Below are 72,089 nucleotides of genomic sequence, written 5' to 3'. Positions count from 1 at the left end.
GTGATCTTATGCAGCAGCATCTCAATCACTCATCAATATGAAGCTTGTAGGTGTTTTTTGTGGTCCACCATGTGTTGAATGTCAATATGGATGTTGCAAGTGTGAAAGGGATTTCCATTTCTTGCTCATCAGATGCTTCATGCAACTGCACTCAACTGCTTAGTCCTTGTCAGTTCTTGTTTATCTTGTTTAGGTGGAATGCTTGTGCTTTTGCTTCCTATTGGAAGGTTGGTTCCTGAGGATTCATCAATTGTTGAGATAAGTTGAATAAAGACTGTTGTCCTTTATTTGCAATAGATGGCTTATGATGAAGATGGTTAGTTATTTCTCCGGCAAGTTGCTTGTAGGAACCATGGCAGGTGAATGGGCGGAAGACTGCTTCAGTGTGTTGCCGAGCTTGAACAACTTTCTGACCCTTTCTGACTGCTTCTTTTCCGTACCTAAGTTCTCTTTCTTTTGTATCATTTAAGTTTGTAAGGTCATTGGAGCCTGGAGCTTTTCATGTATTCTTTTGCTTGGATCATAGTTGGCAGGGAGACCCTCGAGGCGACTAATAAATTTATTCCCCATTACTTCTGTCATTTTCCTGCTTTGGAAATCAGCGGCCACAATGGGGTTGGTAACTGTACTTTAACTCTTTATGTTGATGAAATCGCATTATGTCAGAATGACGATAAATTCGTAAACCAGACCAATGGTTTGAATTGCATAATTTTTGGAACTTTTAGATGTAGCTAGATTGGATTTTAGTTGATCTAAGGTCCAATTTGGGCATAATTCTGTGTGTTAAACTTGGGTCTTAACATTATGAAGTTTTCTTCACCAGCAGTTAGGTATAGATTGGGCTTTGGGCCTTGACATTATAGTTTGCAAGCCCATGCCTTGGACTCGTTTGGCTGAAGGCTGGGTCACTGTCTCAGAGTGTTGACTCAGCGTCTTGGCTGGGTTAAGTTATAAATTTTATAATATATATTTTTTCTATAAATAGATGCAGAAGTCAAGTCTATGGGGACGTGATGTTTGATTTTTTCATTAACTAAAACTGAATAACGTGTAATATGAGTATTTGTGTATACTTAGTAAAATTTGTGATATTTCACAATTCAAAAAATAGCAAACTTTAGTATTTAGCAACGCACAATAGAAGACATGCAGCTTGTTGAGGATCCCAAGTGATTCGGCAAGTTGACCTAGTAAATGGATGATCTTAGCCGACTCGCGACTTGTCATCCCACTTTTAAGCTGGGAAAGGTGATCTTCTCTCTTGATCTAGGGGCTGAAAATTTATGGGAAGCTGTTCGGAAAAGCATGGACAGGATGTTAGCTAATGTTTAGAAGCTACTATGGCATTACCAGGTTGTCATAAATAACTAAATTGACGTAGCATGTAAACCTGATTCTCAAAATATTAGTTTAGGTTATTGATGCACATACATGCATTGTAATTGGTCCATACAAATCATGACAGCTAAGAAATGAATAACAGTGTCAACGTCATACACGGTTCACGTTAGATGAATTCATATACACTTGCTTACTGGAAACATGCTTCCGTTTGAATTCTTTAACGGGAGGGCCTGTTATCTATTGAAAATTGTAGAGGAAACAAGTGTGGATAGGTGTACACAAGAGCACGTACATGGTCTTTATGTAACTTTTGGAAATTTTTGGAAAAAACACCTAAAATACGGTGATGATCAGAGAAAAACCAATTCTTCAATATTGAGAAAAACAGCCAACTCTTGCACTTTTTTTTTTTTGTTTAGTATTACTTATTTTTAAAGTCTACATGAACTAATAAGGTGGAAATGCCTAGAATAGCCTTACGTGATTTATGCCCAAGTCCTTATGTATACTGGGTAGTCTATATATATATATACCCATTTTTTTCAACTTTTGACAGCCTTGTAATGTTAGCCCTTACATGTTACGGCAAATGTTCTCCCCCCTTTTATGACACGTGGCATTCAAATTCCATAACAAGTTACTTCCGCTGCCTTCTAATAGTTGAACACACCAACGAAAATGGAAACAAAGCAAATAAAACAATCTACTTTGTTCATCTTCTCATGAAAACTTTCACCGTTATGTTGTCTTGTTCTTGTACTTGATGGGAAACAAGGTGCTTTTACTGATACTATTTCACGAAGAATATCCACCATGAAACTAAAGAAAGGTTTTGGTGCACCTCCACCTTCAAAAAGAACACCTTTAGTTGTGCTTACATTAACACCAAAACGGAGAAAACGGCATCCTCCACTAAACCACATTCAAAAGCATAATGTGCCTAAAGATTTCCATCACACCCCTCAAAAATTTCAGAACTTAGATGTTTTGTCTGTGACATTTATATTTATTTTAGGCGAGCACGGGTTACCCATCGCCGGGTCTGTGCGACATAGCGGGCTACTTTGGCACCAGAAGTAAAAAGAGAAGTAGAAACAATGGATCCATTTCTTTGGGTACCAATGATCACTTTAAGACATAAGGACATATGTTTTCGGGCTTCAAGGGAACCAATGCTTACTCTAACAGGGGCGGAGCTAGAAATTTTTCATAAGAAAAGCCGAATTAAAGTTTCTAAATTTTGACATGGGGCGAAATCTCATTTTTTTTTTTAAACTTACATGTAAATTCTTTTTAAAAAGTTTTTTGAGGTAGAGTCAGGGTTCATGCTCACTTTAAGGCGTAAGGACATATACTTACAGGAATCAAAGTGACAACAAGGTTTTGTCTGGCTGTTGTCAGCCTAAGCTGCTAGATCTCACCATGCCTATTCCAACATTTGTATTGAAATGAGCATAAATAAAAAAGGGTGACTATACACGCTTCTGTCATGCCCACCCTACTCGTGCTGATGTGTACCTTTTCTTTTAAATTTTAAATAAGTATTAAAATATTACAACTAAAATGAAAATGCAAAAACTATTAAACCGGCTGCTCTGAGTTGGATTCGTACGTCAAATTTCTTGTAGGGTAATTGTAAAATTATAGAATTCATTTCTACATGGAATGGATTCTGCGCATGCATCGACCGACATCAATTCTCTTTTTCCCTTTTTATTTTTATTTTTTGACAGATAGTTTCTAGTGTTTTAAAAGTCGTTTTTTGAGTTGTTAAGGTTTTGCTAAAATTAGAAAATGTCCCCAAACCCTTTGGACAAACATAATTTTTTAGACAACTAATCACTATAATAATTGATTAGAAGTTGTGCACTGAACTTAATTAGTAAAGAAATTTTTGTTCTATCTAATCGTTCTTTTGTTTTGTTTTTGTTCAAACTATACGTAAAAATACCCTGTTGAGTAAAGACACTCCACCGTTATACATATTTTCATTTAGAGACTGCATACAAAGATATATTTTGGGAGATCTTCAGCTTAAACAATAGCATGAATTTTAAATTCATGTTACATGTTTAAAACCATGGATTTAAAGTTGGATGGTGGGGGGAGAGTCCGACCTTAAATCAATGAATATGAAATTACCAAGGGTATCCGTTTGGCCGTGAAACAAACACACCCATGTCTATCATTTCTTTTTTCAAAGATATTCCCGATGCTATCTTTCCGGGGGAACCAAACAGTATTATATAGTGACATTTTTACCCTCACATCCGATGGCTTTGTGAAATTGACTAATAATAAAAAGGAAATATGAGAATGAAGTTTCTTAGTAAAGTCATTAAAATCTCTTTGTAAAGACGTAGAAGATAAAGATGATTTCAGTCTCAGTGAATTATAGAGAAAGCGAGCTATCTAAGCCTACTTGATCTTCGGCAGAATTTTGTCAATGTAGTGTACGTTTAACCACGGTTGGTGGTTACACCTTGGCTAGGACTAAACGAATGGTGGTCTAACAAAAGGACTAAAGTGTCTTAATGTATAAAGTGCAAGGGCATTTTCAAAAAGGAACTTGAAAAGCTAGGAGCTTATTTAACCTCTCTACCAAGGACTAAAGTGCAATGACGTCCAATACAATGAAAAAAGAAAGCCTCAAGGGGTATAGGGCAGCGGCGAAGCTAGAAAGTTTTAGTTGAGGAGCATTGATCCATCTTATTATTACAATGAGTTGGGTGCATGTAGAACTAGTCTGGTGTGAGCACCTCATATGGCTAGGCTTGAGTCCAAACACATGATAATAAAACTTTTATAAAGCTTTCCACCGGCTGGCGTGGGCAGTTGCCCACTCCAGCTCCATGGTAGCTCTGCTACTGGCATAGGGTAGCTAGTTGGGTAGGAAAGATAGCACGAAAAAACCGAAACCCCTTATCCTTCCCCCTATTTTTGGTGTTTAGAGCTACGGGACATGGGTGAACTTACGGTTACTCTCTTCAAGAGTTGCATCTGCCACCATTTGCAGTTTAAAAAAATAGCAATTATGAGAATTGAACTGATGACCATGCTTTTACCTGCTCACCAGCTTGACCAGCTATATACACCCTTTTCGACTATGGCTTGATTGATGAGTTTGGTTTTGGAGGGATTGAAGAATGTGAGTAGAAATCTGGCCGCATAGGTGGTTCCCATGCACTGCATCATGTAGCCGTAGTAATTGTTGGCTAGAGCATGCATGTGAGGAAGTGGACCGTGGAGGATATGGTTACAAAGAGTCTCACATTAAGGCTTCTTTCAAGTATCAAACCAATTCAACCATGTTGCCAACCACAGACTGTGGTCTATTAGTGAATAATTAAAAGCTATCATCTTAATTAAAAGCATAATATGATCAGTTTCACAATCCCAAGGGCCAGCATGTCATATCATTAACCGACGTCCAAATTAAATCACAAAGCATCCATATTATTCAGCGGGTCACACCAAAATTTACGAGTCCACAAATATCCTATAAAAATAACAACTAGATAATTTTCAAGATAGGATATTGAACTGCAAGAAAAGAGGCCTACATGGTGAAAAAGATCACCGTTATAGTCGAGCTAGTGAAAGCTAAGAACATCTATCGACAATCATCCTTGCTATATCAGCAAGGAAAATCCCACTAAAACTAAAATCTATACCAGTGATTCTGCTCACAGCTTAGCTTCCTTTCTTTTGAAGTCCCTCGTGTACTTGAGGGTTGCTTGTATCCTAAACCAAATGCAGGTAATACATACCAAAATACTAAACCAATGGTGCAAGAAAGTCAAATACAAATAACAATAATAGGAAATATTAAAAAATTGTAGAGAACAAGGGGAAGTTGTGAACTAATGTCAGGGAAAAGTTTATTAGCTTCAAAATTGAATACCAATATATTTATAAATTAAAATAATGGTCAAACTAAGAATAGATGGCCCACAGTAGAACATGGTTCACATAAGAAATCCCCGAAACAGGCATATGTAGAGGCAGATGCTCAGTCCAACTGCATCCTATCATCTCGCCAATTATTTCTTAAAACCGCAAACCATAATAAGAGTTCATGAGTACATTCAGAATGCACAATGACATCATATATTATGGAGTAAAAAAATTTGTAGTTAATAACAAGCTAGCAACGAGGTGGACAAACAAAACTAACACCAATTATGAAAAGTTGATGAAGATATACCTCGAGTAACATTGAATACTAGAAGTCTTATGGAAGGTGGACAATCATGACATTTTTCTAGTACTCTGGGCAGCTGCTACATTAGCAAGTAATTGAGGTATAAGTTTTAATAGAGGGATGCTGGGAGGTAGGCTCTCAGCCCTTTGAGGTAAAAGCTTGCCTTTTTTTGGGGATTAGGCCTCTGCCTTTATTAAGACAAATAACATGTACAGAAAAAGGGAAGGCCATCAAGCCTTAACAAAATTAGAGACCAAGGATGAGCCTAAACCTTAAGGCCCATTAACAAAGGACCTTAACCACTATCCACTTCTACAAAAATGTCATGATTAGAATTAAAGTATTTCTGCACAAAAAAAACCGAGCTCCCAGCCCTTTATTACAAAAAGGTATGAATAAGTACACAAGTCAAAAATTCGATGCAGAACATCAACATTGCAAAGAAAATCAAAAGCTATAATCTCTATTAGCTATGACAGAAACAAAAGAAAACCAAAGATGCTAAGTCAAAAACAAAAAGAAACTAGAGATGACTCCCAAAAACCAAGTTACCTTGTTTCATTCCTGCCATCCAAGTTACCATATTTTATCAAAGCCAATCTTGATTTTGAGTCTTCTATTGTTGGAAAGCACAATAGGAGAGAGAAAAGATTCTTCATTAACTAACCCTAAACTCAAAATAAAAGATCAGGGGGTGGAAAATAGATTACAAAACTAATCCACCATAAAATAAGAAAATATTAAAGAAGACTTTAACTTTATAATAATTCAAAAAACTATCCAATGATGTTTTTGTTTTGATACTCCCCCTCTAACTAGGGCGCAAATATTCATCATGCTCGGCTTGTTATATATAAAAAAGTCACCAATGAAAAGAGCCTTAGTAAACACATCAATTGCATGATCATCAGAAGCCACATGCATAGTAGACAATATTCCTCCTTGAACAAGATCGTGAATATAATAACAATTCACCTCAATGTGTTTTGTTCTCTTATGAAAGATTAAATTGTTGGCAATATATGTGGCAGCCCTGTTATCACAATACATTTCAATAGAAAGAGAAATTGATATACTTAGGCTAGTCAACATTGATTTAGCCCAAGTTATCTCAAAAGCAATTTGAGTCATTACTTTATATTCAGACACTCAACCAAGAGACTACATTTTGCTTCTTTCTTCTTCACGATACAAGGTTTCTACCTACAAAGAAATATAAACCAATGGTGGACTTTCTATATTTTATTGACCTTGCGTAGTCTACATCATTAAATGCTTCAATTTCTAGTGTCTCACCTTTCTTGAATAGAAAACTTTACCTGGGTTTGACTTCAAATATTTTTGCAACCATATACGAAACTAATATCCGGGCCAATCATGGTGACATAAAGAAGCTTGACAATGAGAGATCTATAAGACCATGAATCAACTAACTCTGACTGATTATCATGAAGGTGGAGAATGGGTAGAGTGCCAAGCTTGCATTCTAACACCCTTCTATCTTGCAGCATATCAAGAACATACTTCTTCGATGATATGACTGTACATTTCTTTTTAAGGGCAACTTCAATCTCATAAAAGTATCACAATGAACTGAGATCTTTCATGACAAAGTGCTTATAAAAGATCGCCTTTGAAGCCAAAATCTCTTGATCACAATCACCTATTAAAATAATGTCATCAACATAGACTACTATAATAACTATAAATTTGAAGGTCTTCTTTATAAACAGAGAATAGTCAAGTGAAGATCTCTTAAATTCACATTGTAAAATCACTGCAGATAGTTTGTGGAATATGCATGAGGACTCTACTTGAGTCCATACTTTTCCACACTCATTCAAACTTTCAAACTTGGGAGGTTGCCGCACATAGACGATCACTTTAAAGTCGTCATACATGAATGCATTTTTCACAACTGACACATGGGCCACTTAGAATAGACAATAACAGAGATAATAAGACAACTAGTTCCCAATCTAGCCACCACATAAAAAGTTTCAAAAAAGTCGCCTCCGTAAGTCTAAGTATAGTCCTTAGCTACCAAGCAAGCTTTGTACAGTTCTACAAAGCCATTTGGAGCCAAACACATCGCGGTCAGTAGGAGGATCAACTAAGTACCATGTGCTACATTGCAATAGTGCATCCATCTCATCCTGCATAGTCTACCGCTATTTACATTCCAACAATGCCTATTGATAACAGGCAGAAATGACATGAGCTGACATGACATATAGGAATTGTTGCAAGTTGTCACTAACGTGGTTAGCAAATACAAACTATGAAATATGATATGAAGCAAGGTACATTGCTGCTTCCTTTGCATAGGGCAATGGGCAAGTCATGACAATGGTCAGATACATCTATATGTGGAGCAAATGAATCACATTTACTCACCTTAGTAATACGTACATCTTGAAAAGATTTTGGTGGATGAGCATGGGTGAGGTCCTATCAACATGTGTAGACCAACAAAAGATAATGAAACTGCCTCACATTAAGTGAGAAGTTAGATGGACAAGATTGTAGTGGTACTAGAGAGATAGGCAAAGGAACCAAGGTTGGCATTTCCACGAGTGTAAGAGGTTGAGTAAAGTAAGACTAAGACTTAAAAGAAAGTGTCATCCACACTAATATACTTTTTTTGATATAAATGATCAAAACACTTTTATCTTTTTTTGTTTCGAGGATAGCCAATGAACACACACTTGATTGCTTGACAACTAGTTTATCACATTTAGGTCTAAGAATTTGAATGCAGTACATACATCCAAAACTTTGGGAGCAACTGAAAATAATGGATGAGTAAGATAAACAAGTTTGAGGGACACTTGATTGTCAATGGAAGATGATGCTAAATGATGAAATGATTGATAAAATAGTAGGTTGTTAGGATAGTATCTCTCAAAAAATAAGTAGGTAAATGATATGTAACATAATATATGTGTAACAATCAGTTGGTGATGCTTTCTCTTGGCAACTCTATTTTGTTGCGAGGTATGGAGACATGTAAATCAAATAGAAATGCAATATTTAGAATAAAAGTTCTTTCACAACCATGTGAACTAAGAACAACATATTATTCACATGTGAACAAAACAAACTTTAGAGTCTCTCTATAAGTGACCTCTATATGTTTGTGACAAATTCATGGCATTGAACTCCACCAATCGTAAGATTCGTATCTCTTGAACTCCAGAAATTAGAGGTCTATGCAATAACAAGTACACTACTAATTTTGTACTTCATGTTGATTTCTTTGCTCCTTGTATGAAATCTAAACTCATTAGGTATGAAGCTATTGCATCACAGCCTAATTTTTCTAAAAAATTGAGACAACCATACATTATCATGTAGAACATGTTAACTTTGATAATCACATTTTTGACAAATTTGTTACATAGAAAATATGAATATTAGATGTAGCATATTGTTTATTTGTATGATAAGTTAGTGGATTTTAATGGTACAAACACATGTGCCATCTTGAAACCAATCTAAAAATGTTGCTTATGAGAACATTCAATATCATGGGGTCTTATAGAGCATTGACGTCTAGTCAATCTTAGGTAATACCTACATGAAGACATATAGCTATGAATGAATTTGAAACCTACGTATAATAATTAAGGAACATATCCATATGCCTAAAGGAATATTTACGCAAGATATCATTTCATTGCCTTATGATTGAATAATACATGCATATGTACTTGTTGATAGGTTAAAGTGTGCAAAGTTATCACCTCTAACGCGACTAATGGATGACTTACTCGAGTCACACTAAATTCTCTTCTAAATTCACACATGTAACATCTTTTGTTACAATCACATATGTATCATCATTTAGGGCATCTAACACCTTTCTGTTCTTTAGATTCTAACAATGGACAATTTTGATATACTGTTCCCTCTCTTTTAATTTTGGTGTTGGATGATTATACTATGAATTCCTTTTCTATGTCCATATTGTCATCTCCAAAATATTTCTTGCAAGGAACAATTTTCACTTTCTTACTGTTGCTTTTTTGTCGGGTTATTTCCTTGCAGTAATTTTCAGTTATCCCTTTTCTATAGGTTGTTTACTGCTGCAAATAGTGACGATGTAGGCATTGTTGTGCAATTTATTAGCAGGTCAAGGACATGGTCAACATTGCTGGCTGTTGGATGGGGATATGAAGCAAATATGCTCATCAAATACCTTAATGAAGTTTTCAAGAGATCAACAATCATAGCAGTTGCATGCATTAATACTCCATTTGACTTAGAGGACGCCACAAGGTCAAACCCTTCTCATATTATTCCTGATCAAAAATTTACAGAGGGATTGCAAGATATCCAGCTAACAAGGTTTGTGTTTGCACTAAAAAATTTTTTGCTAATGAAGAAGAAACCTGTATATTTGTTCACATTAGTTTCACTACTAAATTGCTATTCTTTAAGTGAAACTAAGCCTTATGTATTGCTCTTAGGAGCTCTTTCAGGGAAGAGGAAAGGGCTTCAATGTGGAAGAAGCTCTGTCAGCAAATTCTGTGTGTGATTTTGACAAGGCAATCTCTATGGTTTCCTATGGATTTGATAGAATTGAAGACTTTTACAAGAAGTCAAGTACAAGGGAACTAATCAATAGGCTGAAAATTCCTATGCTTTTCATGTAGGCATGCATTCTAAGCTCCATTCCTTCATGTTTTCCTGTCTCCTGAATTCCTTGAGTTGACAAAGGAAAAAGAAAACCAGTTTCTTGTCATCTTAACATGAGTTTTGGTGGGATTGCAATTGTTTCATTTCAGCTGCCTAGAGAGATATTGGCTACATAATGGGACAAGACTATCTGTCTCTTTCAAGAAACTAAAACTACTGAACTTTTCCAAAACAAGTTGACCCAAAAAACATGGTGGAACCCTGGACTGGAGTGAAAAATGATCCATCACGAAATAGACTAAAGAAAGAGAAGAAAAGAAAGAAACCAATAAGATAGGAAAGAAGAAAAACGAGAGCAGATGCAGTCAGGGGAAGTGCCGAACAAACTGATTTCTCAATCCACACCAGCAATGAAAAGTACTTGTGGACTTCCATGGCAAATAATATTTATCCTTTTCTTTTTCTTTTTTTCTGTCTCCCCTTTTTGGATCAAGTTACTGGTCAGTAGATAGATTAACTTGGAACAGATTTATGACTCCAACTTGGCAGTCACAAGGAAAAAATAGGTCTACATGTATGTGATGTACATCCTCTCTCCCTCTAAACTAGCCTCTCATAAGTGAAACATTTGTGACTAAGAGCCCCCCCAAAAAAAATACATACAAAATGCCTTAACAAGGTTTTCATAATTCACAATGTTTCCTGTGAAGCAACAAAGTTTCTTGTATCTAAAATGTTGGAACCTGGTGATTTCTTCATCCTCCTTTCCTTCAAGGCCCGTATGGTAGCTGCATCTTCCCACCTCCCGGCTACCAAATACATGTTTGACATCAACTTGGCACTACTTAAATTTTGCGCGGCTGGAACTTGAGTTGAGCTCGAGTTTGACTCCAATAAACAATGTCGCTAGACTTGTTTAAGCTAATTTTCTTGCCAGCAATATTTCATAGAACTACGAAACGTGTTCCAAGCTCGTTTGAGCTCCAGCTGCTCGGCCGTTATTGAGAATCCACACTCCGTAGAGGTAAAACTCAGTTTTTATGACAAACATTGGGGTTTTCTTCAGAACCCATCAAGTTTGGATACTGTTTGAGACATATTCCTAACGTCCAATTAAAAACCCTGCCCTCCTTCTGGTTAATAGCGTCGAATTGAACAAAACGGAAAGCTCAAAAAGCATCAATAGCATTGCATTGAACGAACGAAAAACTTAAAAAACATTACAAGGTATATAATAAACAGATCAGATATAGAGTTAAAAAAAATAAAATCCCGTCGAATTCAGGTCTGGATTCGGTTGTAAATAATTATCCGTTGGGATAACAAATTTCTTATAACATGATATTCAAATCTGAATTTGGATATCCGAATCTGGAAGCATGGGAGAATATCCGAATCCGAAGTTGCCATCCGAATCTGAATTCATCCATCTTAATCTGTTGCAACGGAATCCGAAACTATAAATCTGAGGCCGCTCGAACTTTATTGTCTTTTGAAATGCTGAAGCAGTAGCCAACGGAACCAGTGTAAATTCTTGACAATGACTTAACATAAAATTTATACAAAGAGTTAAACTTTTAAAGACTTATTATTCTTTTATAAACCACCCTCTTTGACCCACGTCTGTTTTCTTTTTTAATCACCCAATAGCTGGAAAATGGAGGTTAACATGACCATATTTTCTTTCTCATGGACCCTAACCCATAATAAATTTGAATCTTATTGTAGGTACATCCAACCGTAGAAATTCAGACATTTTTTAAGTAAATTTTAACTTATTTAAAATGAAGAAATAATATCATATGAATATAATAGAAAAAAAAAATAATGAAAATAAATGATTAGTATTTTCAAAACAAACTTAATAGAGCATAATTATATTAAAAGGTCAAACTTGGTTGTATAAAAATAATAATTCGTGATTGCTATTTGAGACTCTAAATTTCTTTAACATGTACTTTTTGTAATTTAGACTCACAATGCATACTTGATATAAGTTGTTTGTTATCTAAACAAAATTTTATATTATACCAGACATGCATGATTTAATAATTAATTAAATCATTTGATCAAATAAACTATAAAAGATAAATTAATGCAATCCATTAATCAATTTTTTTATTGAAATATTTTTTTAACTTACATTGAATATATACATGTAATATGTTTTTTAATAATTTATTTATTGAATTAACTAGAAGATTGGATCAAAACAAACATGGATCTACATGACTACATGTGATAATCCGATATCTTTATTGGACTCTCTACCAAATGGATGCAGACCCAAATCTGATCTGCTATTTATTATTTGATCTAGATTGGTATTCCTTAAATGAATCTGGGTTGTGAGTCCATGGGATTCAACCATTCAAATGTTATGCACCGAAACTTTGTTCAATTTCTTCAAATCAGTTTGAGCTCTAATCCAATACCGAGTAGGAAAGCCATGTTCAATTCTAGAACCAATCTTAATGCCCCAACCAAGTCCAAGTATAAATCGAAGTTCACTTTCAATGGAAGCAGGGTCTACGGTAGATACTCAATAAGGATGAGAATTGAACCAACAACATATGCCCAAACTGGACCAAACAATCTAGAATCCAAATTCCAAATTCCTACATTCAAAATCCAAATACCCGACCCAAGCATTATAAAAAACCGTATTTAGTTGTTGAGAAGATTTTATAATAAGAACCGAGTGAAGGCGGCTTCCCTTCAGCTCAAGGCTGACGCGAGACACAAGGTGGAGGCGGCCTTCCTGATTCCTCAATCAGAAACACTCGAGGACTTGCGAGCCAACAAATGCTCTATGAGCCCCTTTTTAGGGTCTGCACCACCAACAGAACTCTTCGTCAACTTCACGCCCACCTTCTCGTCCTCGGTTATCTCAGAGGGACACCCTTTCCGAGCAGTACACCCGAGTTTTATCGTCTCTCTCCAGACCAACTTCAGACCACCTCTGTCTTAAGTGAATCCCAAGTTCTCGCCAATGCTTCCCTTTATCCTCGTTCGAGTTGCCGAACTGGGCAAGTCAACAAGCTTGCTACCAAGCTTATTAATTCATATGCGAAGACCGGTGACATTGCTTCTGCCAGATTGGTCTTCGACACCATTTGTCGTCCGGACGCATTTCTTAATGATGTAATGATGAAGGGTTTTGTGTGGAATGGGTGCTTTGAAGATGCCATTTTGCTCTGCGATAGAATGCTGGTTTCTCAGTTCGAACATGGGAGCTTTACGTTCCCCTCCGTTCTCAAAGCTTGCGGTGGTTTGCACGATGTCGATAAGGGTAGAAAGGTGCATGGAAGGATTATTAAGGGTGGATTTGAAGCAGATTGTGCAATTCAAACTGCTCTCATTCATATGTATTCCCAGTGTGGCTTTGCAGATGGTGCTTACCAAGTGTTTGTCAGAATGTTCCAGAGGGATGCAATTTCGTGGGGTGCAATGCTATTGGGCTATGCACATAACGGTAGATATACTGAATGTTTGGAAGTCTTTGTTCAGATGAATGCGGCAGCTGTCGAAGTTGACTCTGTGACGATGGTTGGTATAGCCCAAGCTTGTGCTGGCTTGGGTTGTTTGAAGCAGGGAAGGTCTGTTCATGGATATATAGTCCGAAGAGAAATTGTGATCACTGGGCCTTTGGAGAATTCTCTTCTTGATATGTATGGAAAATGCGGTGATTTATATTGCGCTTGTAAGTTGTTCAATAAGATGTCAAAGAAAGACGTTTATGCGTGGACGATGATGATCTCGTACTACAATCATTGCTTATGTCCTCGTGATGCTCTCGAGCTTTTCGTCCAGATGCAACAAAAGCTTTTACCGAGTCCACATTCTGTGACCCTGGTGGCTGTTCTCCAATCATGTTCTCAGGTAGGAAGCTTACGTGAAGGGAAGTCGGTTCATGGTTTCATCACCAGAAAAGGTTTAGATTTCGAAATTTTGTGCCCTGGCTTGATTGACATGTATGTTTGTTGCAAGAGATTATCCGATTGTTTCAAAGTTGTCAGATGCACACAGCTAAAATCAGTTGAATTGTGCAATTCATTAATCACTGTCTATGTGCGCCATGGATTACCAGCCGAAGCTTTGGCGCTTTTCTACCAGATGCACAGGGATAATGTCTCCCCTGATTCATTCACGCTAGCCAGTTCTTTGGCTGCTTGTGCAGATTCCAGCAGTTACATAACAGGGGCTTTAATCCACAGCCATGTTATCAAAACTGGCTTCCAGTCAAATGAATTCATTCAAAATTCAATAATTGATATGTACTGCAAAAGTGGTTTTGTAGATTTTGCATATACAGTATTCAACGGGATTTTGGAAAAGAGCACGATAACATGGAACACTATGATCTGTGGTTATGCTCAAAATGGGCATGGGATCGAGGCCATCTCTCTTTTCGATCACATGTATCTCAATAGTGTCGCACTGGAATCTGTGGCCTTTGTAAGTGCTGTCCAAGCATGCAGTCTTCTTGGTTCTCTGACAAAGGGGAAGTGGATTCATCATAAACTTATTGTATGTGGACTTCATGAGGATAAGTACTGCCAAACAGCTGTTCTTGACATGTATGCAAAGTGCGGAGATATACTGCTGGCTCGACAAGTATTTAACAACATCAGAGAAAGAAGTGTTGTTTCTTGGAGTGCCATGATCTCTGGCTATGGAATGCATGGGCATGTAGACGATGCCACATCTCTTTTCAATGAAATGATGGACTCGGGGACTAAACCGAATGGAGTCACTTTCATAAGCCTCTTAGCTGCGTGCAGCCATACAGGAAGAGTTGAGCAAGGTCAACATTATTTTGACAAGATGACGAAAGAATTCAGACTTGTTCCTAGTTCAGATCATTATGCTTGCATGATTGATCTCCTGAGTCGTGCAGGTCATCTTGACAGGGCTTATGCTTTCATCAGGAAAATGCCTATGGAACCAACGGCAAGCACTTGGGGCGCACTTCTTACTGGTTGTCACATTCATGGTAGAATAGATCTAGTTGATATATGTCGAGAAAATATTCTAAATCTTGAACCGTGGAACTCAGGGTATTATGTCCAGTTAGCAAATTTGTATGCTAACGAACGAGAGTGGGATCAATTTGGAAAGATCAGATCAACTATGAAAAGTGCAGGACTGAGAAAGGCGCCTGGGTTCAGCGTGGTTGAGTTGAATAGCGGGATTCACAAATTTAATGCAGGAGATACATCTCATTCACAATCAAAAGAAATTCTTAGTTTCTTAAAGGTCCTTGAGAATCTGGTGCACGAAGAAGGAAAAATGCGAAATATGGGTACTCTTATACAGGAGATAGAGCATTACAGGGATACTAGAACTCACAGTGAGAGGCTGGCCATTGCTTTTGGAATCATTAACACTAAACCAGGGACAACGATCCGCGTCATAAAAAATCTTCGTGTCTGCAATGAGTGCCATGATTTCACAAAGTTGGTTACCAAGATTACAACTAGAAACATCATAATGAAAGATCTGAATCGTTTCCATCACTTCAGCAATGGAAATTGTTCTTGTGGGGATTATTGGTGATGCGTAGGCATAAAAAAAGTCTGTCATGACGAAAATGACTTTTGATATGTCCAACCATGGAAGAAAACTCGGAAACGCATGTAAGAGAGAGAAAGCAGCTAGCACATCTTTATGAAGTGAAACTAAGAGATGGTGATACTTCTATGTGTGAGCTACAGCCTCATTGCAGTCTCTATTTGCTGAAAGATCTCTCTTAAGACAGAAATTTACTGGAACCTAAGCTGGAGGAGAAGGTACGTCGTCACATAGGAGCATACCAGAGACAGGATGTACCAGCTTTATACAATCTCCTACCGAATTAAACTGTATATAGACCAGAGACGGGATGTATCAGCTTTATACAATCTCCTACCGAATTAAACTGTATATAGATTAATGGATAATGAACATAGTTGAAATAAAGTATCCTTATGATGTAGGACGTATGTTTTCCTGATGTAGGACATGTATGACTTTAAATAGATAGATTGGATGAAGGACAACTAGGCTGGTGTTTACCCGTTCCCAAGTCAAGTGTTCCTCTCCTTGAGTAAGCTATCCCCCGAAATGCTATATTTATAAAAGAGGTTAGCCAGATTCTAGTTTTTGATGATTGCCTACAAATATTATTTGAGGCTCCAAGTAGCCTCTTGTAAGAAACATGTTTCTTGAAATAGACAACACTCATGTCATCATATCGTAGATGCTAGAACAGGTATAGGTTTATTTTATTTTTCATTCTATTTTCTTTTTCTTTTTATTTTTCTGTTTCACTAGACATCATGACACTGCTGCAATGACCTTTCTTTTTGGCAATGCGTTAGATTGCTCTTTCGGTTGCAGCTGACGACATGAACATTTCAATTTCTCTTCAGGATCCTTGATCCTTCTAATAGCATAGACAAGGACGAAGATGTAGCATTGCACCTTCTGCAACCAAGGTGACTCTAGATTCAAGAACTCCAACTAGGCAGACATAAGGAAAGGGTTGCTCCACGCTAACATTGCCATCCAAGCGAGGTTGATACGTGGTATGACTTTCATCATTGGCACTTGTTTTTTGTTTTATTATTTCTTAGTGCTTAACTGCTTGCTTGTGGTGTCTTTGTTATTGCTCAGCTTGGTAGTGTCTTAGATGCCTTGATTATGCTCCCAACTTCAGAAGCATAGCTTGGGTTTATTGCTGGTTGGTTACCTTGGTTGCAGTATGTGCAAATGGGGTTTTTGCGGCAATTGAAGGATTGACCAGGAATTTGCAGCTTTCATTTCACATCACCTATTACTTCTCTCTCTCCCTCCCGATATATATATATGTGTGTGTGTGTGTGTGTGTGTATATATATATATACATACATATATACATATATATATACATACATACATATATATATATATATATATATATATATAGATATATATATATATTTGCTATTTGGTATCCGAGTGTTGGGAAGTCAGCCCTAACCTATTCCTTGTATCAAATTGGTCGAGTCGGTTCTTTAGGTATACATAGGAATCAAGAACATATTTGCTTGTTATTTTGATGTGTTTGTCTAATCATAACTGGCCATTTGGTACTATGATCATTGTTGTTGTAGTTCTTCAATTGTCATTGTAAGAGAAATTATTGCCCTTGTAGCAGATTTGAAATCTGTGAATGACTGGAATGTGAGACTAGATCTGCTTTACCAGTGGCGGAGATAATGGGGGTTGGGCCGCCGATCGCACCAGCCCATCAAAGATTTCATTAGAAAGATAAAAAATGACAGTGATTATTTGAAAATTACTTGAAGCCCCCACATCAAGCTTTTGTTGGTGACTTAAGTGCCCCTCAGTCAAAATATGCAAACTCCGCCACACTGCCTAATCTGGTGGTGACTTCATATTTTTCAGGCAACTTTGTTTCTGCAGCAATATTTTTATGATCAGCTTTGTTGAAATTTAACTAATCGAATGGACCTGATAGGTTCGTTCTTGGTCAATTTGCTATAGGCAAGCAATTTCGTCCGGACCTGCTGCTAGGGGCAGAGCCGGGGCCTTGGCCCTCCTCACCGCCCCAGCAAGAAAAAGAAAAAGCATGCAGTTTTTAAAAAATTTTCATTTCATTCTATATAAAAATTTAAAAAAATATATTGACCCTTGCTAAAATTTTGAAACTATAGTTCAACTCTCTTAATGAAAAATTCCTGACTCCGCCTCTGCCTGCTGCCACTTTTGCCCCTTCATGTGCTGCAATGGCCTTGTCATGGTCGCAGCTGAACACATGAACTCCAAGATGGGACGATGGATTCACAGCTCTTGACTGACGATCAACCAACTAGTGTTCTTTTACCGTTTATGCCAAGAAGCCCTTTTATCAATTTTGTACCGTGTTGCATGTATTGAACATTTCATGAGTTTTAGGCTTGTTAATTTGTTGTGTTTCAAAGTTTGAGTAAACCATCTAGACTGTGACTAGTAAGATTAAGCAGCTTAGACTGTGGTTTGGCTTGACTCAGCTTGTAGCGTTTTCAGTTATCAGCAGATTATCTTTATATGTTTCACAGGATTTCAGTATGATGATTGATTCTGTTTATTTATAGAATGTACTGTGTAATATGTGATGATCCATTCAATGTTATAATGTGGCAGGAGGAACATCTGTATGTCATATCTGCAGTGGGCTAGTCTCTTCTGAAGAGCTTTGCCTGTCAATATGTCAGATTTTATGTTAAATATGGACTTCAGAATTTGGCCAGCAATAGAGTTGCGCCTTCATCTGTGAAGAATGCTGCTCCATTTTCAATAGATTCCCATCCAAAGAGTTCCATCCGAATGTGAACAATCATATTTTTAAAAGCATAGGAAAATACTCAGATGAATTGGTCATAAATACATCCAATTTTGAAATTAGCATGTGTCTAACAGAGGATTCATTCTTGTTGCTTGTTTCACTTTCTGTGGGTAGAAAAGCATGTGCTGTCTGCAAGGCTGTGGTGTGGTGCCTTCTTCAGATGGTTTCGCTGGTTGCGTGCTGTAAGGTAAATCTCCTCCATGCTTCTCCTATAGTTCACCAGAACAATCAGATGGTCTTTTATGTAAATTTGTGATGATTTTGCATTGTTACAGACTATTTATTGATCCATTTCCAGGAAGACTTCTTTTGTTACTTTACCCTCATTTGGTCATGAACAAGCTGGCAAGAAACTAAAATGAAGAGGTCCAAATCCACACACTTGGATTTTTCAGCATTTTACCATTCATACAGAACACAGAAATGGAAAATAAAATGCTAAACAAGAAATAGCAGTCGTTGCAGCAAAACACAAAACTGAGAAAGTGAAAAAACTAACAATCAAATATGAATATTATTGATTTAAGCATAAAACAAAAAACTAGAATCACCTGTGCTGTGAGTCGTGAGTTGAATCAGTGACACAACAAAATGAAATACAAACTCAAGAGTGTAATGAGGAAATGCAGATGGGACCAACTTATGATGTATAATTTTAATTGTCAGATCATATTTGACAAATAAAATATATAAAGTCCCAAAGAAGAAAAAGATCAAAAACGTTATTGACACGATAACTGGCAAGTGGGCTGACAACTGTTTTAGAACTAGGCGGACATTTAAAGATTTTTGGTAATTGTTGAATGTTGGCAAAGTATAGCCTGGAGTATAGTTTTCTGCCTTTTTGTGAAGAGAAGATCTGGTCGTGGCCACAAAAAAAGGCAGCGGACAATTTGCTTAGTATCTCCAAATACCATACTCTCCAGTAGATGACTATATGATCTTCTTGTCAAAGCTCTCTCTGTCGATAGTGTGTGTGTGTGTGTATAGGAGCTTGTGACTCAAAAGCACTTTTGTTGCCACTGGACAATTTTTCAGTGGGAAGAAGCAAATCAATTGTTTCGTTTTCAAACTTTAAGTTCTACTCATTTATAGAATTTGTAGTTGTTCTTTGTAAAACTGCCATTAAGATTGTTCTTACCATAGAGTTGTTGATGATAGTAATCTCTTAGGACTGAGAATGCACATTTTTCTGGAGAGGTAGCACAGAATCTTGTCCCTTTTAGGTGCATTCATTTCATGAACTGTGCTCTTCTAAGTTTCAGACTTCTTTCATTTTGTGTGGATTGAACATACACAATTAGAAGATGTGCATGGACACTTCCCTCTTTTTTTTTCCCCTTCTTTTTTTTTGTTTTGATTTTCTCCTCCCCCAATATTGTTCTTCTCCGTGGATGGTTACATTTAATGAAAATGAGATATAGTATATAGGTCATATTTTCCATGTTTACTCATTTTTGTGTTGTTTGTGTTAATTCACTTAATTGCTTTCAGCTATGTTTTGTTGTCTATAATGCTATAATGCATGTTATTAATTACCATTTATGTGGCATGCATGTATTCAATTCTGCTATGTTCTAAATGTGTGTAAGATTCTTAAGATTCAACCTTGATCACTTCTTTAGATTTGTATTTTGTGCATTAAGCGATGATATCAAGATAGGTGCATATTGGCTTGTAACGGTCGATAGACCTCACTACCCATCAAATATTTGCAACAAAATGGGGCTTGATGTGGTGGCCCTTAATTTATTGGCTGTTATGGACCTAATAAATGCTATATTGATCTATATGGGGTGTTACAACTTTGTTTTTCGGAAATTTCTTGAATTTATTTCCAAAAAAAAAAAAAACAAAAGTTAAAGCAAGTGAACAAGAAAAATGAATTTTAGTGATGGACAGTGTGGGCTGAGACGTAAAAGATGCGACAAAATCCGATTTTTACAATGTTGCCTGAAGACTGCTAATTTCTTTGGGTGTACGAATTTGCTAGATTGGCTTTTTTTGTGTGTAATTATCGCACATGTATATTTTGATACTACTTTGACACGTTTATTTATTTGGCCATGTCTCTTCTATTTAATTTTATTATTATTATTTTTAACTTCTTCATTTTAAGTGATCTAGACTGGCTATTGAAAACAAGCCCCTAGGTGAGGCCTGCTTCATCGACACTGTTGGGTTCTCTTGATTGTATAGGTGGATTATGATCAGTTCATGCGTTTTTCTTTTTCTTTTTGGTGTTTTTGTGATGAAGACCCTTTCTGTGATGAGTTCATTTCCTCGAAGATGCAGGAGGATTTTGTTTGAGGAAACTTTGTTGATGTCTCATCTAACTTGTGGGTGGAAGTACATATAACCAGTGTTTATGTTAGATTGATCATTAACCACATGTCTGGTTCATGTTTCAGGTTGGTTCTACTCCGCTCTGTTAATGAACTTGATCTTGGGTTAGTCTCTGAATTGAGGGGGTGCATCAGATAATATGGAGTTGGAAATAACATGGTGATTTATTTTGCAGCTGCAAATGCTTGTTATCCAATTTGTGAAGTTTATTGATCTGACTGGAAGTTGCCACTGTTGAAGCGTGGTTCATGACCATTTGCCACAAATAACCCATTCAAATCAGGGGAGGTAAATTATTGTAGGTTTCTAAAATTTGTGAAAAAATGAGGGTAATATTTGCTGAAGGAAGACTGTCAATTCTCATTCATATGATCATGCTATTCTTTTGAGAGAGCTGAGGGAGGTCTAATGTTCATTTTCTGAGATATATTTGATGTGAATATTTTTTCAAGTCCAATTAGCTTTATATTCGATGAACTTGCCTGGTTATTTAGGTCTTCGTTTGAAAGCGTCATTTTAGTTAAATATGAGTTGGTCGTTAAGTACACCTGGTGGGTGCATAATGTCGAAATGTCCATAAGATTCTGAAGGAGAAAACTGAAACATAGTTCTTAACAAGCCTGCAGACCAAATTACATGTTGACATAAATCAGTCTAGCAATTTGCTATTTGACTAGCACTACATTCTTCTATGTATATGACGTTTGTTGTGGTTCCTGATTGATCATCTTTGTTGTGTCGTCCTCCTTGAATGTTTCTTCAACTATTTGTTCATTTGTATCTAAGATGAACTGTGGTCCAACAGGCGATCCTTACCACTTATATTACTTGGGTATAACATTTTGGCACCTGTTTCTTATCTCCAAGTACAATAATCAAGGGAACTTCATAAAAACAGCAATATCTTGGTATTTTCATGTGTGTCTGATCAAGTAACTTGTGTAATCAGTTATCAGCTTCTTTCTTAGTCCTCTGTTGTAATTATCTCTTGTGAATATTGCATTGTATTGTTAATTAAACTTTGCCATAATCAGTTTGTCTGAAATGCTCCAATTTTGTCATCAGAACGGCAAGATTACATGCCTTAGTCAACAGATTTATTAACATGGCACTATAGTAAGTTAAGAAACGTGAGAACAAAAGTATATGTTTCTAATCTTGTTGGATAAAGCTACTAGTCCTTAAACGGTGTAACTCAAATTTTGGTGCTCATGACGTGGGTTTTAGGATTGAACTTAGCAGCATCAAGAGTTATTAGAATGGGCTATAATTTAGAAAGTATAGCTGCTAAATTGAATTAAAATACAAGTTAATGTCAATGGCCTTGTTTGTTAGCAAGGACAGATGCCAGTAGGCTAAAGTAATCACAATTTGAGTGTATTTAACCATGAGCTCTATGTCTACTGGTGTGAAATTGCTGTTGTATCCCATTATTAGCTTGGAATTGGCAATTTTACCGGCTATTGTAATGTTCTGAGAGACAAAATTCGCCTTGTTTGTGAAAAATTGTGGACTTAATCATGCAACCAAGAATTATCAATTTTAAGTTCATGATTGGTTGCAATTCACAATTATGTGGTTTAAATTATATTATATTATTTTTGCAGGAATATTAAAGTTCAGCCACTACTTCAAGTGTAATAAGGATAATTTGCATGTCTAAAGAAGAACCTCTAAGCTTGCCTGCAACAACTCTGGGAACATGTGCAATAGAGCTAATGCATGTAAATGAATGACAATGTGCGTCACCTTGAAGACTGATACGGGTCCAACAGTGCGTCAAGATTTGCACGAGGAAATCACCATGTTAGTTTTTATTAGAAATATTGAAGTCTGTAAATTTGAACTTAGTTGGCTTGTATATTAATTTACTATTCCATTGTGTATGTTTGATTTTTCGTTTTCATGATGGGTGTGCCATTCTCTTGTAGCAAGCGAAGCTGGCGACGCATTTTTGATGAATTGGGGGAAGCTTCAGGGGCTATACTCTTGGTATTAGATGCTTGCCAATATGACGCCTTTATATTTGAGTCTCGCGAATGATTCAGAAAGAAAATATAACCTTCCTGTTTCTAGGGATGTAGACTGCTTGAAGGTAATTGTGAACGAGATTTATCAAAAACCGTTTGCATCTATTGTTGTAGTGAGTCGATGCTGAGACCTTTACATGCAACGGTTGGATTTAGTTCACTGTTACGGATGCTTCTATACTACTGGCCAGGTGTTCCAACGGATGATATAAACACCGTGACTACTTTCGAACGTTGTTGGCAAATTAGATTCACAAACTATATGATGATGGTACGACTGGCATGTTTAGGCTTCAAGCTTTTCTGAACGAAATTGAATTTAATTATAACCTTTCACTCTTACATGTTGGTAATGAAAAGTAACCACTTAGACATTAAAAGATATTTTGCGAGTTTGTAAGCTGGAAAGAAAGGAGGTTGAGATGAACATGTGAAATTGGCAAAGTTTGATTACAACAGTTTAGTTCAAGTTTTAAATGGGTGCACTTTGAAGCCTTGTGTGGTAAACCATGTCACCCCCCATTATGGTGGATCTAAATGGGAGACATTTAGTTGGAAAATTCATTATTTATGGAAGAAGTTAGGATTTTAAAGTATTGGCTCCTGATAGTTCACAAAAAAGTTACTCTGATCAAAGCCATAGGTACTTTCATTGTTGGTGACTACATATTTGTCAGAGCCTCCAATAAGAAAATTGAGGCCAAGATATGTGGGTCCTTTTGAAATCTTGAAGAAGGTGCATTGTAGCCCAAAGTGCAGCATTACCTACTTAGTACAAGTACATGCATGATGTGTTTTAGTTTATGTTAAAAGATATATATTAAATTTCTCATACGTGATGAAATTTGAAGATATAGATGTTTATGAGAATTTATCATATGGGAACAGTAGATTTCATATCCATGGCTTTACAATCTAAAGTGAATGTAAAAGCCACAAATCTCTCATGGGCTTTTCCTTTTCTTTTTTTTTTTGAGGGAGTGGGTTGTGGATTTTTTTCAGACATGTAGGTCTAAGGTTAAACAAAAGATACATACCCGGATAGTGATGTTTTGAAGGAAGAGGAGCTGGATAGGACTTCTAACTTAGGTGAACTTAGTTGCATAGTAAATCCATAGACGGCAAACTGAAGTCAATTGGAAGATGTTGAAGTCAATTGGAAGATGTTGAAGTCAGAAAATAAGATTTAGACGTTCCATAAATGCCTTTGAGCTCGGGTCTTGACATGCCAATGGGAAAAAAAGGCATGCCACAAGTGCCATTGAGCTCATGTGTTGATGTACCAAACAAGAAGCAGACATTCAAAAAGCATCGTGATTGAATTTCTATAACAAATGCTTGCTTTGAGTGTGCTCTCACCAATTCTGGCACTTGACCTGCAGATTTTTAACAAATCATTTTCCTTTTTTATTTGGACATATGCTTACCAAACACCATTACTCCTTCCTCCACTCCTTTTACCCAACCCAACTAAATGAAAGAAGCATCTACTAGTGAAGTGAAAACGAATAAATATCCAATCTCTTGGGATCCTACAGTCGACAACCTGCACATCTTGTTATAGGCAAAGCTGCAAGGTACATAATATATTGACTTCATGCATGATAACAAGTTCTTATGTCACTTGCTAGTGACACACACTCAAGAAATAATTGAAGAGTTAGTGCCAGGTACTGGTATTACTCCAAGACATATATACATGTGCATTGGCAAGTTGAATGGTGGATATGAGTGTGTATCATTTACACCATTTGCCCTAAATAACCACATTCAACAAAGGAAAGAGAGTGCTATGAAGAATGGTGAAATTAATGTTATTGTAAGTTACCTCTAAAAGATGTCCATCTTGAACCCCAACTTCTATAGTGCCTACTTTTTGGATAGGATGAATAGTAACAAGCACTGTTTGGGCATATGCTCATTGACAATTGGATTATGGATGCTTCAATGATGTGTTTTTCAAAAAGCAGTGAAAATAAACACTCACCAATGGGCCTTTGCATAGTTTGTGGATATAAGCCATCACATCCAAAGTTTCATCTTTGGTGGTACCTTTCTATAGGACTTGAAAAGAATTATCTACACCATACTTCAAATCAGTTAAGAGGAAAAAAAGAAGAAAACCTGGAGATATGATGGTAGGAAAACAAAACCAAATTATGAAATTATAGCAAAAATTAAAACTAAGTTCATGATCTATTCATGAGAAAACACACTCAACCTATAAATTTTGGAACTCCATTTCATAAAAAAAATCATAAGCTTGTATGCAGTTGTGCCTCATGTTTGATTTTTGTGCATTCAGGCCCAAGAAACTAATCCAATGCATGGATGATTGGTCATGATTTACAATCACATCTTACTTGCTCAACAAATATATAAATCAAAACGATTCAAGTGCTTATTCCTTTTATGTTTTTTTTGTAACAACCCACAATATTAAACTATATGTCTATGCAAGATCTCATTAATCCATACTGTCAAAATTGTCCTCGACTCAATACCTAGAAGTATATATGATATGGCCCATATGACTTCGTTGAAGGAAATAGTCTGGCTACCATGAAGCATCACAATCCTTTCTATAGTGAGAACTTATAAAATTGGGTGAGGGCTGATATGCAATCAACTTAAGTCAGCATATCTGTTGAAGATGGAAAAGAAAGTGAACAGCTTGAATATGAACAAATGACTTCCAAAATAAATGGCATGCTCTTGGTTAATAGTATTTGACTGTGGCATATAATATTTTTCTTATGAATGTGACATATACTGCTTTTATTGCATGTGTTTGTTGTAATATGTAGTGTTATAACATTATTTGTGTAATACATAAACTTGTACACCAACATATTAGATGAAACAAACTCCACCTCCTAAACAATGTACCAATTCATTGGAAGTAACCTTGTTGCTTTAGATTTTGTAATAACATTTTATCAAATAAATACTCTAATATATTTTGTTTGGTGAATTAATAAGTCCAATGAGTTGTAAGCGTAAAGATTGAGGGAAAAGTTATTATTTAGATGTACCAAAAAAGCAAATCAAGTTGCTTGTAGCGTGCAAAAAATTTGGGCAAACAATTGATGATAAAGGTTAATGCTATCAAATTTTTTGAGTACAATAAGTTACAATGGCTGTTTAGCAACTCTTGACATAAATTGGAAGAAGCTGTTCTGGCTAATTTGAAGGATATGTGGGACTCTATTTTGGTAATAATAAATGTCATTTGTTTTATATTTTTAATATAGGCATTTAAAAGTTAAGTTACATGTTCATTTTGTTAATAACACAAAATTCACCTTGAACCAAGTGCATGAGACCAAGATATGGAGAAGTTGAATGACCAATGGAAAAAATTTTAAAGTGCAAACTGAAGAAAGAATACTATGATCTTTGATTGTGATAAAGATCATGTGTGTCTTGATAAAAGAGTTATCTAGAACAATAAGAAGGGTCATTGGCATACTGGAACTCACCTAAAGGACAAGTGAGTTATTTCATAATATCTGTGAACATGCTAATTTAACATTAACATTCTTATGTTTTTTTTGTCATGTTACTCTAGGCTATTAGCAAAAGGAACAAAGCTAATCATGCACAATATAAGTTTCTACATACCTCAGGAACTAAAAGTTATGTTATACTCATGTTCAACATGAAACATGAATGGGTAAAATGCTGAAAATGTTGTCAATTTTTTATTAAACATAAGTTATCTAACATCTTTATTTGTCAGATTTGTGTAAATTAGGTAAAAAGGTCATGGTTTAGAGCCTACCAAAACTGAAATTTTCATCAAAACACATATGAAGAGCAACAATAACCATTTAAATTCACAAACAGCTCAATTAATTGTATCTTTTCATAACTTTAGCATGTATAGTTTATGCTTATTGAATATGCATAGCAACATTAGTAACATCTTAAGTTGCACAGACTCAGCTTCAAACGGTTTCAACTCAACTACTTGAAAACATATCTCAGAAGTTTGTTTCCAAATCTAAAGTAAAATCACAAGTTTATTATTCATTTTACATTCTACTTTTACTTACTATAGGTTATGCATCACTAGATATCATCATGTTATGGAAGGAGGAGCTACTATATGTTTTCTTTTTGAACTTTTGATCAGTTTTAAAACTTGAACTTGTTCTATTTTGGTGTTTATTAAACTAATTGAACTTTATTAAGTGCATTATAGATCATACAATATTGACGATGCTTTCATTTTTGTTTTGTTATGAACCAGTTTTCAATGGCGCACACACACACACACACACACACACACACACACACATATATATATATATAATATTAAGAAAATAGAGTGTGTTTTATTTGGTAAACAATTGCTATGTTATGGCTATGCTTTAATTTATCTTCTTTCTTTTTCAAGTTTTTATAGTAAATAAACTTGAAATCAACTAAAGAAGATATGTTATTTGGTGAGTTCTCTCTCTTTCCCACCAAAAGTCTGTGCAGTTTTAACTTTTATGATGGTGCACGCCATAAAGTATGAATGTATGACAATACATGTTGAATGCTATGCAGTTCAAAACTGCACTTAAGAAGCTGATAAGAGCAGTTCTTATAGATAGTCCAAAATTTATTGCTGTCTTGCATCAATGATAGACAATTTGGCAGCTAAGACTACATCCTAGAAGACAATATAGGATTATAATGCCTGCACAATACCTTTTTTCATTCTGCATGCACAATACCTTTTTTCATTCGTTTTTATATAACAGTTCAAATTTTCATATAATAACTAATTCTATTATTTTTATTATAATGGTTCATAGATGCATATTCTCTCTTTATTGCAAGAGTATACTAAACTAAGATAATAGAATGAGGCATCAGGTAGGATGAGCTTACTACCATCCATCTAAATTATGTCAATTATTAGGAAATAGATACATTACAATATTGTTGGAAACAAGGCCGAAGAACATTGCATGACATCTCAAGGCATAACGAAAAACACTTTTTGACTCAATCTCCTGATTATATGATTGCAATCTTCTAGGAAAAGTTAGGTACATAAACCTAAAACTTTTTTGTCACCCAACATGCTTCTATACTTGGAATGGGATCTCAATTTTTTTGTATATGTTATTAAATGATATAAAATGTTATTTTTTTGTATGGTTAGGCTCTAGACAAATGCGAGTATTGGTGAATTGGATGGTCAGATGGTTTGTAGGCCAACATGACACTGGTTCTACATTGGTTTTTCTTAACCTAGTTCCATCATTGTTGAATAGTTGTGTATAGGGCTGAACACGAGCCGAGTCGAGCCCGAGCTCGGTCAGCTCGAACTCGGCTCGACTAAGTATGACACGAACTCGACTCGGCTCGCTCGAGCTCGATTAAAGCTCGACTATCCTGGCTCGAACTCGACTCGATAGTCAATTGTCGAGCTCGAGCTCGACTCGATTAAGCTCGATAAGCTCGTTTACAGTCATCCATACTTGTCGAGCTCGAGCTCGATTAAGCTCGATAAGCTCGTTTACAGTCATCCATACTTGTTGAGCTCGAGCTCGAGCTCGCCTAAGGCTCGAATACGTGAGCTCGACTAAGGCTCGAATAAGTGAGTTCGACTAATATTACTCATCCTTATCGAGCTCGTTTAAAGCTTGATTAAAAGCATGATAAATAATGATTAACATAAGAAACAGAAGTAGCACAAATCAAATTCATTTATCTGATAATTACACTTATCAAATGTTAAAGCTAAAAAATTGAGGAGGTGTTCCAAATCTCCAATGGATGGTGGAATGGAGCCAATGATCTTGTATTCTTGTTATCAGAAATATCCCTGAATGCAAACACCCTGAAGACTGTTTGATGATAAATTCCTGCAGATGTAATACAGATACATAATTAATCACCAACTCAAGGACATGCTCGGGAGCAAACATTCAGGAATCAAAACACTAAACTCCTAAAACCCCATTGATAAATGTATTTCCCAGATAATTACACAAAATAGTGACATATAGAATCAAGCAAATCCAAGGATATAGAAGACAGTGGCATGAGAGAAACTGCCAGATTTGTTTATCACTGTGAAAACAAAAAACATTTTGTTAAAAATTTACCAACCTAAGAGCTCCAAGATAGTTCCAAGAGCAACAAACAACATTTTACACAATTTTACTTGCTTACATCCATGTTAGTTTACGAATGAGAATCCAAGTGAAAAATGGCTCTGGGATTACCAACAATTTGAGCTTGCTAACTACTTTGTCGCCAACTTTGAAACCCTGAACTCCAAGACCAATCTCAACCACCTCTCCAGCTACATCGGTAACTGTTCCCAAAAAGAAAAAAAGCCAGAAAGCTAACCAACCATGATGAAAGGATAAGGCTTAAAGACTGTCCAGAACTTTATCAAAAATTATTTTTGCACAACATTCAATACTAAGCAGGTAATGTGAAGAAAGATGTTTCACTTATTTTTACCACAGCCATACAAGTGGATTACTGCATTTATAGTTACAGAATGAATTATTACACAACAATAGAAACATAAGAAGCAGAAAAATTATTCCACCTGCAAGACTTACCATATTGAAATCAGAAATAAGTACATATGCGCACACACATGCACGCACAAAATGCAGCTAGTGCTTTCTAAAAGTTGACACACAACATTGGCAACATCAATATGAAAGAAACACCAGATCTAAAGCAAGGCAGGAGAGAAAAAATTTGTGTTTAGAAATTTCAATTTAACGGACATAAAGCAAAATTTTAAATGGAAGTCAAAGAAATAGTAACTGATGGGTGGATGAGAGCACTGCACAGTGTGAATTTCCATATTCATAGGTAAAGTAATCGTTAAGTGCATTTCAGTCATAAGATATTCATTTACAGGCAATTGCTGGAGTTGCTCCTTCTTTTGTCATAGCATGTTCCTAATGATTGTTTTTTGACATCTTATTCATATTTAACCAGTTTTCATCTGATGGCCTTCGGTTGGAACCAGCTCAAGCTCAGGCATGAGTCGGTCAATATTTAATTCAGAGGCAGGCAAGCCAAAACATCGACTAGAAAGATATGGAGACTTGAAGTGCTCTTAAACTAAAGAGAAGAATGGAATAATTAAGAAGAAAACACATAACTTCCACGCTAGTCCCCAGTATCCAACCAGGTACAGGGCCAGATAAGCTATTGTTTGTCAGATACCTGCACCAAAAAATAAAAAAACATGCACCATTTTATCATGTTAATATTGCTAACTATTCTGTTAGTACATAGAAAAGAATCCATAAATGTTAACACTTGAAATGGGTTTATGTACACAAACTGTAACCGGGAAAGGAATTGTAAAGAGTTTGGTATTCCACCAGTCAGGTTGTTAAAGCTTAGATCCCTGCAAGGAAACAAAAGCCAAGTAAGCTATGCAAGAAACAGCAGGGGATATTCTACTGAGAACCTTCAGTTTAGTTCACTTCCTTTACTAGTCATTCACTTACAGTATTCTCAAGGCCTTGAATTGACCAATATAATCAGGGATTTGACCAAATAGCAAGCAGTTCCTCAATATCCTAAACCATATAATCACAATCTCTTAGCTCAGTCCCTTGACATGTAGAAAGTGTAGATCCATAACATGAGAGACAATGTTGGAATTAAGCTCACAAGCGTGATAAGTGGTGTTGTCTGCTCAAATCAGGGAATTTTGAACTTGTTCCAAGTGTCGCTGATCCTCCTGTAATTGGTGGGATTCCAAAATTGTAAATATTGTGACAAAATTACATTAACTAAATATTGAGTAAGTTTATAAGGAAATGTACAGCTGCTCTAGATTTTCCAATTTGCTGATGCCAGCTGGAATTGGACCCACCAGATTAGTGCCCTGGATTTCTCTGAGACAAAATAATATCAGAAAATAATTATCGAAGAAGCGCCAGTAGTTCCTGATGAAGCTTATAAAACTTACAATCTTTCCAGTTGTGTCCAGCTCACAATAAAGTCAGGCAGCTGCCCAGACAACCCAGTGCCACTTATCCGCTGGTGATGCAAGTTATTGTATGTAAATAAAAACTCGACAAACTGCCATCACAAATTAAAATAACGAACTCTTGTAAATCATCATCACGAACAAAACAGCACATAAGGTAAGAAAAACATTAGCTGATAGTTACTATTTATTTATCCCTAATATGTTCCTCATGCAAATTTTTAGAATTGAAAAACAAAGTGATACAGGCGGCACACAGTATTGGTATTTTCTTAAAAAAAAGAAAACCGTTTTTTACACCATGGTTTGGAAAAGCTACACTTTCGAACAGCCTAATTAACGCTTTCCTCAAGGAACAGCAACTTCAGTTGCCAGGTTAAGAGCCACAGAGCCAAGACCATCTAAGCATTTAGTATATATAAAATATATACAACCATTGGTTCATGCCAACATGACAAGGAGCTTTGTACGTGTTAATCTTAACTTGCAATGTACTTAAGAACTTAAAAGCTTATACGTTCAGCAATATATTAGTCAAATCATTGCTAATGAAAGTGACTGAGCACCACAAATGTGCATTCTTCAGTAAAACCCTTCAGTAGAATATATGGTTTTCATCGACCATAACCTTCTCTCCCTGAACCCACTCATTAAAACAGCAAAGGCACCATGGCATTCATGATCTAAAAACATCTAAATCTCCAAAACCAGGCAATTAGAAAGTTAGAACAATAAAGAGAAACTAGATCGTAGACAAACATAGAACACAAACCGTAAACAAGCATGAACATTTTCCAGAAGGCCATAAAACGAGTCAATCAAAAGTCTACAACATTTTCGTGCATTACCTTAGATGCATTTCTAGTACATATGAACTCATGAGATTCAGCCTAAATACCTTGGAAGAAAGTCAAGAGGCAAGAATGAAATCACCTACAAAGTAATTTGGGTGATGCACGGCCTCTGGCGTCGATTCCTCAGGCACCGATGTTTCCACCGGAAGGGAGTACTGAGAGTCTGAGAGCCGGAAGAAGCGGACTGCCGGGCTGAGGATGCGAAGATGGTGGGCGGAAGAGAGGGGCAAGAGGAAGATGACAACCTAAGGAAACCACGACCACGAGATGACGGATTCGGGTAGAGGGAATGGCTTCTAGTTTAGGTTAGGAGCGCAGAGCACAGGCGCCAGGCAGAGGTATGCGAGCGAAGCAGGGCGGCAGCCGGCAGGAGCGCAGAGCAGAGAGCACAGGCGGTCGGCGGAGAACGGGAGAAGAGAAGAAGAAGTCGGAGACGACAGGGCGGCAGCTGGCAGGAGCGCAGAGCAGAGAGCACAGGCGGTCGGCGGAGAACAGGAGAAGAGAAGAAGAAGTCGGAGACGACGGAGAGAGCGAGAGAGGGAGAGTCGGAGAGAGAGGGAGAACGAAAAAACAAAACCCTAAAAGTGAAAAAACTTTGAAACTTTCCCGCCTGTGTGAATCGTGATAAGCTTCTGAACCGGTTTTTTAAAAATCGGTTCATTAACTAATCGAGTTGAGTTGAGTTTTAACAAGCCCACTTGAGTGAACTCGAACTCGACTCGATTAGTTAAACGAGTCGACTCGTTAACTCAAGCTCGACTCGTTTAACGAAATAAGCAGCTCGTTTATTAAACGAGTCGAGCTTAAACGAGTCGAGCTCAAGTAGCTCGACTCGTTGTGCAGCCCTAGTTGTGTAGCCATCTTCTTTTCCTGGATTGCATTGTTCCGACAACATTTACTCATGCCTTTCCTTTGATCCTATACAATAATATTTGGTAGTATATTTTCTTAATTTATAGACTTTCCTAAAACTGCATTGCTATTTTAATACCATAAAATTCCTACTTTGAAAATCCCAACCAGTCAATTATCCTTCCAAAGTCTTGAGAAAAAAGTTGGTGACTTATGAAGATACAAAATGACCTCTTTTCCTTTACCCTCTAATAGATATGTTGTAGCTCTTCATGGTATGCGTTGATTTCATTATCTTGATAGAGGAAAAGGGTCACTATGTTCAATTTTGGCAGAATAAATTGTACCAGCTGCTTTTGGGCACAATAGCTCTTAGTTTGGTGACTATGTAGGCTCTCATTTTTTCTTCTCTCAGCTAATAACTGCAGAAAACCTTGTAGGTGACAACCCCATTATTTTTCGAGTTGACACATGTTCACTTGGGAGTTCTTCTAAGATTGTTCTCATCTAATATTCCAAATGAGGTTTGTGTTCCTTTGATCCCTCATTCAAGTGTACTTTCCATCATACCAATGCTTTTTTGTCAAAGGTTTTTTGTTTCATTCGATATGGCTTCAAGTCTAGGCAGGATTTAAAGGAGTCATGACCTAATATATTGTAGAATGAACATCAAGTTTTAAAAGTCAAATCAATCTTGAATAATGACCAAAGCATAAACAGACCCAACGAGAAGAACGATGTCACAAGGACCCATGTAGAGCCCAAACAAAAAACTACGACTCAATGAAAATAAAGTCACAAAAATCTCCAAACTCGACTCAATGCCTAGAGTGCCAATGCTAGTCTATTGCAAAATAGAGGGAGTCCGTCCAAAAGCCAACAATCAATCAAGAACTACTTGTAGAGATAAAAGAGAAAAAAAAAGTCAGATTTTTCTGACTATAGAAGTATCCAATCATAGGTAGAGCACGGTTCGGCAAAACAGATATATAGTTATATCAAATGAAAACTAGTATGCAGCTCAAGACTACCACCTGTGAGCTAAAATCTTAAGCCTCACCAAGGCTAAACTTACTAGCACAAATGTAGTAACAGGGACCATTATGGGTTGCAAAGATACACCAATAGTCTAACCACCACCAAACATGGTCAAACACAATACCATAACCTATGAGCTAACTAACATCTTAAGCCTCACCAGAGCTAAGCTTACTATCACAAATGCAGTAACACATATCATTATGAGTTGCAAAGACACATCATTAGTCTAACCAACACGAGACATGGTCAAGCTCAAGACAACCATCTATGAGCTAACACCTTAAGCCTCACCAAAACTAAGCGTACTATTACAAATGTAGTAGCAGACTATTATGGGTTGCAAAGATACACCAATAGTTTAACCACCACCAAATATGGGACCACCGCTTGTGAGCTAACACGTTAAGCCTCACTAAAGCTAAGTTACTACCACAAATGTAGTAACACAGATCATTATAGGTTGCAAAGGTACATCAATAGTCTAACCACAATCAAACATGGTAACAGTGACAAGCATCAATAGAAATTCCTGTAGGCACAAACACAAGCAGACCAAGATCAATCTTCACTAGGTAGTCCACAAAGTCCAAAGGTAACCTGCAGTGAAGTATCATGAGATATCTCATATCATCGCTACTACAATATGTTCCAACCACCCAGCCTTAGCCCAAGTGGTAGATCGGCCTCTTTAAGCACTGAGGTTGAGGTACCAGGAGACGCATCACATTCCTCATAAACATAAACACAATCTTGGGCCTTTGTGCCCAACAATACCCCATGGGCAATCTAGTGCAGACAGAGGAATGGGCAACCACAGTGAGCTCATGCCACCCCATAATCTGCTGGGACAAAACCAACCACTAGAGTCCAATCGCACTCACATATGTCATAGCATAAGACATATTTGGTGTTCTTTTATGTATCAACAAAGGATTTTCCATATCAAAACATATTCCAATAATTCTTCATGGAGCCTAGCCTTGAGCACAATTCTCAAGTCCCACAAGTTTAGGCACCAAAGAAAACATTACCATACACAATTCTGATCACTTTGATTTGATTGTGTTATACAGGCATTGCTGGTCAGCATATCTTCGAGGAGAACAACTTCCTAATTCCATTTCATTTATACTTGAAGTATAATATTTTCCTGAACAACATTATCGATGTTTAAATGTGTCCATAAGATTGTCCATGTATCTCTGAGGCCACATTTGATGGCCACAAAAAATACTGTTAATTGAGTGAAAATTTCCTTTTTTGTACGAATTCAACCGGCGCCATCAAACGGAGGAAAAATCCCCCCCCCCTAAAAACTCGATTTCAGGGTAAATTCTCCCTAGAAAAAAGTCTGACCCGTGAGGGTTCGACTTTTTTCGACGATTATTTTTCTGCCTATTAGGGCCATCTCGCTCCTCTTCCATTGCCCTCTTCTCCCTCCTCCATATTACTGTTCAACGGAAACCATAAAAAGGAAGAGTGACGACCTCAGAGAAGAGATCGACCTCTCCTCTTTGTTGGCTCTTCAGATCGTGCAGAGAAAGGAAATACTCCATTACACGGGGAGAGGACCCAGCCACGATTGCAGAATACATAGAGAAGAAATTGGTTTCTTCTCTTCTCTGTCGACTTCTCCAGGTAACGCCAAATCGAACCCATTGCTACCTCGTGATCTCAAAGAAGGGGAAATCTCTTACAACCTTGCATTTTCTTCTTCTCTATTGTTAATCGTCTTCTCCAAAACGTGCAGAGATTGAAGTCCTTGTTTTCCCCTCTTTTCGAGCTGAAACTCTAAGTGCAATGCTATGATCCCCCTCCACCTGTATCGTTTATATTGTGCCTGTGGAAAGCAGTGCACCATTCAAACTTTATTGCATCCTCGTTTGTTTCTCACAGGCTTCTCCAATTTTCCTCACTCCCTTTCATTTGATTAATCTGATCATGAATGCCAAAAAAATGTAACTAGTTTTCTCAAACATTGCATGATACCTTGATTCCAAATATGAGAGAAAGATGTCCAGAACCAATTTGATCGTCATTTTATTAAACCATCTAATTTGATCGTCATTTTATTAAACAGTCAAAAATTTTTTCCATAAAAAAATTTTCCTGTCTATCAAACTATGAATTTTTTATCATGAAAAATAATTCCAGACCATCAAACATGGTCTACAACAAGAAAAAGGAAATTTACCTCTCTGCATTTTTACCAGGGTTTTTTTTCCTTGAAAAAATTCCCCCTCAAAAAAATCCAGGCCATCAAACGTAGCCTGAATGTACATATGTATGAGCAGCAAAAACAGTATTATCTCATCTTGCTTATATCTATATGATTGTCATATATATATATATATATATATATATATATATATATATATATATATAAGAACCATATTATCTTATGTCTGATATATTTATATGATTTCCATATATTTTCAAGTAAAAACAACATTATCTCATCTCAGATGTATCCATATAATTGTCATACATATTCAATCAAAAACAATATTATCTCATCTCAAACATATTCATATGATTGTCATATATACATGTAAGAACCTTATTTTCTTATGTTTGATATATCTATATGATTGTCATACATTTTCAAGTAAAAATAGTATTATTTCATCTCGGATATATCCATATGATTATCATATATATTCAAGCAAAAAGAGTATTATCTCATCTCGGATATATCTATATGATTGTCATGCAAACATATAAGAACTGTATTATCTCATCTCTGATATATCTAGATGACTGCCATGTCTTTTCAAGCAAAAACAACATTATCTCATCTCTGGTATATTCATATGATTGTCATATATATTCAGGCAAAAAACAATATTACCTCATCTCGAATCCATATAATTGTCATATATACATGTAAGAGTCGTATTATCCCATCTCAGATACATGTGAGAACCATATTATCTTAACTATGATATATCTATATGATTGGCATATATACAAACATACATAAACAATGTTATCTCATTCTGTTTTCCTTAAAGTTAGTAGACCTATCTCACAAAATTATATACTACAGCCGTTTTAAGATGACTTTGGTATGAATAACATCATTCTCTTTTCAACGACAAATGCATGCTGAACTTTGCATATTACCGAAAGCATCTATACATATATATGTATATATATATATTATTTCACATACATATACATTCACATATCTTTATATATATCTACATATACCAATGCTTCATTCAAGGATGGATATTCCATACCTGAAAATATAAGGTCTACTTACCCGATCAGCCCGCAGATTTGTATACTTCAAGAGAAGTCCAACAATAATCTAGTCCACGATAGTCTCTGCACTAGCTTTCTCTACACACCCTTGCGACATATATATGTGTATATATTTATGATCAGTCATAACATATTGATTTAAATCTGCATAGATGTCTAAACATGGGTCAATTTGTGTTTCTAAATATGTACTGAGGGCATTTAAATATGTACTTAGAGTATTTACTTGAACAAAGATGACTTGAATCTAAATCAGCAGTCCACTAGCTTCCTTCTCTAACACTTCGTGGCTCAGATAGTAGGTTGTTGTCACCCAAATTTTTCAAAAAAGACTATTATTTTATTATTTAGATTTAAGTTTTAGACCCAAAACAAATTTGCATCTACTCGATCCAAAATGAATTTCTAAACTGTTGTCTAAACCCAAACACACAATTCAAATTCAAAACGCAACCTTAGAAGCAAGATTCAAATCTAAAATCCAATTATCAGATCTGAATTAGATCCAAAAACTAAGTTTAGATCCAAATCGAGAATTCCAAACTCAAATTCCAAAGCCAAAATAAAAAAAAAACAAAATTTGAATTTATGAGCACTGTGTGCGCATGCACGGGCCTTCCCTTTGTTTTATGTTTTGTTTTCATGCCAAGATGTGTTTTGAGTCTAAATCGCTAGCTAGAACTCATTGATGACCAATTGAACCCAATCCAGATTTAAAACAAACCCGGAGTGACTCAAAATGGAGTCGGCCCACCCATTTGTAACTACAAACATTTTTTTATACGCATTTTAAATAAAAAATAGTTATATACTAAACAGCCCTTCTTATTTTCAAATTTTGAATTTTTGCTCCAAAACTCTCCCCTCTTGAATTCAAATTTTGAATTTCAAATTTTGAATTTTGACTTCAAAACTTTTCTATCTTGAATTCAAATCTTGAATTTCAAATTTTGAATTTTGACTCCAAAACTCTCTATAAATGCCCTCACAATCTTCCCTCTTGGGCATGAGCCAACCACGAAGAAAACTCTCATGCTTCCTCACTTGAAATTTTTTATTTTTTCTTAGCCATCTCTTTCAATTTCTTTCTTCTTCTCCAACCTTGTGAGCAATCTTCACCAAGCCAAACTCTTCAAGAGAGCACAAGGGGATCTCTTGGAGGGACATTTTCATCATATTGGAGCTGCATTCGGGGTGATCCTAAGATCATTCAAAGGAAGAGGCTCATCTATATTCGAGGTTTGTAATCCTCCATTTTTATTCTCATTTCCTCTTGCCACCTCTCCATGGCCATGCAAGAAAGCTCAAAGGATTTTCTATCCGAAATCGAGAGCTATGTTTTGAGTGCACCACACCAAGAGCATGAGCAAGGTGAAACAAATGTCATTTCTTCATTTATTCCTCAAAAATATGCTTGCTATGATGCTTTATCTATTGTTTATGCTTGAGATGATATCCATATATGATGAATTACTTTTTCTTTAATTAATGAGCAAATGCACATTGAGAACGAATGTTTGGTTTGGGATTTCCTCATTTTTATGTTGATTTTTGAGGTTGAGACTTGTCCAACCCGAGAAAGCCCCTCACAAATTTCTACATGTTAAAGTGCATTTTCATGTCATTCTTATGTTTAGTTTCTTTCTTAATCACTCGATTAGGGACCCCAATAAGTGCTTTCCTATATTGCTCTTCATTTAATGTATGTTTGATTTTCTTCTCCGATGGTGGAAGAAATATATTCTCTTGTAGCCAATAAATTACTTATGATTTTATATTCACATACAAGATATTTGAAACCATGTTTTTTATTTTCAAAAGCAAATACTCTCTCTAATGCGGCCTTGGAGACTTAGGTTAGGCTCTTGTATGAGTTCAAGTTCATCTCCAGCCCTTTTTAAGTCATTTCTTGATTTTAATACTCATAAAAACATATGCGTATATACATGTTATATACGTATATTTGCACATGAATCTCTATTTGTCTTTCTCTCTTTACGACTTAACATAATCTTTTATAAACTCTTGTATACGTATATATGAATATATATATGTGTATTCCATTTTAAAATCTCTCTCTTTCTTTCTAAAATATTCTTCTCTTATTTACAATTCCTTTTTACAAGCTTTATTATATGTTTCCATATGTATATATATATATATATAGATGTCATTCATGCTGACCATCAACCAATTTGACCATCTATGTAATGAAAATGATCAATTGTCATTGTATGCCATTAGTATTTTTTCAGGAAAAGTTATGGAAATGTTCTTGAAAGGTTAGGACTCTCTGGAAAGGTCAGGATCCAAAAAGGTCTTTTAAATCTCTTGCTTTTGTGATTTTTATTTCTTTATTTTCTCTCTCTCTTTTTCCTTATTATTCTCATGTTCAAGTTTTTCTTCTTTTGCAATATTTTTAATATTTTTTTCTTTCAAGATCTTTTCATTTACCGACTTCACTAAGACCAAAACTCAAGTAATGACCTAATATTGGATTCATGTTGGATAGTCTACAATCCTATTTCATTTTCAAAAACTTTTCTTTCTTAATAAAATATTTATGACAATTATAAAAACAAAAATATTATATATATATGGCGGTATGAATGCTTTTAGATGAATGTCATAATAGGAATTAATTATTTTCTTTTAATTTATAGGATCAATGCATCCATACTTCTACATTCACTTAACATCACTCATGATCACAAGCACTTCTCTAAAAAAACTTAAGAAAGATGAGATGAAGTTTCAATTAGGTGGTAACTAAATTAGAGCAAAATCTCAAACCTACTTAAAGTCTTAAGAGAATACTAAAGAGATTTCAAAAGTGATCTCCAAAGGTTTCCAAAGTGATATTTGTCAATTCAAAATTTCTCAAAACAAATGTTTTGCACTCTCAAGTGATTCTTCAAAAACTTTCTCAAAGATTTAAAACATCAAATTTGTAATATTTTCTCAAACACTACACCGCATTTAGAGTAAAAGATGTTGTAGCCGAAACAAAATACGGCAAAGATAAGCATAACCCTTGGATTGATTGCCTCCGGTAAAGGCACCGGGAATGGTCGATCCTCGTACTAACAGACGAATCCCTTTCTCTCTCATTTCAAAATAAACCTTATTTTTTGGAGCATTCCAAAAACCAAAAACTTTTTTGGGGCTGCAAGCATAGGTGAACAAGTCATTAGACTTTAAGCAGGGATGCAACAAGAAAATGAGTATATCCTTCTCTTTTCAATCTTTTTGTTGCACAAGTCTTAATAAGTCCCTTTTGATGCCCTTTGTTGTTACCCAAAAGAAGAAGGGTGACTCTTTGGCTTCTCCCACTCTTATGTAATATCTCATTTACTCTTTCTAGCAGTCCTAACATTATTATCAACCACTCATCTAATAAAAAAAGTAGATTATATATATATATATATATATATATATATATATATATATATACATATATTCATTTGAAATTGTAGGGTTTCACAAAAGCTCATAGCCTTCAGGTGGATAGTGCTAAGCATGTTACTATGAAGCAATTAACAAATGAGAGGGAAGGGAAAGCTGCAAACAAACAACTTGCCTTGGAGCTTTAGGTGCTTGCACTTATTAAATATTGATTGGCATGATCATGAAAAGCTTGAGCTTCTGAACTATGTTTTTGCTTAGAGTGTTGTAGAGAATGCAGTCTATTTTGTTGATCATGGTGTGTGCCCTGTAACTGCACTTGGTTCTAAGTTGCATTATAGCAAATTCAGATGGTTCATGCAGCTTGGGGATGTTATTGTAGAGAAGCTTGTACATGGTTTTTTTGTTGGTCAAGAACTGATGGTATTAACAGTGTAATTGTTTATATCTAAATAATAAAAAATCTTACTGTTTTTGTTTCTTATATATATATATATATATATATATATGCCTAAACCATGTCTAAAAAAAGTGGTGATGTGGCTGAATGCTGTATAATCAAGCCACGTCAAAATCCTTGCTAAATACCATTTTCCTTGATAGCCAAATCTGTTACAGGTTACATGTTAAGTGATGGGAAAATCCATCTCTAATACCTCATAAAGGAGACTGTAAAACTGTCACTAAAAAGAAATTTCTTGATGGCTAAATCGGTCCATAAGATTTTTTTTTTTTGCTGCAATAGATCCTGTCACATTGGTTGATGTTCGACGACTCTGTAAACTGTCAGTGTAGGTTGATCTTAGACGATGGTTACTTCTATCTTTTAGACCCTATTTGATGCACATGAAGCTTTTTGCATGGTAAAATAAAAAAAAAAAATCAGAAAAATTTTTGCATGAAAAGAAATTAACTTTTTCCAAATCCAAGCCATGTTTGATGGCCTCAAATTTTTTTCAAGAAAAAAAAAACTTCTGGAAAAACCTACCATGAATAAATTTTTGAACCGTTGCTTATATAGCCCAACAACATATAACGTCAATGAAACATTGTAAAACAGTCTACCAACATCTTGAATCTCACAAAAATAATATTGTGACAACATAAAGAATGTATGAACTTGCTAATGCATCTTTGTTTTATGATAGAAGAAATCCGACTAATGGTAGCATAAGTTTTCCCAAAAATCAATAACCCAGAAACCCCAACAGATCAAGAAACCTAAACAAACGGAACAGGGAAAGACCCCCCCCCCTCAAGTATAATATTAAGGCCATAAATCAAACCCATACTGAATTTATACATCACAATAACTAGAACCTTTCCATCGTGAATCTAAGGCAGAGAGAGGGAGGTGTAGAAAGAGAAAGATAGAGAGCTACTGGTCTCTAATTGTCAACTGCTCCACTAATTGATTGTCAAGCAGGGGTGGAGCGATGATTTTTTTCAAGGGCGGGCCAAACGGTCCAACCAACTTATTTGGGTAGAGCCAAACTAAATCCGAATTCAAAAAAATACATTATGCAACTAAAATTTTTTAATGTATTTTTTTTTTCAATTAGCTGGGGTGGGGCCACAGCCTAGGTGCTCCTCCGCTCCTGTTGTCAAGTACATGAAAACGATGGTCGGAGCACTACTAAAATGCCAATGCTGGCACGAGGAAACAAAGACACGAGGAGTAGGAGGAGAAGACTCTACTGGATGTGACGTAGGAAGCAAGTGAACTTGATTCACTGAGGAAGAAACCTATGTTGAGGAGCCATTGCTGAGGAAAAACTCGCTGCTGTAGAGGAAGCAGAAACAAACCACAACAAGAGGAAGGAGGCCCAACTCTCTCTCTCTCTTTATATATATATATACATATATATATATATATATATATATATATATATATATATATATATATAAGAAACAACCACAACAAGAGGAAGAAGGCCCAACTATATATATATATATATATATATATATATATATATATATATATATATATATATAGAGAGAGAGAGAGAGAGAGATGTACGGGACGAAGCAATAGTCAAAGAAATTTTTCGTGAAAAAAATCGGACCCCTTTATGTCTGACTTTTTTGCATGGGAAGTTTTTGTGAATCCAACGAAAAATGTACGGAAAATTCTCCGTATTTGTTGCTGCAGGGGAAAACTATACAAATTTGGAAAAAAAAAATCCGCATTGCACAGTGTTTGTTTTTTATGTGCATCAAACAGGTATGAACTTAATAGAGGTAGCTACTTCAGTTGCTAAAAGGAAACTTAAGCGACCGAAACTGCCGTTGCAACAAGTATAGAAAAACAGTGACAGTTAATTTTGTCGCTACTAGTTTAAGAGATGAGATTTTTAGCAACAGAATTTTCACCGTTACAAGTTCACATTGGCGACAGAAAACTGGGCGCCATAGAGCAATGGTTTTGAACATCTATGATTGTCATTTTTGTTGTTGTGGTAGGGCGTTATAATTATAGGTGAAGCTCAAGGAGAAAAGAGACAAATGGGGGAAAGGAAGATGAAAATGTAAGACATGCTGACTTCCTATTTGGGGAGGAGCCAAGCCTGGGTTGCATGATTGGATCTAAGCCTGGGCATCGAGCCGGGTACCGAGCCGCGTACCGGGCCCCATACCGGGCCGCGTACCGGGCCTGGTCGACCATGCCCGAGGCCCAGCCCGGCCCGTTTTTGTTAACTGGCGGGCTGGGCCGGGTCTTGCCGGGTTGGCCCGATGCCCACACGATCATCTCTCCCTCCTCCTCATCCGCTCTCCACCCTGCAAACGACCCCATCGGCTTCCCTCCATTCCCGAATGGCGACCAGGGCAGCCTTGTGCTTCGCCGCTCCCTTCCTTCCCCGACCTCTTCTTTCTTCCCTGACCTCTTCCTTCCGCTGGAGATTTTCAGTGTGGCTCTCCCATGCAGCAACAAAGTGTGTGATGTACGTGATCTTCGCCATTTCCAACCCCAAAGGGCGACGGTTTTGGGCCTGAACCTATGAGGCTTCTTAGCTCCTCCGGTCGCTAGCGCTGCACGATTTTCAGGCGGCCTTGGTGGCCAGTTGCTTCCTGGGGGCCTTCCCCCCCTAGTGGATTTGTGGGCAGTTTGCTTTGTGCGAGCCATCGTAAACAGTAGAGGAAGGGCAGTAGAGGAAGGGCGAAGGGCTACGGAGGCAGATGGGCCCGTTCTGTGCATGGAAATCAAATCCCCAAACGAAAAAGACGAAAAAAAAAAAATCAAAGCAAAGGAAGGAAAAACCAAATTAAGGGGAAAGTCACCTCTCCATGATGAAAGCAAATGGGGAGAGCAGAATGGCGGTGACGAGGCTACCGGTGATAACAATGAAGAGGGGGTCGAGGCCCATGGCCAGCAGCTTGCCCATGAACACCGAAAACGATCCATAGACTATGGACGAGCTGCGTCAGGACCAGGCCGCAGATGATCAAGAAATCCTCCACCCCGTCAATGGAGGAGGTCAAGAAGATGATCAACAAATCCTCCACCCCGTCAATGGAGGAGGTCAATGGAGGAGGTCAAGAACGACATAGCTCTTCCCTTCTGCCTCCACTTCTCCCTCTTCTTCTTCTTCTTCTATTCTACTCTGCTTAGCACTTGGACGACGACGCTGTTGACGGCAGCCATGGAAGAACCCAGCGAAGCTGGACGACGACGAACGGGTAAATGAGAAAGGGGAGGGAGGGCGCGGCGGAAGAAGGAAGACCTAACGGGCCGTCGGGCCGGGCCGGGCATAGAGAATGATAACTCGATAAAAAAAATATTTGACCCGAACCCGGCCCGGCGGACGCCCAGGCCTAGTTTCGATCTAAGATGCACAAATTTTGGATGAATCTCAGATTGCAAAAGCATGGTTCTTAGATTTCCATTATTTGTTAATGCTTTCGTACTTCATTTAGGATCTGGCTTTTCACGGGCGGAGCTACACATTTCTTCTTTGGGTTAGAATTTATGTAGAGACAAATTAAAGAACTTTCAAAATTATACATCTAATTCTTTTTTTTTTGTTTTTCTTTCAAAATTTGAGGAGGGGCCGTGGCCCTCCCTGGCTCCATCCGTATATATGTTATCCAATAATACTTATAGGCTGATGACAAGTATTCTTGTCCATCAAATCAAGGGCAGAGCCAAGAGGGGGCCCTGCCCTCATTTTTCTTTATTTACATGTAAATTTTTAAAAAAATGTTTTTCTTATTTTTTAAAAATTATATTCCATAGCTCTGTTAAAAGTTTGATCTTTAATTAAAAATAATTAAAAACTTAAAAGTTTATGAAAACAGAAATATTTTTAGCCCCCCACCTAGGGAGTTGGATAACAGTAAGCAAGTAATCGTGCACCAGAATATTGGTCCAATTATTAAACTCGATAAATTAAAATGACTCAAGCTCGGGTCGTGCATGCTTGACCCGCATAAGCTTAATTAGGTTTGTTAAGAACTCATTTGAAATATTTATGACACTTATTACATGAGACTCGGTTGGTGGTAGGAGCATAGCTAAGATTTTTTGTGAGGAAACTGAATTATAGTTTCAAAATTTTAACAAGTGCGGAAGCAAAAAAAAAAAAAATTGAAGCCAAAGCCCCTGCCTTTGCCCCTGGTTGGTGGGTTGTTATGTTACACGGATAAGTGGGTTATCGATACTCCGATATCGGAATTCCGACACGGATACTCCTTGGATACGTCTGGATCGGGTTTGGGTCAGACCCGATCCGAACAAAAAAAACCCATTAAAGAAAACCAGATTTCAGCATTTTCGACTTTTCTTTCTCCCTTTCACCCGACGAGGTCTATAAGGGTTTATGCAGCTGCAGCAGATCGTGGGCAAAGATGGCGGGTGACGGTGACAACTTCCGACGACGGATTGCGACGTCCGGTCGTGTCCGGCGGCAGCCAGCGACGGACAGGTAAGTGAGTTTTTTTTCTGTTCTTAGATTTGGGGATGTTCTATTTGGTGGTTTTTTTCCACGTTTTTGTGTTCTCTTTGCATGAATGAGTGATTTTTGTATGTTATTGCATAAAATTGCATGAATGAGTGGTCGGAAGGTTTTTGGGTTCTCCTTGGAGGTTCTTTTTGTAAGTGGGTTTTCTGTTTGATTTTATGTTTGATTTTATGCAATAAGAGTCCATGATTTCTATGAGAAGAGCAATATTAGAACGTAGAAGCAAAAGCAATATTAGAACTTAGAAGCAATAACAGCCCACGATTTGTATGGGAAAAGCAACGTTCTCTTTGTTTTTTTTTATTTTATCATTTTTTGATAATATAAAATTAGCTGTATCCACGTACCTTAAAAATTTGAAAATTGCTGTATCTCTATACCCGTACCGTATCGTACCAGTATCTGTGTGATATAGGTGGGTTGTGACCTTGGAGAGCTCTATTGAGGTTAACCAAGTGAAGGGCTCCAGTTGGCTGGGCTGTAAGGATTTTCTTAAGTAGGGACCTTGGATTCCATAAACCAAAAAAAAAAAGAAGGGAATTCAGCTTTTTCGAAATATATCTCACTCACGCATGATATTGATAAACATCTATTGGAATTGTAATTTAGATTCAATCTGCATTTTGGATATCTGAAGCTGGATAAAATTCCAGATCCAAGGTGCATTTGACACCCTCTATGGCCAGGTAGACCGCATATCTGCCCCGAACCATCGTCGGAAATGGGGCTATTTGTATCGGGTCAGCTAGGATCAAGATTCGAATCCGATCGCACCTCCTGCTTGATCCGGACTCTTTGACCAGCTGCGTATCCCTTCGTCTTGGTCATTCTTTGGGTCGACCCGGAGAAACGCCTCCCACCCAAAATAAAATAAAATAAAAATTTTACACGCCTTTCTCCTTTCTCTCTCTCTTTCCTCAACCCCTTCTCTCTGTAAGCTTCTAGGGTTTGCTTCTGGTTCTTTGCTATCCTCCTCCTGTTCTTTCTTTCCTCTCCTCCTCTGTTCTTTTCACTAACAATCGAAGCTTTCGTCGACACTGAGGATCCGAACTTTGATCCGTGAGCTCTCTCTCTCTTTCTTTCATACACACGCGCACGCGCGCACGCACACACGTACTCTGATGGATTTCATTTGTACGTTGTGTCGGACATACTTGATCTGATTGTCTTTTTAATCGAACTGGGCATGTCAATTGAAGAAATTATCTCTTTCTCTTTTTCTCCTTGGACTTGGATATATTCTTGTTGAGGAGCGTCGCCTTCTTTCTTTTCCTTAAATGATGTTGTTCTGCTTGCTGTACTGGATTTTGGGTTTCCTTTCTTTTTTCAGTAAGGAGATTATGGAAGGGCCTTTATTTTTTGGTTACAAAAAATTTTGGGGTTTTATGGCTTGGATATATTCTTTCGATCTCATTGACGCACCGTTGGTGTGACGTCTGATTGGATTTAGTTATTTGGTATAACGAGTTGGTAAGCGAGGTGCATATAAGATTGAGGATGAGTCTTTTGTATCCAACATATATCTTTCTCGCTGGTGTGTATGCGTTCTCTCTGGCTTTAGTCGACGAAATGTTTGAGTGACCAGTTTATTTAGCTGAATGGTTGTTGCTTTTGAGAAGATGACTGAGAACCTGTGGTACCACCTGCCTTTCACGTTCATCCATTACGAGATTTTGGTCGTGACTCACAGGCAGCACTCCCATATCATCCATGCACAACAACAGTATCCACGGCCAAGGGGATTTTTCATCGAAGTGTTTTTTTGGTGAGGATTAAGTCTATTCTCTCCTTGGTGTACTCGTCACAACTACAGGTGCACACGAAGATTTTGCATCTCCAGTTGAACATCACAACTGATATGATATCAAGATCTGCATAGCTTTATAGGAGCTAGACTAACCCCTAATACTAATGTTAGTTAGACATGAGAAGAATGTTAGTCTTGCCACCTGATTGAGGTCAGATTCTCATGTTGTTCTTTTGATATTTTTTTTGCAATTTATGATGCTTTTGAAGGGATAATATTCAAACGGAATCTTGAAGTGCATTTTTTTTCTTTTCCGGGCTCTGGCCTGGAATGATCATTTTGAAAGCTTTTGGTGCTGTCCATCACTCTTGGTCTCACAGCAAACCCATTGAATTGCAACGAATGGTTTAACATTAGTAACGCCATTTTTCACTAGATACATTGCTGGGGAACAATTTACAGAAATTAATTGTTATAAATATTAATGCTTGCGTGCAAATTAAGCTCACAGGCGTGGTTGTTGTCCTATTAGGGCTATCACACTAGGCTATCCTGAAAGATATATCTAAATTTGTGGTAGGATTACTTTGATAATAATTGCTTTTCAATAGCATGGTTGTCAATGCAAGAGACATTGATGAGAAAAGAAAGTGGCCTGTACCTTTTTGGAAAAATTATTTTGATGATAAATAGTTTTTCAATAGCATAGTTCTGAGTGCAACAAGCATTGATAAGCAATGAACTTATACCTTGCTGAGGTTCCTAAGAAAAGCCAGAAGGTGAAATTGTATAATCTGCCTTTTTCAACCCAGAGCTAGTAGAATAGTACGCTAATTTGAACCTGTAGACCAGCCTAATTTACTGTTTTTTTAAATAATGTTAGACTAAGTGCCGATGAATCTTATACTCCGGAAAGTTTGTGTGGATTTTATATGGTCAGATACGTCAATTTTCATCTGCTGGGGAGGAGATGAGAAAAGACATTGAGACAAAGGAAGCTGGCTTTGCGAGGATCAAGAAAATGTCTTCAGCATTCCTCTGTGTTGGGACATGAATGAATTATCACTCTTGGGCATTTGGATGTCCCTGATCTGAGATAAGAAGCTATTTGGGATCCAGATCTCGGATACAGGGTTTTCAAGGGGAATCATGGGTCCCTTCTTTGAAAGATGGTGGATCATATTCCTCCCTGCTTCTTTAATCCATGGATCTAAAGTCAGACCTTCCCCCCTCTGACTACAGATTTTGGTATTGGGGATGTTAAATCCATGGTTTGGAATTCAGGAGTTTGACATAACCATGGGTTTAACATGGGTCCTTAATCAGATGCCCCCATAGAGAAAATCTGTTCAAGTCAACTAGTTAATGTCTTGATGCACTTCTTGTTTTAAGTTTGGCATGTTTTAAGAGTTTAGCACTTGGTCTATTTATAAGCTCTAGCATTCAACCAACAAGTTTGGCAGAGGTAGATTTTGATGTGGTTTCTACTATCTCAAAACCAAAACTGAAAGACGAATGCTGGGGTTTAAGGATCCATTTGATTAAGAAATATTATGAGGACAAATATATGCACGTAGATCCATTTTTAACCTCCGTTCCAACTATAACAAGTCTTGTTGCTGACAATGAGGAATCAGCATTGAGCATGAGCAGATGCATTAACTACAGAGAAATGAGCATAAAGAGCTTGAAAAAGGTGGCCTCAGTATTTTAGCGCCATATAGGTCCGCTTTCATTCAGAATCCAAATTGCAGTTTATTTGTTTCAAGAAAGTATAGTCGGCATGTTTGAGGTTTGTTTTCTTCATTGTTATCGAGTCAGTGGTTTTCATCAGCCACTAGGACACACTTAAATATCTCTATCTGTTAATCATAGTCGCAGAAAACACATTTTTTTCGAAAAAAATGCGAAAAAATGAGATAAATTAACTGTCTGTTTAAAACCTTAAAAAATGCGTTTTTTTGAAAAAAAAAGTTAAAAAAAGTGTTTTTTTCACGTTTTTTCCAGTTTTTTTTCACTTTTTTCAGTTTTTTAATGTCAAACAATTTTTTTTTCATTTTCTATTTTTTATTTGTTGCAAATCTGTTTATCTTTAGATGTTTGTGTTATTAGTTTTTCACTTATTTTATTTTTCTCTTATTTTTAGTTTTTTAAAATTCTAAAACTTTATCATATTTTTTCCCTTTTTTTTTTCAAGCTCGCTGTATACTCGAGAAAAACCTTGCCGTTTAAAACTCTGTTTATCGCTGCATGCATGATAATTATTATACACTTCTGTACCTGTTGCAAAAAAATCCTACCTTCCATCTTTACTGTTTATATTGATTGACCTTTTTCTTGTGGCTTTCCTCCAATGCAATCCTGATTCAGTTTTCTGTTTGCCTGACCTAATAGAAGTTCAGGTTGGAGCACTAATGACTTCAGCTGCCAGTTCATCCTTGGTTTCCTGTCCTGATTGCTCGAGCCCCAGTCTTTCCCAAATTGCAGACTTTAATATGGCACCGTCTATTGCAAACAATCAGCAAAGCAAGGTTCCTCAGGGGCCTGTTGCCATTCTTTGGGATATTGAGAACTGCCCTGTTCCTAATGATGTGCGTCCAGAAGATGTTGCTGGAAACATCAGAATGGCATTAAGGTTGCACCCTGTGGTCAATGGAGCTGTAACTCACTTCTCTGCCTATGGTGATTTCAATGCTTTTCCCAGGCGACTCAGAGAAGGTTGCCAAAGAACTGGTGTGAAACTTGTTGATGTTCCTAATGGCCGAAAGGATGCTGCTGATAAGGCTATATTGGTGGACATGTTTCTGTTTGCTCTTGACAATCCTCCTCCATCATCAATTTTGTTGATTTCAGGTGATGTTGATTTTGCTCCAGCTTTGCACATATTAGGCCAACGTGGATACACAATCGTCCTTGCCATCCCAGCTAAGGTTAGTGTGTCCTCTGCTTTGAGCAGTGCAGGCAGATTTGTCTGGGATTGGCCAAGTGTGGCCAGAGGGGAAGGCTTTATGCCTGCAAAGTCCCATACAGTGTATGGGGCAGATGTCCTTCATGCCTTACCTTCTCATTTGACTGAGAACCCTGATTCTCAAATAGAAGATGAGTCGATCATCTATCAGGGTTTACCAAATAGTGGATGCACAATGAGGTCAAACTTCAGCCAAGTGTACTATCTTGATGCATCTTGTCATGTTTCAAGAGATGTTATAAGGGCTGCACATTCATTGTCTGAATACAGCAGCAATGCTATCAGTTTGCCACAATGTTCTGGTTCAAGGTCGCAGAGTTTGCCCCCAGTCCTAAATGACATGCCCATGGCTGCTTCAAGTGACCTGAATGAATTGCAGCATGATCATTGGGTGCAGCCAGGTGATATTCAGGGTCTGAAGGGCCAAATTGTGAAGCTGCTCGAGTTATCAGCTGGCAGCTTGCAGCTGGTCCGCTTGCCGTCTGAATATCAAAAAATGTTTGGCCGGCCATTATATGTCTCTGAGTATGGTTCTTGTAAGCTTGTGGATCTTCTTAAGAAAATGGCTGATGCTGTGACTGTGGAGGGGAAGGGAAACCGAAAGTTTGTAACACTTGGTTCATCTGCTGAAAGAAGCCAAAGATTTTTGAATCCTTCTGCAGGTTCTTCAAGAAGGGAGAGAAAAGGTAAAGGAATTTTACGAGAAGAGAACATCAGCTGCGACGGGAACGAGCTATTATGTGCTGGATTTCAGAACATGGGCTGTTACTCCGATGAATCAACAGATGATGAAAGGGGGAGCGGACAAGATGATAGGAACCTAGAGATCCCTGTCGGTAATGTTGGTTCTACAATAAAAGCAGTTGCAGATGCCTGTCTGGATCGGTTCAAGGAGGAACTGCAAGAGCTTCTTGTCAGCTATTCTTGCCGGATACTGGTGGGCAGTTTTGAAGCACTATACGAGCAGAGGTACAAGAAGTCACTGAACTACCAGAGCTTTGGTGTGAATGGTTTGGAGGAGCTCATCAAGAAAGTAAAGGATGTTGCAGAAATTTGCGAAGAACAGACAACCAAGAGAAGGTTTCTGATGGTCAGTGGTTCCGGTGGTCTTAGGTCTGTTTGATGGAGAAAGATGGCATAGGAACGGCACAGTCTAGTTTCCAAAATCTGGTGTTAAGTATTTCGTTGACTCTCTCTCTTGAATTGGTAAAACTGTCGAACTCTGGTGTTTTTGGCCTGAGAACTCCTGGACATTCTTAAGGCTGTTGGGTTGTTTTGGCCAGGGTCTGGTGAACCCATGGCAGATCAGAAGACTGAAATAGAAGTAAATGAGTTAGGAGGAAGATACTAATCTCCCAGTAAGCTTCACCCCGCCATGAACGAAATGGCCGTAAGTCCAGGAAACTGGTTTCTGAAAAGGATTCGACGTGGGTTCCTGGCTGAGCTGAGTACGATCAGTCCAGCTGGAGTCAGGTTAGCCTATTGGATTTGTGGGGATTGGAGGGGCCAGGTTAACTGCAAGGAGGCTTGTGGGTCAAGTGAACCACTTAGATGTTTTAACATGCTGTAAAATTCTGGTGGGGTTGCTCTCAAAATAAATGCCGGGCACCAATACATCAGTCTGGGTCTGCCATTACGTGGGGATGGTGCTGCACTTGTAAATGTATCAGTTTGGGTCTACTATTACGTTGGGATGGTTCTGCACTTGTAAATGTATCTCGAGAATTTTCATCATCCTGTTTTTTTGTGATGGATGAAAACCGAGCACTATTGAAAAAATTAGCCATGTACAGTACATATCTGAAGCAAAGATAAAATCAGTTTAGTGGGCTCTACGCCTTATCTCTGAAGCCTCGTTTATGGATTTTGTTTTAACAATTGGGAAAATTTCCAAGATTATTTTATTAGTAGAGTCCCGCAGCAAACCTGCTGAGGAAGGCTCCCAACCTTTGTTGATCAGAAAAGGAGGAAATATGTCATCAACCTTTATTGATACAAAAAAGTTGAATAAGTACAACCGAAAAGAAAGGGCTCGAAGGGGACTAATAGCTTGTTCCTGGGAATGCCTCATCCTATCCTATAGAGGGCTGTTCGGCGAGGGTAACGAATGTGTTACGATTGTAGAATCTGTTTTAAAGATTGAGTGCTTTAAAAATTGGGTTCATAACTTGTTTGATGAGTAACAAACTGTTTTCATTGTTGACAGTAGCAGTTCATTAGTTACCATGAATGTGCACTAAAATTTGAATAGATTCATGAAATATTATAGCATGATGTCTCTTCCAGTTTTTAGGTGTTAATGTTCCAATTTCGAGATAATTTAAGTCATTGGTAGGGTTAAAGTTTGCAAGTGGATGCTATTTCTGCAGCCAAAAAATGTGGAGTTCTTGGAAAAGAACATTCAGGTGGCCTTCTTAAGCTTCTTCTTACACGTCGTCTCCATCTAATCAGTCCTATTGTGAGAGTAGTCCCCCCTAAGCAGAACAGGACCAAGTAACAAACTGTCGTACATGAGGGACAACAACAATGAAACAAACCAGGTTTAACCGCATTGCCATCCAGATTGAACATGACAAAGGCAAACTTGTGGTTTCGGCAGAGAATACATTAATTAGCTAATACAATTCCAAACTTTTGCCATATCTATAGTCAGATAAAGATTCTGGACCTCATTAAAAGACATTACCACTACTACTCCTACTACCATTTTTCTGACTTCTGTAGTCAGGAGTCCATTCTCAGTTGTCACAGCCAAAAAGAACCATGTACGGGTAGAAGGAGCTTTGACTGCCAAACAACCTTCTATTTCAGTTGTCTCGGTATGGGTTAGCAATATCACTCAGTGTTGGAGGCGCCTTGCAGATGCGAGATTTTTATTTTTTAAATCAATTTGTATCATTTTGAATTATTATTTAAGTTAGAATAATTGGAAGCAAGGCGATATGAGCCGGTATGCTTGAGCAACGGATACATAATTTTACAACATTGTTGTGAATTCTTAACTTATAACAGCTCTCACTTTCATATAATTTCAAAATTATTCTTGTTATTGTTTCCCTCATTCTCCCTCTTACAATCCCTTCTTTTAAATTTCTGCAGAACAATGAAAAATACTGTATTAAATTGCTCTTTGCTTTTTTTCTCCTCAACTTGAAAGATACTCAAGTTTAAGCTGCTTATAAAATTAACTTTTAATATTCATTAAAGCCCCTGCAATTGTTTCTAAGGGGTGTTACGGCGAGAACACTAGGGGAAAGCTAAGACAACAAAGTGGCAGAACTGTCCAAGGTTTTCCTTTGCATCCCTCTTTTTCCCTATGAATATACTGTAAAATGATCGTAGTGGAAAGTTATAAGGTGGGACAAATATTCTATTAAAAATTACCATCTGCAATTGTAGTGTTTGAACGACAATTCACATTCTAAATAAAAATGTACCTGAAAACTTAACTATAACAAAATGCACATTTAATTTTTTGATATTCTTAAAATTACTTGTCCTGTTCTTCCATTGACGCCTTCCAATAATTTTCACCGAGTTTCTATACTACCCACTTATGAATGTGCTGATCATTACATTGAATCTATAAAAAGTGTCATTTTATATGTTTAGATAAGTTCTCTCAACAGCCTAAGAGTTTTTTTGTCTTCTAGAGATCATTAAGAACACGATTTTGATGTCGATTTGTATGTTTTTGAACACACATCCACATTTGCATAATTGTTTTACGGAAAATCATTAAGAAAAAGGTTTTTAACCAAATAATCCGAAATTATTAAACTTTATATATATATATATATATATATATATATATATATATATATATATATATATATATATATATATATATATATTGACACGGGATGTTATGGCATGATCTTCTAGCACTATCTGCTGGAGGAATCTAACAAGTCTTCATTAAAGATAAGAACCACCCAAAAATACGGCTGTTGAGCTTATCGCTTTTAAATTAAAGGGTAAGGTTGATGGTCTTGAAAGTCATCCAAAAGTAAATACAACTCCGAAAGGGTACATATAGAAAAATGAATTGTGCGTTGATAGTATTGTCTGCTCCCCTTTTAAATTATACAGAGAAATTGTAAGTTGCTTTAGATTATTTAAAAAATGTAGACGTGATGAACCCAACTTTAAAAAGCAGAATTCTCAAAAGCAGAAATGGATAATACTTTCAAAGTTCCGTACCCTTCTAGTTCTAAATGTGGGTTCCATGTTCAGATTAAGAATCTACCGCAATAAATAAAACTTTGTAACCCGACGGAAGAAAGGGGAGAGCCCTCGAGCGGAGGTTTAGATCTCTCCCGGGTAAACCGTGGAAGGGAGGGTCATCTCATGGGCTGTGTTGCTGAAGGCTGCTCCGGTAGAACGTCATCTTGAGGGTGATCCTCTCCAAGTTTCAATGATTAATGGTCGCCCACGGATTTGGGTTTCATCAGAAATTCTTGAGGAAATGAAGGCCCCATTTCGTTGGGCGGCCATTGGATGTTTTGTAGGGGATTCTTCCATTCGAAACATGGATTTCTCTTTTATAGTGAGGGGGATTGAAGAATTTATGAAAGGAAATTCGTAACCTACGTTTCTCCTTTCTGAGTATAGGTTCTTTTATAGTTGGTGTAGATTCTCAGGACCCTCGTAATGAGCCAATGATGTCCAGGCGACTCTTTAGTTGTGGAAGAATCTTTGAAAGTTCCGTAACGGATTCACAATGTGCAATCTCGCTTAGATTGGTCTCTTTTAAATAATATTTGGTGGCAAATAAGAGATTGGTGGTTCTCTCTCAAAATTCTCCCTAAAGCAGTTTCTGATCATAGTGCTCTTGTAGTCTCTTTGTGGAGAGAGATGCTTCTCAAATGGCGGGGAAAGGAATTTAAATTTCAAACGTGTTAGCTGGAGAAAGCTGTTATGCAGTAGTAGAAGGATGGAGAATTCCTGTTCGTGGATGCCCAATGATAAGGGTTTTAGGGAAGTTAGGAGCTGCTCGGAAAATATTGGCAGCATGGAACAAATCAGTTTTTGCTGATTTTAATCGGACAAGCTCGGCCGTCCTGCGTGAATTGAACAGACTTCAATCAGCTTATGCTTAGCGTGTTCCTTATGATGTCCAATACGAGTTAATCCTTCGTGAAGAGTTGGATTTTTGTCTATTGGAGGAAGAAGCATCTTGGAAACAAATTGCAGAACTGGATGGCTGAAAGATGGGGATAAGAACTCCTCTTTCTTTCACGATTATGTTGTTAATAAACGACAATGTAATAAAATTGTTGCGCTGGAATGGCATGACAACGTTGTGTGGACCCTGCTTCCATGTTTGTAGTTTGTAGAGATTACTTTTTGAATATGTTTGCTATATTGTCTAAGGATATGGCAGATTATATTGCAGGTCCACTTGTCTCTATTGAGGATAATGCTCTTCTTTTGCAGCTTTTGTGCAGGACTGAAGTATGGCCAGCTGTCCAAAGTACGTTTAATGGTAAATCCCTTGGTCTTGATGAATATGGCATTGAGTTTTATAAAAATTTCTGTCCATTGGTAGGTGAGGATATCTACCTTGCTATTGCTGATTTCTTTAAAACTGGAAAGTTGGTATCAATTGTGAATAAGACTCACATCTCTCTTATTCTGAAGTTCCACTTAGCCAAGGCATTAGGAATATGTGCCCCATTGCTTAATGTAATAATATGTGTAAGAATAAAACTAAGGTTATGGTCTTTAGAATGATGAAGCCGATCCTATGTCACAATGGTATGGGTGCGGGTGCTGGTATGGATACGGGGGTACGGGGCAATGGTACGGTGTTTTTGTAAATCTTGACATGGCGGTACGGTGAATATTATATATTATTATATATTTTTAATTAAAAAATTAAAAAAAAAAAACAAATGATATCATCACTTCCTCCCATGAATCCATAGATAATCTCTTAAGTCAAAAAAAGAAAAAAAAAAGATCAAGCCACTTTCTTTTTACTTTTTAGGTTATGATATAGTTTGGATCTAGTTCCAACCTGGAACCAGATCCAAACATACCAGGCCTTACCGTCATACCGGTATTGCCGTACCAGCATACTGGTACAGGTACTCCACCAATTGTGGCGTACCACTGTGACATAGAGCTGATGTGTTGTATTATTGGGGTAGAGCAAGGGCCCTTTCTGCCAAAGTGATTTGTTCAAAGTCAAATCCTCTATGTTCATGGGTTGGTACATAGTATAAACAAAAGTAAGGAAAGTTCTCTCTTGTTGAAATTAGATTTAAAGAAAGCTTATCATAGGGTAGAGTGGGATTTTATTAGAACTACTTTGGTGAGACTAAATTTTTCCAAAGAATGGATCGATGGAGTGATGACTTGTGCCACCTCCCATCTTTTGGGGTTCTTATAAATGGTAGAGAAGAGGATTCTTTTGCTAGCCACAGAGGTCTTCGGCAGGGAGACCCTATCTCCCCCTTTATCTTTATTTTGGTGATGAAAATGTTGGCTCGGCGATTGAATTTTGAGAAGAGATTTGGTTCAGTTTGTGTTCCAAAAGTCATAGGCTTGATTTGATATCACCAGGGGAATTCTTTGCTGAAAGAGATTCTCTGTTAGCCATAAAACTCATTATGGAAGAATTTTCAAACACTGCAGGGTTCGGATCGGATTCGGATACGGATTCAGATCGGATTCATTTTTAGACAAATATCCTCTATCAAAGTCATATCCGCTTTTTCAGACACTCGCTTGAAGGCTGCTACTATTCCACTATTGAAAATCAATATTACAAGCAATAGAAAATGTGAACGTCATCTAGATATTACACAGAATTTCAGCATGGAAGTTATAGTTGGTTTTGATGAATTTTTGAATTCTTTCTTTGTCTAGAGGCTATGTAACTTGTTTTAGATTTGTTTGCCATTTTGCTATCTAATGTGCCCTTTCTTTCATTTATCGACACTGATTTTGGCCTTGATCCATAACTGGCTTCGTCTCTTCATCATCTTCTTCATTAATCACTTCTTTATGCACATTTTCTTGATTATCAATAGATATTATTCTCGACCCCCCTGTAACTCAATGGTTCAGCATGGACATTGAGTTCAGCTCAATGGGAATAAAATTGGTTGATCCAATTGGTCAGTAGCTAATGGTGCGGTGAGGGAATCAACCAACTAGAGGGCGGCATTGTGAAACATGAGTCCAATCAAGGTTAATATTGATTTCTAGATGCTTGCTTTTGTGAGGGAGAACTGAGTTGGCAGACATAAGTAGCAGTAACATTGCCATATCAAATGGTCGGTGGACGAGGAAGTAAGATGCTGAGATCTTGAAGTAAATATTGCATCCATATGACTTCAACTGCTACATTTGCAATGGACCTACACTAAGTTTCGATTGATGACCAAGCGATTGTAGATTGCTTCTTAGAGCTTTGACACTAAATTGATGCTAGGGAAGACAACAAATGCTCCAGTTGCCTTGTGGTCATTTGAACATCCTACCCAATCCGCATCATAATAGGCATTAAGAATCCAATCTGTGGTGTGTTTTAAAAGGAGATCATATGAAAATGGTACTTGATATACCAAAGAATTCACTTGACTGTGATCCAATATTCTGTCATTCGAGTTTGCAAAATTTAGCATACTTTGTTGATAGCAAAAGCAATATCAAGTAAAGTAAGAGATAAATATCGGAGGGCACTTATTGTTTGCTGTAAATTGTGGCTTCTAAAAGTGGCTGGCTGACTTCAATGTGAGCAGCAGAAGTAGATGTGAGTGTATTAATTGGTTACCACTAAACAAATTAGTCATGTGAAAGAGATCTAAAGCATATTTATCTTGAGATAAGAGAAGACCATCATTGGTCCAAATTGGTTTCCAAAACAAAAGTGAAGTGGACCTAGATCCTTAGAGAAAACCACTTATCAATGTTTGAATAACCTTTGAATATGAGAATTTGATGTCCAGCCTGTGATCAATATGTCATCAACATTAATATGGATTTTCACAGTGCCTTGGAGTTTGATCAATGTACGAAATCCCATCTAAATGAAAACATGGCTCAGTGCTTGATATCTTGCTAAGGGAGCCAGCTTTAACCCATATAGAGCGTTATGTATTGACAGACATAAGAAAGATAGTGAGCTCTTTATACCCTTGCGGTTGGGCCATATACACAGTTCTTATGTGAGATTGTAATGTAAGAACACATTATTAACGACTAGCTGGTGAACATGCCAATAAGAGGCAAACACAATAGATAAAACAATGCATACAGTAGTAGATAAATATGTCAAAGTAGTGATGCCTTATATTTGATCATACCCTTTTGCAACATGCTTTGCTTTGTAGTGCTGGAGAGAACCATCAACTTTATTTTTCAATTTATATACCCACTTACTACTGATGATATCATCAGTAGCCTACGGAAGGTGGAACAAGTGTCCATGTTGGTTCATGCAAAATGCCTAAATTTCGCTATCCATGGCATGTCTCCCATGACCATAACTTGTGGGTTCACTAAGTCTAATGTGGCTTTTGAACAAGAGTGGACGGCGGTTTGATAATTATACTTTAGGAATATCGGTCATGTGGTGGGTTCGACCAGGTATTAAAGATGGTAAAGGGCCTGAATGTGTTAAATGTTCTTGACTTGCCAGGGAGGAGTTGGCTGTGGTTGAAGTCGATAAGGGACTAGATGTTTTAGGTTTAGTTGACGAAGAGGAAAGTGGTTAACATAGTTGATGTGGGTAAAGGGGATACGGGACACTTGACTGAGATATAGAAGAGGATGAGGTGGGAGGCAACTGAAGATGAGAATAGTGGGTTTCATCAAAACACAACACTTCTGCTAACAATGCTATTCTTTGCCTATGGATCAAAGCACATATAGCATTTATATAGATATAATAGCCAACAAAAATGTGCTTTTTGGATTTGAACCCCAGCTTGTGCTGCCTATACAGTTGAATGTGGGGGATACACGTTGCATCCAAAAACCATAATTTGGTGTTCTCCTATATAAAATTTCATTAGGAGATCTTGCATTCAATGTTTCACTAGGAGTACAGATGATCAAAGAAATGGTAGTTGAGAAAGCTTATGAAAAAAAAATGTGAGGACAATCCAACTTGTTTCGTCGTAGCAAGTCCATTTCCTACAATCATTTGATGCCTTCTTTCAGTCAATCCATTTTGCTGGTGCATGTAAAGAGATGAAATACACACACATTTCTATTCTATTGAGAGCCATGAACTCTCCTCCACCACCCAACATGAGCAAGCAAGTATAACCAAATAAACTTATAAAAGTGATCAACAAATACCACGTAATAGCAAAGGTGATCTAAAATGTCAATAAGTGTGAGCTCCCAAACATTTGAAAAAAAAAAAAAAAATAGTTTCAAGAGGTTTCAGAATGAGAAAATGGCAAAGTATGTGATTTACTACTAAGACAAGCATCACAGAATCTATGTTTATTAAAGGAAATAAAAACAGTCAACTAATGATGTTGGGAGCATGAAGAACATTATGTAATGAAGTAATGGAAGAAGGAAACTTCAAGAAGGCATTACCAATATCAATGTTTACACCCCAAATTTTTCCAATGGCAATTTTGAAAATTTTCATAAAGTATTTCGGACCGGAATCGATGTCCCAATCCTAGACCTGAGTTTAGGAAGCATTCGCAAATTCAATTTAGAATAATGAGTTGCAAAAAAAATCAGATTTTTTTTTTATCAAATTTGAATGAGATTTCAAATTCGACTAGAGCCAAAATTAAAATTTGAGATCGAACGAGATCGAGATCCAAAAGCTCAAATTTTCACAATCAAGATTGAAATTCTCAGTAGTGAAAATTAAAAATCCTCTCTCAATCATATTCCAATACAAATAGATAAGATAAGTCGGCACGGCACGACTCTCCCTCTATCTGTCTATTTATTCCCTTCGTCAGATTTATTTTATTTGAGGAAGACCCAACCCAAAGAAAGTGAACTAGGAACGACTCGCCCGAGAGCGAGAACTTCCTAGTTTTCCTAAACTTATCTTAGAGTCAAGTTAAAAATTGATTCTCCCTAAGAAACAAGAATCCAAATTCAAAACTTTGGAGATCCTATAATTGGCTTGAAACATCTTGATAGCTAACCACAATTGAGCTGATCCGCTCCAATTAAAATAAGCCAAAAGCTCTACCCAAGAAATTATCTCCAACGCAAATCAAGAATTCGCCCAAAACTAGAACGACAATGATCTAGAGCGATGTTATACATGTCAAGTAAAGAATAGCTCAAGCGAGCTCTCTCTTTTCATTTTCGAACCAATTCGAGAAAAATAGTTGGCTTTCGAAATGAAGAAAAATTGATGAGCCGTCTAAGGAATAAATCAAACTCTTGAAATTAATTTTCCAAAGACCATGAGAGCAGCCCAAAATAGGCATGCCCCTCCCCCATTTCCAATTTACAAAATTCAAAAATTAAAAAAAAAATATGGCAGTGCAGTGGGTGTGCCATCCAAGCCTAGTTTCAAAAATGAAACCAAAAGTTTTTCGGTTAAAAAAGAGGGAACAACCATAATTTCATCTCAAAAAATTATGCTCCCTACTCTCTAGCTAGGGATGTCAATGGATTGACATATCTGTTTTTTTGGATATTCACATATTTGAATTCGAATAAAGAAAATTCATGTTTGAATCCAAATCCAAAATCCAATTTTTATATTTATATCCGAATTCAAATCTGAATTTTGAACTGGATTTTGCCAATTTCAAAATTTAGTAGCATTAGATACATGGTATTTGTCTAAAAATGAATCGGAACTGAATCCGTATCCGAATATGATCGGACATTTATGTATATCTGAATCCGATCGGATGCCATTTATTAAATTCGAATCCGATCCAATTTCTTAATTGGATATTTTTTTTTCCATATCCAATTTTTTCATATCAGTTCGGTCGGATATCTGATTCAATTGGATATATTGACATCCTAGCTGACCCTTGCTCAAGCTGATTCCTGCCTAGACGACTCCAAGTTGCTCTTTGTTCCAACCAACTTCACGTCGCCTATTTGCTCCCTGCTCTAGCCAACCCCTGCTCAAGGTGTCCCCTGTTCTAAGCACAGCCCTAGCTCGTGTTCCCCTCAACCCTCTCATCAACTTAGGTCAGTCTTCTCCTCGTGTTGCATATTATTTCAATATATTCAAAGTTGTTTTCTCAGCTAAAAAATGAGGGGTGGGTCTGGCCGAGCAGCCATTAATGGGCTAACTGCTAGCATGATTGGACTGACTACCTTCACCATGGACTGACTGATTCACAGCAGCCATGCTGGTGAGGTCGTCACCGTCTTCTATCAAGCCGAAGTCAAAGGCTCAAACACCCTTAGCCCTTGGATATTCAGAAAAAATCCAATATGGAAAAAAAAAATTAATATCCCATTTAGAAACTGGATCAGATTCGGATTTAATAAATGCCATCCGACCGGATTCGGATGAGATGAGGATTCATTTTTAGACAAATATCTTGTATATAATGCTATTAAATTTTGAAAATTGACAAAATCCGGTTCAAAATTCGGATTCAGATTCATATATAAATATAAAAATCAAATTGAGATCAGTTTCAGATTCAAATTTGAATACGACTTTTCTTTATTCGAATTCAAATCCGAATATGTGAATATCCGAAAAAACAGATATGATTAAGGACATAATTGATCCGAATCCAATCAGTTGACATCAATAAATCAACCCCATAATCTTGGTCCCGTCAACGGCAGCCTCATTTTCTGTCCGAAAAGCAGCATCTTCTCCGCTTTTATTCCCATCACTAAAATGTTATGGCATTATGTTTGCTACGCTTACAAAGCATTATATATCTTCATGTGAATGGTGGATGGAGATTGGCCAATGTTTGGCGGGTGGGCTGAGATTTTCAATATTTCAAAAGGTCGCCACGAAAGAAATGTACAAAGAGAGGGAGGCAAACGAAGCATGAAATGTTTCCTTACTCTTTGAATGTGCAACCAAGTGAGATCGACTCCACAAGAATCGAATCGGGTCCACTCAAACTATGAGTGTAGTCCATCTTTAAAATGGAACATAACTTTTAAATCGAAATGAGCTTGCCTCAACCCATTTATTTTGGCCATGATTTTGAAAATAAAAAATTAACAAAAATATGTAGTTGGGTTTCAAAAAGAAACCCCTAGATCCAAAACAAGGATTTTGGTCAAGTTCAAAATCACAAAAGAAATCCAATTCTCACCAAGCCCATTTGGAAATATGTGTTTCCAAATATCCAATCATTTTCAAAAAACAATTTCTCAAAATATTCCATTCTAGAGGAATTCAGAAACGGGATTTGACCATACAAACCCATTGTTGCCTATGCTCTAACCAAAATGAGTTGACATTTCATGCAAATCAACTTGTCTTGGAATTCTAAAAAACGAAAAACTTTCAAAACCTAAGATCATTGATATTATCTTCAAAAGCTTCCTCTACATTAAGATTGGACAGTCCTGCACTTCCCACCTCCAAGGTGGACCCAAATTGATGGTGAGATCAAAGTGAATTCTGCAGGGAGAGAAACAGCATGTTGCTTATTTCATGTATACATACATGCACTCACTCCACAAATGCATTCATGAATCAAGTCGGAGTTGCTAATGTGACCAAGTTATATTGCAACAAAAACTTGAACACTTCATTTACTTTGATGCTAAATCACAAATTTTACAAAACTAGAATTTTCAAATTCAATTCCAAATCAACCTCATGATCAGATTTGCCCCAAAATTAAACCAATTTCTAACCCTAACTCAAGCAAAATTTCGTGATCTCCTAAAAATCAAAATCCCAATCAAGAAAATTATCATAGAACTAGACTTGGATTCCCAAATTTCAATTGTCAAATCTCATTACGAGATCAACAACCAACCAAATGAAATCAGTTTTCCTCAATCTCTCAAAACCCTAATATTTCCACAACTAAACTCAAACATCAAAAATGCAAAATCCAAAGATATCCTCAATTGATCGATCTCAAAGATCCAATTCTCAAAAGTATATTCGTTCCATAAAAAGGTATGAAGATTGGTAACTTGTACTCAAATCTGCACTCTCTGGCTCTAGTTACTATTCATTCATATTCTCCGTAGGTCTTCATTGGACCAATAATTTGTTCCCTACCCAAATCCTCCTCAGAAACAACCTTGATAGAAATTACCCACTTCCATTTACAGAAAACTTTGGATTCTTTATCATCAACTATCACTTGTGCAATGAATCAAAGACAAAGCTAGCCTCTGATTTGAGGCAGCTGCAACTCCATATTTAATTGACAAACCCATCAGGAGCAGAGCTAGAAATTTTTCATGAGGGGGCCAAATTAAAGTTTCTAAATTTTGACAAGGACCGAAATATCATTTTTCAGAATTTTTATATAGGACAAATAAAATTTTCTAAAATTTACATGTAATTTTTTTTTAAAAAAAATTGAGGTGGGGTCAGGGCCCATGCAGGCCCCCCTTGGCTCTGTCCCCACATAATCAACCCTAGCCTCTAGAATCACATTTGCACTTCTCATCCTGTCCTCAAGACTCGACCATCATCAATGGCAGAGCTAAAAATTTTTGGATAAGGGGCATTATTATATTAAATATGAATTTGGTGGACACTTACATGTTAAAAATTAAATGAAAACTAATGAAGTTTTTATATGTAAATAAAACAAATTATGTGGGCAAGTGTGGGGAACTGCTCACGGCAACCATAATGTCGCTGCGCCATTGACCTCCATCTGGCAGCCATGGGCCATCCACCCATCTCTAAGGGTGGAGCCAGGGTAGGGCCCGCATGGGCCTTAGCCCCACCTAAAAAAAAAAAACATGTAAAATTAAAAAAAAATCATTTATTCTGTATAAAAATTCTGAAAAATGATATTTTGGTCCTAGTTAAAATTTAGAAACTTTAACTCGGGTCTTCCTCATAAAAAATTTCATCTTGGATCCTCAATTGCAAGTGCTAGAGCATCGCCTTCCATCTCCCTCCCCTCTACTACAATTAACTTTTTTCTTAGTTTATTCATTTTGAATTAGTGAAAACGGTTTTGTAAGCAAAAGAAGAAAGCATTCGTAGATACAACTTTTGGAGGGTGCGTTTGAATGTCTCAATATATAATAAAATTGGATCATGATACCTAAAATTGTGACTCCTATGTCTTTCTCTTTTGAATTAGATAGACAAGTCATAGGTCTTACGTGATTTTTAAATGGAATGCTTTGTAAATGCAATTTGATAAGACAAATTTCTACATGTGGAAAAAGTAAACTAGCTACAACAGGGAAAGCTGTGTTTACGTCTTTATTTCTTTTAAATTAGAAAAGAGGCAGTCTTAGGTTTCATAAGCTGTTTATTAAAAGTTTATACATCAGAGACAACTTTACGGTAGTCAACTTTAACTAGATATACGTAACTACATAATTTGAATTAGGGTTTCCAAGTTTTATAAGAAAAGTAAATTATGTCTTTTAATGTTATGTATATAAATTTAGAAAAAAATATGTAAAAGTTCTCATAGGTAGATGAAGGAAAACACATAAGAAAAACGATCTGCTTTTTTTAAGTTATGCATATTATGTTTGTCCCTCCTAAATTAGAGAGACATGTGAGTTCCATAATTATTTCAAGATGAGATATATAGGCATGGTAGACGAATTAAAAATTTATTTCTTAATATTTCAAATGAAGATGAATTATGTTTTTCAAAATTCTATATACTCTGTCTGGCTCTTTTCAATTAAATAGGCAAGTTATAGGATTAGAATAATAAAGAAGATTATATATAGTTTGTTAACTCAGACCTAGAATATTTGTCCCAGGGGTCTAAACTCAAGTAGCTGAGTTGACAACTTCATAGGACATAAATTGTTTTCTTCTTGTCTTATTTTCATTTTTCTTTAACATATATAACCATCCTATCGCCTTAAAGTTTAGTTCCCTAGTGATTCATTCACATAAATGTGTTTTAGAATGACCAAAACAACAAGCTAGAAAAGAAAACATAAAAAGACAATGGCAATTTGGATTTTATAAATGCAATTACGCATTACTTTTTTCTGCTGTTCCAGGGATGCATAGCGCATCTATATGAGGACTGTTTTCCCTGTCGTTTTTCCTCCTTATAATCCATGAAGGCAAAAAGGATAATGGTGAAAACAAAAAAGAAAGAACACAAAAAGTATGGGCGTGTTTGATCACATTGGATCTCAGGTCCAAGGTTTAAGTTCTCTTTGTCTGGTCTCACGGCTTAAACAAACACTTCAAAACTATATGAAAAAGAGGAGTTGAGATCCACAATTTATGGCCAAAACCTCAAATTTGAGGTCAGATGGAAGAGGTGATCTGGCCTTAAATGTGCAGACATGAGATTTCCGATGATCTTAAATCGCCTCGGATCTTGGACATGGGACTATCAAATGCCCCTTAAGTGAGAGAGTAGAGAGAAAAGATGAGTTGAAAAAAATAGGTGACTGATTAAACTCGTGCCAATTGCTGACAGAAGCAACTCAAATACCAATACTTAGTGTTAAACATCTGATGAGAAGAACGATAAACGAAGTTTTTTTTTTAGTTGGTTGCTATATATATGTCACACCCGATTTCAGATCTCAACACAATTTATGTAAATATTCTTTCAGTTAAGTTACATTGGGGACGTGACTATACATATGCATTACATTTTTGTGCCACTTGTAAAAGTGTATTGATGATAAATAAAAACCTAACTGGTTAAATCACAAGAAAGCTTGGTTAAAAGCTCCAATGTTCCCTAAAACTTTTTTATAAAGTGTGTCTCTTGACAAATAAGCATCGAAAAACATAAACATCAGTTTATACAATAAAGCATTCTATTATATATGATTCTAGTCTGACTTAAAACGAGGCTTAATCTTATTGCCGTATATTTACATATGTGTCCCCAACTTTCATCGGTGGAATTGGACTTGGAAATCCGCCAATAGGCTGCCACTTTCCCTGATTAGACAAGAAAACATGATAATGTATTAAATCAATTTTTTGAACCAATTTTGGCAACAGGAACACCAACATAGCTTCTCATGATCTGTGCCAAAGATTATAATAATTCATGCTATGCGTATGCTAATCTTTATGAAAGAAATTGCTAATCTTTATGAAAGAAATTGGAGTTGAAAGTCCTCAAATTGGCTGACATTTTTTCAATCTGATACATGTTGAATTAACACATATTTAGAAACGAAGTGAATGGAAGTGACAGGCTTCATCAGCATGGAAACCGCTCAATTGCAGAGAGAATACACGAAGTCCCATGAACAGCTCTCGTCCACTTGCTTGCTTGCAAGAAATCAGCCGAAGTCCAAGCGCCTCCGCCTGCGCCTCCCAAACAGCAAGCTAAAATAAAATCAAGAAATTTAAAAGGAAGACGAAATGGAAACCCTACAGAAATTCATGGGCCTCCAACCAATCACCCCTTTCTCTGGTCAAAGAACAAATGGACCATTAGAAAAAAGAGAGAATTGCCAAAGCCCCCAAATTAGGGGGTTTGACTCCATCCCAAATCTCTCATCAGCCTCTTTGTCCTCCATTTCCGGGCCTCCTCCTCATCTTCCCTCCTCCCTCAGTGCCATCTCTCTTCACCCCGTCCACCACCTTCAAGATCCTACTGGGTGGATAAAATAGTAAACTCTCTCTCTCTCTCTTTTCTCTCTCTGCCATCCAGAGGGGGAAGCTTTGCAATACCCTTCCCCTTATCTCTCTTCTGTAGCTCTTCCACAACATCATAGGAAAGGAAAATCACCCATGACATGCATAAACAGAGCCATATCTCTGTCCTGTCATTCTCTGAAGACCAACTTTTCTAACAGCAAAAAGAAACTCAATGTCTTCTGCTGTTGAATGCAGATGCAAGCTCTGCTCCAGGAATACCTGAAGGGGACGAGTCGGACAATCTCTCCCTGTCTGTGATTCCCAGATTAAGCTGATACCTATTTCCACACATCAAACCGATAATCCGATCGTTTCAAATCCCTAGTGAGAGAGAGGATTGTTGCAAACCAGGAGGCCCCATTTTCTTTCTTCGAAGGAGTCCTTTCTCCCAGATCGACCCATTTCATCTCCCATAGTTAAGCTGCTTATCTAAATCCTTCGTAGGCACCAGACTGGTTTGTTCACCAACTTGAAGAAAAGGAGGTAGGAGAGATGTCGCTAAAACCATCCCCTCACCATTTAGACGTAGAAAGCGGCAATGGCATACCGTCCACACCGGGCAAATTCAAGCTAGAAAAGTCTACACCCTTCTTCTTTCATCGCAACCCTCGATTCTATTCTTCCTTCTACAAGCTAGCATTTTGGTCGGCGGTTTTCATTGGCACGATCCTCTTCTTCTTCCTCCGATCCTCCCCGTCTCCTGCTTCTTCTCATTCCTTCGCTATTCACGCCTCCTATGGAGGACCATCTTGGGCGAAGCTCGTCCGATCCTCCGCCAGCTCCAGGCGCCCCAATGCTATCACCGTGCTTGTCACTGGCGCTGCCGGATTCGTCGGATCGCATGTCTCCACGGCGCTGAAACGCCGAGGAGATGGTGTGCTTGGCCTCGACAACTTCAACGACTACTATGACCCCTCGCTGAAGCGCGCCCGTCAATCCAACCTGCAGAAATCGGTAGGCCTCTACATTGTCGAGGGCGACATCAACGATTCTGGCCTTCTGGCTAAGCTCTTCGACGTCGTCCCTTTCACGCACGTCCTCCATCTTGCCGCCCAGGCGGGCGTGAGGTATGCACTTCAGAATCCTAGTTCTTATGTTCAGAGCAATGTCGCTGGGCTAGTGAATCTGTTTGAGGCATGTCGGGCAGCGAATCCACAGCCTGCCATTGTATGGGCTTCGTCCAGTTCCGTCTATGGGTTGAACACTAAGGTGCCATTCTCGGAATCTGATCGGACGGATCAGCCGGCGAGCCTCTACGCTGCCACCAAGAAGGCTGGAGAGGAGATCGCCCACACTTACAATCATATTCATGGTCTTTCTATTACTGGGCTGAGGTTTTTCACCGTTTATGGTCCTTGGGGCAGGCCTGATATGGCCTATTTCTTCTTCACAAGAGATATTTTGAAGGGAAAAAGCATACCGATCTTTGAAAGCGCAGATCATGGCACGGTTGCGAGAGACTTTACTTATATTGATGACATTGTTAAAGGCTGTGTGGCTTCTCTGGACACTGCAGAGAAGAGCACGGGGAGTGGGGGGAAGAAGAGAGGACCTGCTCAATTGAGGATATACAATCTTGGAAATACTTCCCCTGTTCCTGTGAGCGAACTGGTTACCATTTTGGAGAAATTATTGAAGGCTAAGGCAAAGAGGAAGGTGATGCAGTTGCCAAGGAATGGGGATGTGCAATTTACACACGCCAACATCAGCCTTGCCCAGAATGAACTAGGATACCAGCCAGCAACTGACCTGCAGACGGGCTTGAAGAAATTTGTGAAATGGTACTTGGACTATTATGGAAATTCTAACAGGAAACGAGGTGGCAGTGATAGTTTCTAGTTCAGATCTACAGTTTGATGTTAGAACTACTCGAAAATTCATAATTTTGATTGTCTGATTTTTTCAACTTCAATTTTTTATTAACATCTATAAAGGAATGCAATCCCTAATGTTCGGGTTTGTTAGTCATTGTTTGTGGAACATTCCTTGACATGTGCCAAAATGGAAGGCTCCTCCCTAAGCTCGTAGATTTTCCTCTTTTTGCAAGTTTTAGTCTTTTGTACCTTATCATGTTCTATGAGATGTAAACCGGCTGCAACACTTGATCATTGTGACTATGGTTATCATTCGCATTTTACGGTTTGGGGAACCCATTTTTTCTTTAAATTATGTTGGCAGTTGCTTAAGAGAAATGAGACAGATTCCTCTTGTTTCTGTATGGAATCATTTTAGAGTTTTAGTACTACACAGCATTGCATATAATTTATAAGATTTATGTCGACTTATCCCAATCAGCTGGAAGGCATTAGCTGGAATTGACTTAAGTTGATGAAGAAATTGGATGTGGGAAACTTCTTTCCTGAACCTGTGGGAAACTTCTTTCCTTAACCCCGTATCGTGCGTAATACCTGTATCGTATCGTTTTTGTTGATACGGACGATACGGATAACATTGATTATGTGAACTTTCTTTGGCTTTTTCAGTTGAGCTTGCTGCAAAATATTTCATATCTGGTTACCTAGCCAAGAGATGAACCATCATGTTCTGTTTCTTTCTATTCCATGAAGAAATTTTCTCTTGTGGAACTTCTTTTCTTGAACCTTTAAAGTCTGAATAGTTATTGCATGAACTTCCTTTGGCTTTTGGTTGGCTTACTGCATAATGTGTCATATCTGGTTACATAATCAAAGGTAAACCATTAGTTCTGTTTTTTCCATGTTTGTAATTTTCTTTCATAATGCATGACTAAAAAGTAGGATAAATTCAAATTTTCACTTTGATCATGATTGCAATCTAAGTGTATTGTTGATGCTTCTTAAATTCTCATCTCTAATCTTATCAATTTATCTTTACTGTTTCGGAGATTTTATCTATGTTTATATGTCTTCAGTTCTTATGTGATTGATTACTGTATTGGTTATCTTTCTTCTTCTCTTCTATGATCTACTTGCTGATGATAATCCATTGTCTTCATCCTTATGCATGCTTGGACGTCCTTTCCTAAGTTCCTAACATATAGCAAATCCATTTCAGTTTCTTCTTTTATGGCCACTTTTTTATTTTGGATTTGGGAAATTATTATGTACTTGCTGATGATGATCCATTACTTTCATCATTATGCATGTTTAGACATCCTTCCCCAACATGCACTGGCTCTGCTACAATTTTTTATTTAGTATCATTTCCTTCATACCGGATATGGAAAATCATGACATGCTGATGGTCCATTAGCTCTGACTGATTCAGTATGCATGTTCGAACATCCTTTTCTGTCATGTACAGATCTATTACAATTTCTTGTTCAGTTTCATTTCCTTGTCCTTGGATTTAAACTTTCCACATCCATCCTGTTATGAGTTTAAAGCACCGCAGCATGCCTTTCTGCAGAATTGGCATGATAATTAATGTCTAATCACCTGACAGAATTCGATTTAAACGAATTCTCCGGAACATAACAAAAAGCAATTGATCGTATTTGGAAGGCATACAAGGCATTAACCTTAGCTTAGGCTGCTTCAAATAACTCCGGGCATGTGGCCAATTGTAAGGGATTAGAGCAATCAATTTCTAAGTAGCAGATACTTGCTGTAGGAGTGTAAGCCCGACAAGATGAGTTTTCCAATGGTTATCGGAGGGGTGCACCAAGAAGGTGGGCTAGTGCAACTTGTGACATGGTAATGTCACGGTAACATCAAATGGGCCTGACCACAGTAAAACTGCCCAAACTTCCAAGGACCAAGATCTTCTGTATATGCAAGTCCTGGTTCATGCTATTTGATCAAAGCCTCAAACAATCTTCATTTTATAAGGAATGCCAGTTTTGTTAACTCTATGCTTAATGTAGATGCGGGACAACTAAAAAGTGAATTTTTCGTGATTTCTGTCTTCATAGGTAAGTTGATGGGACTCATGGGATAGTATTCTCATACGGTGCTTGTATTACATATAAGAATGAGTTTTGACAGTTTTATTTATGTAGTCAAACTTAGCACATGGTTTAGTGTAAAACTTTTCTTGATTTTAAACTTCATAGTTACAATTTTGTACTAGTTACCCTGTTCTCCATTTGTATCCCTGTCAGGTACTTTTTATTTAAAAAGGTAAACTAAATATGTGCCAAATTTTTGTGTAACTTGAGGATAATCTGGTACAGGAAACTTTTTTGTGTTAAAGAAACAACATCTATGGGATCATTTGTTGACCTGATTATAAATGTATTGGATTCTTTAATATACAAAAGTTTCTTGTACCCAATTATGCTAAGTTATACAAAAGTTTAGAATACATATTTGTGTACTTTATATGTATTGTTTGCATCTCTGTTATTTGTTTGCCTCTTGTATCCAAATAACCAAACCAACACATGGGCCTATAGACAATAGTTCTCATAATCAGAATAATTAATAATAGGTGATTTGTTGCTAGTGCCACATTCTCATGGTTGCAACCTTTCACTCACACAAAATTTGTGAATTCAGCATAATAGAGAAACCCAACAGTAAAAAATGCAGTCTAGTTAACATTGATTGTTGGCTATTGAGGCATACGAGTTTCTTTAGCTGTTACAAGAACAAGGAATGTTATGTAATCCCATTTAGTACTTGTTGAATTTGAAGCTAGTGATACATGTTTTAGATAATTTTTTTTATTGCAACTATTTTCTTTGTTTTTTCCTAATCTTGTTCTTTTATCAGTTAATCCTTGTGACTTGTGAAAACTTATCTCCAACAATTGCTACCAAGATACATCCTGCCTGTATCCTACATTTTTTTTGTGAGCCTATTCAAAACTAGAGTGGGCTACACATTTAGTTCTCTTGGTGTCCTGACATCGAGTCGTTAAGATAGAAGAGTTACATGAAATGGCGAAAGATCACAATGAAGATCTCTTCCTAAAATCAAGCAATCGGTTAATTGTAAAAACAGAAAGAGTTCAAAAAATAAGAGTTGCCATGATTATCTAAATCACGATCCAAACTTATTGGATCCTTCTTGTGACTCCTTAAAATATATCAATAAAGGAACTCTCCTTGGTGCGGTGAGAGAGAGAGAGAGAGAGTTTTTCTGGTTGTGGATGTAGCTGAGTTTAGCTGAACCACATAGATCTGGTTCTTCTTGTGATTGTGTTTCTTCTTTCTTCTCTTGCATTTGTATCAAAGCCATCCTTGGTCCATCATCGCTTTACTCATGGCTGCTGCAAATCCATCATCTGAAACTTTAGCTGTTTCAACTTCAGGTCCTGCCCATACTCAGCAATGCAGTGGAACACATTTTCCATTTTTGTTTGTCAAATTGGACCAAAACAATCATTTGTTATGGCGCTCTTAGATCACC

The 72,089-nt window shown here is 37.1% G+C and overlaps 5 protein-coding genes across 32 annotated transcripts in view; 4 read left to right on the top strand and 1 right to left on the bottom strand.

Annotated features, from left to right (window-relative positions):
- Positions 1 to 581, top strand: part of LOC116258064 (uncharacterized) — a 4,022-nt gene extending 3,441 nt beyond the window's left edge. The window contains exon 2 of one of the 4 annotated variants that reach the window (XM_031635148.2): positions 298 to 581. The gene's annotated coding sequence lies outside the window, so the exon portion shown is untranslated. Of the gene's footprint in view, positions 1 to 14 lie in introns of all 4 variants that reach the window. The other 3 variants (XM_031635149.2, XM_031635147.2, XM_031635146.2) reach the window with 3 other exon arrangements.
- Positions 582 to 12,881: 12,300 nt separating this feature from the next.
- Positions 12,882 to 22,943, top strand: LOC116257699 (putative pentatricopeptide repeat-containing protein At1g69350, mitochondrial). 11 transcript variants are annotated; one of them, XM_050078812.1, is made up of 7 exons: positions 12,882 to 15,984; positions 16,606 to 16,761; positions 18,362 to 18,546; positions 18,678 to 18,750; positions 20,975 to 21,013; positions 21,085 to 21,197; positions 22,517 to 22,943. In XM_050078812.1, exon 1 carries the CDS (start codon positions 12,998 to 13,000, stop codon positions 15,749 to 15,751), a length of 2,754 nt encoding a protein of 917 aa, XP_049934769.1. In that variant the 5' UTR covers positions 12,882 to 12,997; the 3' UTR covers positions 15,752 to 15,984; positions 16,606 to 16,761; positions 18,362 to 18,546; positions 18,678 to 18,750; positions 20,975 to 21,013; positions 21,085 to 21,197; positions 22,517 to 22,943. The 11 variants fall into 11 exon arrangements, with proteins under 11 accessions (XP_049934769.1, XP_049934768.1, XP_031490513.1 ...); XM_050078811.1 differs by lacking the exon at positions 20,975 to 21,013 and adding an exon at positions 20,821 to 20,974; XM_031634653.2 differs by having other exon boundaries at positions 18,362 to 18,750; positions 22,517 to 22,715; positions 22,841 to 22,943.
- A 5,645-nt stretch (positions 22,944 to 28,588) lies between these two features.
- Positions 28,589 to 43,879, bottom strand: LOC116257365 (uncharacterized). Of its 14 annotated transcripts, none has more exons than XR_004173371.2 (9): positions 43,619 to 43,758; positions 30,897 to 31,009; positions 30,751 to 30,822; positions 30,596 to 30,665; positions 30,430 to 30,501; positions 30,255 to 30,326; positions 30,076 to 30,139; positions 29,170 to 29,261; positions 28,589 to 28,806 (listed from the first exon to the last, which is right to left on the bottom strand). XR_004173371.2 is itself a non-coding variant. In XM_031634012.2 (2 exons), exons 1-2 carry the CDS (start codon positions 43,720 to 43,722, stop codon positions 42,813 to 42,815), a joined length of 819 nt encoding a protein of 272 aa, XP_031489872.1. In that variant the 5' UTR covers positions 43,723 to 43,879; the 3' UTR covers positions 42,641 to 42,812. The 14 variants fall into 14 exon arrangements, 2 of the variants coding, with proteins under 2 accessions (XP_031489872.1, XP_031489873.1); XR_004173369.2 differs by having other exon boundaries at positions 30,261 to 30,326; XR_007573832.1 differs by having other exon boundaries at positions 30,267 to 30,326.
- Positions 43,880 to 46,184: 2,305 nt separating this feature from the next.
- LOC116257729 (uncharacterized) lies at positions 46,185 to 51,862 on the top strand. 2 transcript variants are annotated; one of them, XM_031634694.2, is made up of 2 exons: positions 46,185 to 46,356; positions 49,447 to 51,862. In XM_031634694.2, the coding sequence occupies exon 2, from the start codon at positions 49,459 to 49,461 to the stop codon at positions 51,133 to 51,135; it is 1,677 nt and encodes a 558-aa protein (XP_031490554.1). In that variant the 5' UTR covers positions 46,185 to 46,356; positions 49,447 to 49,458; the 3' UTR covers positions 51,136 to 51,862. The 2 variants fall into 2 exon arrangements, with proteins under 2 accessions (XP_031490554.1, XP_031490553.1); XM_031634693.2 differs by having other exon boundaries at positions 49,439 to 51,862.
- Positions 51,863 to 66,530: 14,668 nt separating this feature from the next.
- LOC116258176 (UDP-glucuronate 4-epimerase 2-like) lies at positions 66,531 to 68,856 on the top strand. The gene has a single exon (XM_031635326.2). The coding sequence runs from the start codon at positions 67,249 to 67,251 to the stop codon at positions 68,593 to 68,595; it is 1,347 nt and encodes a 448-aa protein (XP_031491186.1). The 5' UTR covers positions 66,531 to 67,248; the 3' UTR covers positions 68,596 to 68,856.
- The last annotated feature ends 3,233 nt before the right edge of the window (positions 68,857 to 72,089 follow it).

The sequence above is a fragment of the Nymphaea colorata genome, chromosome 7 (genome assembly GCF_008831285.2).
Source record: "Nymphaea colorata isolate Beijing-Zhang1983 chromosome 7, ASM883128v2, whole genome shotgun sequence".
NCBI classification, from domain to species: Eukaryota; Viridiplantae; Streptophyta; class Magnoliopsida; order Nymphaeales; family Nymphaeaceae; genus Nymphaea; species Nymphaea colorata.
The sequence above is the reverse complement of the archived record's forward strand: the minus strand, read 5'-3'. Positions and strand labels throughout refer to the sequence as shown.

Excerpts from the sequence above, each read along its gene's own strand:
- LOC116257699 (XM_031634656.2), top strand. The coding sequence starts at position 12,998 with ATGCTCTATGAGCCCCTTTTTAGGGTCTGCACCACCAACAGAACTCTT.
- LOC116257365 (XM_031634012.2), bottom strand. The coding sequence starts at position 43,722 with ATGGGCAAGCTGCTGGCCATGGGCCTCGACCCCCTCTTCATTGTTATC. Across the intron at positions 43,528-43,618 it reads TTTGCTTTCATCATGGAGAG|AACGGGCCCATCTGCCTCCG; the intron begins GTGACTTTCCCC and ends TTCCATGCACAG.
- LOC116257729 (XM_031634694.2), top strand. The coding sequence starts at position 49,459 with ATGACTTCAGCTGCCAGTTCATCCTTGGTTTCCTGTCCTGATTGCTCG.
- LOC116258176 (XM_031635326.2), top strand. The coding sequence starts at position 67,249 with ATGTCGCTAAAACCATCCCCTCACCATTTAGACGTAGAAAGCGGCAAT.